We start from the raw sequence: 64067 nt of genomic DNA on the forward strand, positions 1-64067 counted from the left end.
AAAAATGCTAGGTAAGTGCCTTTCCCAATGACATACATAGACAACTGACCCAAACTGGCATTGCCTCTGAGCGATCACTGGATTTACGCGTTCAGTGCTGTAACATCATAGCTAACGAGGCTCTTTGGCAGAGCTGATAAAGTTGGGGTACTCGTATTGGCCTATGGAATCTAAAGAGCAAATGCACATGGATCATGTATTCTCTTGAAGCGCAGATGGATATATTTGCACGTGGAGCGCACCTTCTACCGCAGTACCGATGTGTATGTATACATGTGAAACAGGCATTCTATTGAAATGCATCTGTATATGAATACACGTGTAGCATCCTTTATATTGCAGTATAGATAAGGATTATATTACAGTGCAGATGGGTATATAAAAGTGAGCAGTGCTGTCATGGAGCAAAGCTCGTATGAACAACATCCCTAAAATATTTAAATCTGTAGTGGCAGAAATAGGCCTTTTCATCCATTTTGATAATTATAAGATCTACACTTTGATCATACCTTTAGGTCTGCGGCTATGTCAGAATTTTTGCTTTCATTCCTACTGCCCTACATAAAAAAACCAAGCGACAATGCACATGTCTGTGAATATATACAAGCTTGCGTGTGGAGTTTTTCAAGTGTGTATAATTCCAATTTTTTTAAATTGAAATACTTTTCTACAGTCTGATGGATACAATGGTCACGTGATACTGATCGGGAATATTTATACATCGGTAAATTCTGAGGACTACGTTTGGTTTCTGTTTCTAGGTCATTTTTTTGAAGCTTTATTTATACAATCCTCTTTCACCATAACAATAACATCAACAAGCCAAACAACCCGGTCTTGTGATTACCGATTAAACTTTCCAACCCCCAGATTAAAATCGCCGATTAAAATTTTTAAATAATGTAATCGTTCAGATCTTCCTGCACTCACCTCTTTTGTCAAAGAAAGCATACAGTAGGCTTTACAAGACAATTCTCAGAAAATATTGTATTTTTTTGGAAAGTATTTTACACCAGCTGTTATTAAAGTCAGGGTCATATCGCTAAAAATGAACACGATGTTGCATAGGAAAGATCGAAATGCGTAGAATAGAAGAACAACGATTACCATGACAACGTGCATACGCAAGCGTGGTAATGAAAAACAAAACGAATAGCCTGATCTAATCAACAAGAACGAATCTTTATTTAAAATTACTATAACAAGTTACCTAAATACTGCCATGACCCGCTCTATCACTCGATAAGGAATCGACGAAATATGGGCGAGTAAATATGTGGCTTTGCATTCTGTCACAGTGATGGCGCTACTGAATTTTGTTTCGAGGTAACTTAAAATAAATATTTTGTTGGTAAAATCCGCTGATGATGACATAAAGTTGGTAAATAAGAATTATACGGATTTAATGGTCATGGCTCTGCATTTATCGAAGTGTAAGTTAACCTAATCTTCAATCCAGGTGGAGGAGTATCGCATACACACCTCGTTTTCTTTGACAAGTGAATGCACTCTCCACCTGTATCTCTACACGTTACTGTTGAACTATTTCGGTCAATACAGCGATCCAATCAGTACCTGCATTTCGGTCGCTCCGACTCGGCAAGACGAAGAAAGATTGATGAACAGTGAAGAGCAGCTCTCAATAGTTTGCAACCACATCGTGACTTGAGAACTATAATGCTAGAAGCTAGGGGGAAAAAAAAAGCAACCCATGTAAAACGAGGAATGCATGGAACGAAAAGTGTTACCCATCACCCATAGCTTTATCATTGCAAGACAAATTCCATTTTGTGGTTATACATGTGATTTTTTGCCTGCCGACCAGATTCCATCTTGTTCATAGTGTTAGTTATATAGTATTTTGTAGTAGTTTTTATTCTCACGTGATCTGATAATCTCGTTGCACCATTGACATTTTACTCGTGTCTGGTAACCGAAGGTATGCGAATTAAATATATGGCAGTTCGACAAAAATAATCTAAGTGTCAGTGATCATTTAGGTTTCTAATCTCGAAGCTAATATAACCTAATATAACCTAATCCGCACGCTCATTAAGATACACAACTTTTAAGGTACATTAATACAAATAATACGAAAAAAATTGCTGTAGTAAATGAGGATAGCAAATGGTTGTTTTTCTTTGTGTAATACATTATTTATTTTTAACAAGTAGCAAAAATATAATTAATTTGCACTTATCATTGAGGTACCTGGAATAATACATGCATACATACATACATGAATGCATATTTTTTTAACAAGTAGCAAAAATATAATTCATTCGCACTGATCATTGAGGTACCTGGAATAATACGTACGTACATACATACATACATACATACATACATACATGAATGCATATTTTTTTTAACAAGTAGCAAAAATATAATTCATTTGCACTTATCATTCAGGTAGCTGGAATAATACCTACATACATACGAACATACATGAAAACATACATTCCATGTCCTTATATATAACATACGTTGCAATTTCATGTCGATTTCAGCACTAATGTGGGGCCGTTTCCCACGGTGTTGGGCTGTTCCAGTGTTCTTGCATGCCGTGGTTAAGCTCGTATTTCTAGCAGCAAACGCTTTGCAGGTCATATATACATATATACGAACTTAACCAGGGCATGAGGGAAAACTGGAACAGCCCAAAGCCGTGGGAAATGTCCCGTCTTTAGTGCAGAAATAGAAATGCAGTTGCACTATTAAATATGTATATGATATATATACAGACTTAAAGATAACTTGAATGTAAATAGAGTATGGGAACGAGCGAGTCAGATCACATATTGCATTTCTTTTAAATAAATGAACACAATCACATTTATAAGTTTTTGAAACGACGTAATACTCAGGTCAGTAAGGTGTGCATAGTCACACTTTTTATTTGTATCTAAATTCAGAAGGTTAATATGCATGCGATTATTGGTCGAGTACACATCCTTTTTATTAAACCCTCTTTTCGGGAAAACTCCTTCCGGTCACCTCAATATAGTCTTAGTACAACGCCTTCATAAAGATGTTTATTTACTGATGTTATAGCAGATCAGTCATGAATCAACTTTCTTCTCCAAAAAATGGATAGTCACACCAAGCTTAGTTATTGAAACAGTGCGACTCTATTCTGACTTTTAGCTATTCAAACATACGAGATAAGCATCTAGCAGGTATGTATTTAAGTGGTATCATTTTATGAGAGATTTTGAGGAAGACATACTTGGCAAATTTATGGAGCCATATATAATTGATCATGTAATATGTAGTTTCCTAACGTTTAATGCTAATCAAGATCTTCCCCATAGGAAGACACCACTTTAAAAAAACGATTAATTTACAGTCGACGAGAAACTGCATACACATATATGTATAGATAGTAAAGGAAAGCTAAAAAAATTAAATAATGAAGAAATATGTCAGACAAATATATGGATCTAACACCATCTCTGTTTCATGTTGGGGCCAGAACGGCAAAGGTTTATTAACATAATCAATAAAGCACACTGATCGGATTTAAATATCAGCTCAAGTCAAGGGGTGACATCTGAGTGTTGCGAGAAATCTCAAATGCATATATACACTTTAAATTATATCCCAGGTAAAGGTTATGTGTGGATGTATAGTAAAGTGTATGCATAAAAGAGGTAAAACAACAACAACAATATGTATGTATGTATGTATGTATGTATGTATGTATGTATGTATCTGTACTACAGCAGCCATTACATTAGGTTAATCAAATTCAGGACAGTATATTTCTGTTTTTAGATTCCATTACTTGCATTAGCTAAGTGCTGATAGAATGATATGTACTATACTAGCGAATTGAAGCCAGGTCCAATATTTTGATTTAAGGATATATTCTCACAGTCTTAAGTTATTAGATACTAGAACTTGTAAATTTGATAGCTGACACAATATTCAACATTCCTTTTCTAGATCATAATGTTTTTCATTTGAAGTGTTCATTCTCTCGTATTATAATGCATATATTTTTCATCTATTTGTTATTGTGATCCATTGCTCTGTTTTGTGATATTGTACTATCTTGAATTTGATTAACCTCAAGACATACATACATACATACATACATACATAGACATACATACATACATACATACTAGCCCGCCTGCCTACCTACCTACCAACCTACATATATGCCTACATATCTACCTACATACCATACAAGCATTGTCAAGTAGTAAGAAAAACACATGTTGTTACCACTTGTATACACTTTCCGATCATGCGTCTTTCTTTTTATAGTGCCAGAATAGTTACGGACAATTTGTTTAACTTATGAGCTACCAGGATTGCAAATAATTATAGCATTATTCTCAAATATAATCAGAAAGAGGCATACAAATGCACTGCGTTCGATTCCAAGGTTATTGGTAATTATGTAACAATATATGATTGATATGCTTATTTGCTGAGGCATTAGCACTTTCAGGAAAATATGTATAAAAAATGGATGGAAGCATATAATGTCAAGGAATAATTGGTCATAAAATTTCCTAGAGATTATTATACAAATGTATGTATTAATATATTTCATCTTGTAAATGCGTTAGTTGACGATATATTTCTCTTGAGTACGTTCTAGGTTGTGTCTCATGATGTTGTAATATGTATAAACCATGTTTTTATTAACCTGATGTAATCTTTGCTGGAGAGGAAATGAAGTCCGTTAGTCATTCAGTCATAGATATCAAGAAATTTATACGTTTACCATTTTCATTTCCTTACTATTTCAAAGTTAAGGTTAAGCACATATCAATACATACGTGCTAACATTTTTGAAGTATTATCATCACCAAGCAAATGTTCAAAGACCGTTCCCATGCTAAGACAAGTGGTAGTTAACTCTGACTACATAGTTGTATGATTGCAGGTATTGAGATGTTTCTTTTGGTCAATACGGTAGCAGACACAGTACTCCTCTTTTAATTTTGTCACCTTTCTGTTGTATTTCATGATCTTGCATTATCCTGAATTTGATTAATCTGATGTAATCTCTGTTGAAGAGGACATAAAGTCAGTCAGTCAGTCACTTATACATACAAACACAGTTTCCTGACGTTTCAGAGTGAGAAATCTTACGTTACGTGTTTAGGCTATAATAAACAGTACAAAAGAGCGATTGAAAACAACATGCTTTGAAAAATGTAACAACTATATTATTTCTCTGGAAAAAACAAAATGTAAAAATGAAAAAAATGAAAAAATAAGAACTTACACTTTTAAGAAATGAAATCCAAAAATAATCCAAGAAAAATCCACGAGTTAAATTTTAGAAGTCCCATTAACGAAATGTTCCAATGAGCTCAAGTTCGAGTCCGGACGAAAAATCCAAAATGGAAGACGATGAGTATGCTATAGCCTTTATATTACAGATGTGTCTGCAATTGTTTGCTGATTCACTAACAATGTTTCAGTGTTTGAATTCGCGAATAAAGAAATGTCTTTGTCCAAGAATTCTGTATGAGGAATCAAATATTTACAGGGAAAAGAATAAATCGTTTTGAATCCAAATAATTTGAATAAAAATTAAAATGCAACTCCAAACTGGTCATAAACAAACACTTTCCAGTGGATCAGTAAAAGCCAAACTGAGATTATTTCTCTATAAACAAAGCTTATACAGTCAAGTAATAAGCAAAACATATACCCGTATGAGGGCCACGTGATCACATTCCAGAACAGATTAGAAGGTATTCACATGTCCAAGGTCACGTATTCCAGTACAGCCGCGATTTCACTATTATCAGTCACACATTAAGAATGAATTATTAAAAAGAAATTGTTTACTTGATTCTCAATCAAGGCGAGGAACTAAGTCAGCAAAAGTTAAAAAGTTCGGTTTTTACGACTAAACAGTCAGGTCGAACTAACTTCTGGATAATATCAAAGTCATAGTAAACATTACTTTGACATGTAATGATATTTAAAAAAAAAGATTTTAAAACTTACAAGCGATTGAATGAAATCATATATAAACTAAATCACATAAATATAACAGAAGCTACTTCACAAAACATGTGGTCTCATGGGTAAAGTCAGTTTTCTTCGTTGAGCTGTATTTTCTGGAAACCTGGTTGTGTCTTATCAGCGGAGATTGAGATGTCTTTGTGACTTGCTCCTATTTACTAGATTCGCAAAATGCTCTGTCAGAATGCACCTTTGGAAATATGGAGCTCCTCTACTTTTAGTTTCAGGAAAGCCTGTTTGGTGTGTATCAGTTTTGATTTAACCCCCCTCCCCCCAACACCAGTATGTAAATAGGAAGCAAACTCGGTAATATAAAAAGAAAACTTATATGCAACTCATTGATTCAATCCCAGATAACAACTTCAAATGCCAAGGACGATGCAAAGACTGTTTTCCACATTCGTGTATTTAATGCCGTATTTTCAACCCGTGGTTGTATTCTATAACAGACTGCTATTCGCACTGCATCTGCACAGATAGTGGTAATATTCTCTCTCTCTCTCTCTCGTACATGACTTTATTTAATTTTTATAATCTTCAAAAAGGGCAAAACTTAAAAGTCGTCATCCAAGTCGTAAGTGAAAATATGAAAGGAACTTACAATATTATGATGTGAATCCAGAATATCCTGACAAAGTTATATGCGTTTCCTCTAAAATACTGTTAAAGTACAACATAAAACACTCCTGCTGACTTACAAAAGGAACAGAAGAAATGATGATGACTCAAAAAATCTGAATGAATCTGTTTGTTCTCTCCTTATATATATATATATATATATATATATATATATATATATATATATATATATATATATATATATATATATATACCTTTTATTGCAAAAAAATTTCACAATATTCCATACGTGATTAATCTTACTACTATAGGTTCCTCGAATGTGCCAAATCATGTCATCCAGTCCAAGTATTGGGAAGTTACTGAATTTCATCTAGAAACCCCCCAAACCCATCAACCAATGATAAATTAATCCAAAAGCGCTATTAAGTCTTCTTGTTATGTTTATGAAATAGAGTCATAAACGTGTATAAATAAATTTATAGAATCCAATGTAACTTTTACTTTTAACAGACTCGTGTTGCGTAAGCCAAATCTAAATAAAGATATTCTGTACAATTTACAAACGTAAATAACACTTACAAACGTCAAATGAAATCATGTACCAGGAGTTACAGTATATATACGTAACAGTGCATAAAGGATATTATGTTGGGTATCCTCAACAGGATGTACCCTTCGGTATTTATCAATCAGTTTCATCCATCCAAAGGTTTCTCAAAAGGATCCTTTCCGATCTCACATGTTAGTAAGTTACCGGCTGTCATCGTCTTGATGTTACCTGATCTCGAAAGTTTAGTAACCATTGTCCTGCTATCAAAATCACGTTTTACACAGTTAAGTTTTTTACTTTTTAGTTTCATGTAAATTCCTCTCAACTCAGATTCAGCTAAATATATTGTTACATCTATTTCTAATATGCTCTTTCAATACAAACCAGAAATCAACGCTATCGAAATCGTTTATCCTGGTCGAAGAACCTGTTGCTTTTCACTGTGGCAAGACACATCGTATTGATACGTTAGGTAAACTCACAACGCTGTAAAGATACGTAAGACATTACGAGATGATCGTTACTTGTACATTTTAATACGAAGACAAATTATATAGCAATTAATTCAATACCTACTAACATCTTTTAAAAGCTTTCATTTCATTTTCATCCGACTATCAGCTTACATTATCGGAATGAGTACTGTTACTGTAATTACTTGTGAGAAGCTTATAGATATGACGGCAGGGCCTGTTGCGGGAAAGAAAGTTAGAAATTATTCCTTGAAAGAGTGCTGATAATGTTATAATCATTAGTTACAAAACCCTAAAGAAATTTACAAACCATGATTTACGAGACTTCTGATGATATGATCTGTTTTGGAATTGATTCCAACATGTGGTGTTATTGCATAATGTTTATCGGTCGCAGAAGCTGTGTGCGAGATAAAGGAGAGTTGAGTTCTGAAAATAAATTCGCAGACAACGGGATTAACAATGGTGATGGTGATAAATTTAATGTTAATGATCACGCCACTAGATACTAATTATTGGGGGAGGGGCATTTAATGCCATAACTATATGCTTAACAGCTATAATAGAGTAAGTGTCGAATAAAATGCGAATTCAATAGTTATGGCATTTGGAACGTAAATATATTAGAATACAAATACTCATCGTGAATCTTATAATATTCTAGCATCGAAAAATGTAAAAAAAATGTTTTAATTTAAATTCTTTTAGAGCTTATATTTACTCTGCAACCCAAGCTTAAGTTGCAACGGTCTACCTACCTATGAGACGGCAATTGGTTGTTGTAACGATTTACTTTATTGTTTTAATACTAATTGTACCATTCTAATTGTATTTTTTATCGACTCAATACTAAAATTATGTTTACCGTTGCAAAGGTCGTGTCACCATTGCAACGATAATTTTTTATCGTCAGCGATGCATATTTATCGATAAAATTTATCGATACAAGTTGTATCAGAGTTGTAGCGGTAATTTGTATTGTCAGCGAAACATTTTCATTTTCATAGATAAAATATACCCTTCAAATGACAAAACATTACCATTGCATCTGTGTGTACATTACTTTGCGACTATATTTGAATATCGTTTCAATGGGTTATGGATATCGTTACAACAATTATAAATTCCATTGCAATGCCACTAGTGTTTGTGATTACGTTACATCAGTAACATGTAGCGTTGCAAACATTATGTGACATCGATGCAGGGGTATTAACAGTTTTGACTCGTTTAGAACACTCTATCGGCAAATTACGACCTTTGTGGCAATACTTTATTGCATTTCCTTGAAGATATTGTTATTTCTGTATCTTTTATGATTTGTATGAACCACAAGCCACCGACGAACACTTATATGATAGCTCTGATCACTTATAATTAGTTAGCTTTAACTGGAAAATCTCAATGTTGAGCTTGTTTGCAAACACTGTGGTTAGACCAGTCATACGAAATAGGTGGTATTATTTTATGATATGTTAATTTAATGTAGGGCATCTGCAAGTCCGTCATGACAACTAGTGAAAATGCACACACACACACACACACACGCATACACACACGCATACACACACCCCAAAACACACACACACACACACACACACACACACAAAGAAAAGTGGGCAAAGGAAATAAAAGTCCAAGATGAAACGATCGTTTTTTGCATTATCTTCAATAGGAAGGACACTGTAAAAACTTAGAAACTGTATCATCTCTCTGGCGATGTTATTGCAATAGATATAAAATTATACATATGTCATTTGAACTCTTTGTTTTGCATTTGAATCGTACAAATTCTGACTGCGTAAAACTATGCGATCACGTAAGTAATAATGCTATATGTTTTGTTACACTTTATAAATAAATATGGGGAATTTCCCATAGTAATAAAATCTAAATAGTTATCATAATGAAGTGATTTTAACTGATTGTTTATTTACCCACATGTTAATCAATAAAATAAAAGCAAATATTCATTATTTTTACGTATTTTTCTAAGACGTCACCACTCTTGTCGTTTTAATTCTAAGACACCATTCTTGCTTTGTGTATTTGGAATCTAGTCTGGTCAAAAAGCTAGCTGACGAATGCTGCATCTGCATACTGATTGTCTGATATTCGAACACAACTGCCGCCTAAATCGCTACATTTCCCTATTAAGTCCCCAATGTCAAATCAATGGCCAGAACGGAACCTGCACACCTTTCCGGCAGTTGCTGCCACGAGGATCCAGAGGAAAATGACAATCAAAGAAGCTGGCCTCATCTTTACCAGAACCTGAAATTAATATATTTTGCTCTCTGCGTCGCAAACAATTTCTAGCTTTAGTGTATAATTCCCACCCATGTGCGAGCAGGGGGGTGTAAATACCACTAGGTAAACACAGTTGAAACTTCGAAGACCTAACTTTAATTTGCGGTAAAACACATCATTTCTAAGATAGCTCAGGATAAATGACAAAGTTTCTTAAATCCGGTTTTTAATTTGTGTAAGTCTTAGAAATCTGATTTTTAATGTTTAGTTATTTCTCTACTTAACCAAAGCAGAATGGTATATATAATTTATGTATGGAAACCATCTGCCGTTTGCAGACAGGACAATTCAACGCATTCCATATATGTTTTCACGAAACTATATAGCAACTACATCATTAGCTTTGACATCCGCTTTCACTCAAGAAACCTTATATTCCTGGCAACTGTAACGGTTGATCAGTGGAGACGGATATATGCATGTGATATTTTAGTTCAAAAATAGGTTAAATATTTTAAACATTCTGCCTTCGAAAGAGCGTTAAAATTCCTAAAGATTTCTGCACATATTTTGTATGTATCACTGTAAAGTATATCTAATTTATTTTAAGGGCTTGGCCTTTGTCCACGACTGAGGATAGAGGTTTGGTGCGTATCTAGATTAAAGAAATTTGATTACAGATTCCTGTAATTCCTCATTAAGATGATGTTTTTTGGAATACGTTATTGTTGCATAGGCTGCATATTAGTCTTAGATAGATACGATTATTATTTTCTTCTATTATTATCACTCTGAAATCATGTATTGTTGTGTTCATCTATAATTGAGAGGAGACATTTGTTTAAATTATTCTTTGAAATCACAAATTAGTCATTGACTGTTTATACTCAAACAGTATATTTTGATCATTGTGAATTCATTCAAAAATATATAGGATTATACTACTATGATTCATCAAGACTGTTGGCACATGAATTGCTATGGGTACATCGCCTGATTCAAGACCTGAAATCCCTTCAGAAAACTCTATGCATTGAGACATGTGATAGAATGTTTAGGATTACTTTTTTGGTTCAAAATACCTTAAGTTCCTTTGAAATTCTCACTTGTGTTCGAGGAAACAGTATTTGTTGAATTTTACTAAACTTGTTGGCTTTGCTTTTCTGTTACTTAGTTTAAGACCATGGTGTCAATGCAAACTGTATTTTACAATTCGAGTCAGAAGGTGATTCTGAAACAGAGTAAGCTTGGTATTATTATGTCTCATAAAATGTATCATTGGTTATGTTTTTCTGAAGCTTTGCTAGTACTTTGTGACAGTGGTCTTAGACATGTCGCGACCCAACTTCCAATTATGATCAATTTACGTCTACTTCAAATTGCTGGAAATAAATGAACCTGAGATGTTTCCAGCAATTCAGCCCTTAACCTTTACTGTCAGTCATTTGACCTGCCATAGTTTAGACTTGTATACATCTGTGCGAACTTTGATAAAGATGTATTTAAGCAATAATGCGCTAGGTTACGCATTTAACTTTATCATTTATCACAGACTGACCTTCAGATTTGACCTCATATCATTGAAATAAGCAATGATCTATCCACTCAACCTTTTAAAAGTAATTGCTACGATCTGGTCACAGTTTGTACACCATACAAATAGCCAATGTTTTCTTTTTACTTTAAAATCATCTTTACCCGAATGATGACTTGAGATAATCGGAAGAACGCACAAACAGAAGAAATGACATACACGTTATCTGCTAAATGTCGCCTTTTTCGATAGATTTTAGCGAGTAGGACAATACATTTTATGATCATTGACCAAAGAAAACCTAATACATCCTAAAACCTTCTTTGATAACATTCCTTAAGTTTTAGACAATATTATTTATGGGCATAAAATAATGTATCCCCTGACATTGAGTACCGACATCTTAATCCATCATTCCTATTTATATTCCATGCACAAACTGAGAAACGCTTATTTAATATCATATGGCGAGTTATTCATGGAATAATGGAAAACCTAACATATTTTTCATCACATGACATTTAACTGTCGTCATTAAATGCTGAATAAATCTGTTTATTTCATGTTCTGTTGTAAAGTCTCTGCATTGTCTGATGACAATGAATCATACCCAATATAGTTCCGAATGCTACAAAAATTAACCCCAAATTATTTCACTCTCATCATGTTTTCTTTTTTTTTTTACAAATGACCACTGGCATCTAAAAGGCAGAGAGACTGAATATTCCAACAAAAGACTTTCTGTGTAATGCTCTGACCGCCTACCACTAAACCCAGATTCTTGATCGAGTGTTTTGGAATATCGCTTCTGACCTTCCTGTCTTAGAATTTTAAGTTCTAATCTGCAGTGAAAGGCGGAGGTGTGCAGGCTGTGAATTGTGCAGTTTTGACTTCAGTCTAGACGATCAACTGATGTAGATAGGAAACAAACCCTTACCGAGGAAATAATGGACTACAATTTACTAAAAAATGACACCAGAGGTCTGAAAGTACAACAGAATAGGGACTTTTTTGACAAAACAATATATATATATATATATATATATATATATATATATATATATATATATATATATATATATATATATATATATAATTGACTGTGTTTTCTAAAATTTGGTTGTATGTAAACGGTCACGTGATACTGATCAGCAATTGTTTACACATCAATGAATTCTGCGGACTAATTTTAATTCCCTGTTACTTGATCATTTTATGTGAAGTATGATTTATATCAAAACCGTACACTTACGAATAGCTACAAAAATCCCACAAATACCCACCGCTATAATTTCCGTTCAACATTTACAAACTCCGGATTAAAATAGCCAACAAGAAGTTAAAACAATGTACCTGCACAGACCTTCCTGCACTCACGCTTGTTGCAGAAGAATGCATATGGAAGACTTAAGGAGCCAGTCTTTAGAAATTATTGTATTTCGCTTCTACAACATGTTCCAGCAGATGTTATTAAAGGTCATGGTCATATGACTAACAAGGGATCTCACTCCAAAGAGTTCGTGTTTGAAAGATTATAATGCGCTGAACGCAAGAACAAGGAAGAGCAACACATGTTGTAACAACACGTACCATATGCATGCATTATGTTAAAAACAGGAATAGCCTGGCTTAAACGGTATTAACAAGTTGGGGTTTTTTTTAATTTACACAAATGATCATAACAAGCTCCTTAGATAACTGATTTGACCCGCTCTGACACTCTTCACTATATGACTTTATAACATCGACCTCTCTAGGCTAACGAAGACTAGGCTATAAATTCTGTCTCACTGAAGGTATTGCGGTACCAATTGCGCAGGTCCAGGTGGGCGGAGCTTAAGGTAGAGGGAATATTGCATTCAGAAATAAAGAACAACACTAGCTGTCATTGGTGCATTATGTAAGAGTTGTAGTTTCTGTTAGCTTAAAAAAAGTTCAGCCGCTTGTGAGATTATGTCAATTCCTATCTAGTTCATATTTTGTATTTTTTATGATTTTTTTAAAATGTGGTACACATCGCTGAAACTGAGTATGTTGTGACTAGATAAATCTTACCCCTGTCTCGTTACAGCAGAGTTATCTCTCTTAAATGCAATGGAGTACCTTGTTTTGTCCTTGTCAAATTGACAATCTAGCGTTGTTCTCTATGACAGTGTGTGTCATGCATGCTGAGGTAGGATCGAAAGTATATTTATTTCACAAAATTTTAGCATTGAGGTATATGGAAAAACAATTGGTACCGTGATACCTAAAGGGAAGAACAGCCTCACAGTGTATCCATTGAAACGCATGTATGTGGGCAGCATTTATGAACTTTATTAGCTTGATGTAGGGAAAAACAATGGGTGCTAAACAGTTTTGGTCAAATATTAAAAATCCTTTAAGAATAAAATGTATGAAGTCTTCAGAAAATAGCACAAGTTGGCTTTGGATTGGGACTTTTTTTTAACTATAGCTATGACATATATAGACATGTGTTGTCTGATGCCTTTATGTCTGTGTTGTTAGCTCCATGGTTGGAATTCATGCAACAAAATAAGTTATGCAAACATAATATAGTTGATTTTTGCCAAATATTGACTATTTTACCTGTAAAAGATGAAAAATCATGTGTATAAAAACAACTATCTTGTTCTTGTAAGGCATGCCATTAGCCAGGAAAGAAAACGCTCTAAGTACGCTTGTAGACAGATCACTGGTATCATGTAGGATATTCTGGTATGAGTAATTTTAGGTAATTTATTAAAGATATGGTATTCCTTCCCACTTTGATTTTAATTGTCCTTCTCTAATCTTCCATATTTGTACACTTTCCACACTTAAAATTGTTCATGCAGTTTATTTAGTTAAGTTCTCGTGCATTTCATTTTGTTGAAGTAGCAGGGAATACGAACAGACAAGAGCAGTTTCTTTAAGTCAGCATTACCCATTGACACTTTTATAAGCCCATTTATAATCTACTATTGACTTTCAATTAATTCTATTTATTTCTGTCCAGCTGTTCTTGTGTAATTTCCATATTAGGTCCAACATCACTGAGTGATAATCATTTTAATCACACAGTGCGTATTCATTCATTTCAAATCCACACTGTTCCTGAAACTTTCCATCCTATAGCAAGAATCCAGATTGGCATGGGATCATATCTGCATGATTATGGAAGGCTGTACTCTACATGCCGGCATTGCAGAAAATATGAACTATGTGAAAGAGCCGAGTCATCTTAGAAATTAAAATTACATCACTCTTGAGGTCTCCATTACATATAGAAGTCTAAATGTTAGGTTCTCACTATATCAATAATGTATTTTTGGATAATTTAATTGCAATGAAGTTAATACAGGATGTTCATGAGTTCATCTATATTACATGGATAATATATTAAAGGAAATAAATTTACCACACCTTATGTGTATCATTCAGTTATTTCCCTTACACCAGACATCACATTTAAAAAAAAACCAAGAAAGACCCTCACATTTTCAGTGAATGGTTATGAAAATAAAGAGAAGATTTGTGAAGTATTATATTGGCCCTCAATCTTGATGCAAATGTAAGTAGAGGCAATTTAGTAATTTCTCGCAGTAAAGTTTACAAGTTTAAAAACTGATAAAGTATGTTTTGTTTGGTTAAGGTAAGTTCCTGCCTTAGAACTTAAGCCCATTATTGTTATTTTCTTATGCAGAAGAAATATAGATTATGTGTATCTATATTATTTAAATTATTCTCCCTTTTATATTAGATGGAAATGAACACCACTTAACCTGAAATTTGGGTACCTGTAAGGGATGTTATAGTACAGTTGCCTTTGGGCTGTCCTTGGACCTATTGGGCCTTGCCCCCATATATTTGTCCAGGGTAAGGTCATCAAACTTTCATTTCTCATTTATCGCATTCGTTTATGATAAGCTACGTCTCCCTTTTGGATACACACTTTCCTCCTGTTTTTAACTCCAATTAACGCACTATACGTATTGTTTATATTTTGCATTTTTTCTGTATTTTATTCCCTTAATTTCACCCCCAATCCAACATAACCACTTAGAAGCAAAGATTTACTATATTTGATAACTGATTGGCTTACTGCATCAATTTTATTCACAACACAAAGGAGAAAGCTTACTATTTGTGTTCCAAAGAGGATGGGTAGGTAGACCTTTGTGCGAGGACTGGTGGTTAGTGACCTCATGTATCTGCAGACAGTGTAAAGTGTTCAAAGCTTATACTTTATAATAAGATTGGGTCATATCCACTTGCTTTTGGTGTTAAGTTCTGCATCCACCAAACAAATATAAAGTCCTTTTTTTAGGTGAATTGTACATTTTGATCTAGGAAAGGTAGATACTATTTGGTACACTGACCTTTATCTAGTTATTACATAATATGATAGAATGTGATTTATACCATATCACCCATGTGAAGTTCAGTAAGTGCTGATATGAATAAGACACAACTTATAGTTAAAATAATTCATTTTATTTCAAAAGATGATTTTGCTAGTGAAGCAAAAGTATGAAAACAAGAGTTCAAACAGCTCAATGAGATTTCTAGACACATTCATATAACACACAGCTTAGTACCTCAGGAAATTGTTTTACACAAGTGAGACTAAGTACATTTATTACTTATACAGTCCTGAACATTTCCACAGATTATTTGAAAAATTAAGGTTTGCTATAGGTATAACGGTACCAATTGCGTAAGTCCAGGTGGGCGGAGCTTAAATTTACACCTGCATTTTATATTTCCGAAGATCATTTGGGGCACATGTGACGCTCACAGCGAAAACACAAGCCCTTTCCTAGGTGATAGTTTTGCAAAACATTGTGTACTAAACACATTGATGCAATTCAAAATAATTGCCATCCATGCCGTTTTGGAGAAATTTTACTTGACCTGAACCCACGTTTTCTACTGCTATGGGTGGCTAGCTCATCTTCCTGGCTGACTATTGGTATTTCACTGTCTACATATTGTAAAAAAGACATTTTGGAGGTAAACATGCCTCACATCAATTTCAAGAATAACACAAGCCCCAAAAATCTAATTCACACACTGGTCCCAATGTAAATATAAACAGACTTTGTGGCATCACGGGATTTTCTAATGGCGGCCGTCAGTGACAGCGGTATCATGCTACTTCCGAACGATTCATTTTCTATTGGTGTAGAGATTATATAAAACATCTCCTCCATGCTACATGTAATAAATTAAATTTAAGCAGGACTTTCTTTTTAATTTTGAATTAGTCAATCTAAGTCAGATAACAGCGAATTTAGGGTAATAGATGATCATGAAAAAGATGATGATAAATGTGATGGTTGTGGTGACATTTGCGGCGGCGATGGATACGACAATGACTCGTGCAACAATGTTAAATATAACAAAAATGTTGGTTGGTTAGTTTCTTTCGGTCCTTGCAATATTTTTCGCTATATCACGCAGAGGAATTGGGCGCGATGACTCTAGCCTGTACTGGTTTTGAACCCCAGACGCTGTACCAGCTAAGCTACCGGGACTGCTGACATCATGATTACATAAAGAAATAGACTCAAGACAATAACTCTAAAACGTGGAAAGTATTGATGCTGTGAGATGAACTCTGACTATGGCCGCAAACATAAATACGACAGGAGAACGAAGAGCAAACGGTCTACAGAAATACCTGAATTAACGCAATGCAATGTAAAATATTTTCTCATTTTTCTCAGCATGCCTTAGACAGGGTTCCGTTTGCCAGGACTGATCTCAAATTTCACTTATTCTGAGTATACAAAATTATGACAATAATAACGGAAAGACACACAGACAAAAAGACAGAGATATTACAAGAGATATCAATAATAAAGGGCAGAAAAAATAAACTATGTACTACTCTACAGCTATTCCTGAACACTTGCCCTGCAACCCTTTTTCAGGTATTACATCAGACGTCTGATGATTCACGGTTTCGAACGAGAGTGGATTATATTTCATTCTTACGAAAAGGTTCCTTCTAGTTCAGCCTTACGTAGTTCCGGCTTATGTTTACAGTGCGGTACGTTATCAGTGGTAGGTCATTAAGTATTTCTTTATTAACACGTCTCTGTGTTTTATGTCTATCCGTGATGAGTACAACATAGATTCATACAGACGGGAGGGGTGGGGAATTTCATTTCGGTTTCTTGGGATGGTGCGTATAAGTTTTGGTTGGTCAAACATTTTGGTACTTTGTGCTCAGTATGCCTTGAACATATGCTTTTTTCACGCTCAATTCGCTATTAACAATAAATCTGATAACTCTCTTAGTTTAGCATGGCAACCGACCTTACTGGTACTTTATATTATTTATTATTAATACCATATTTTAGTACGAGGGCTTTAACTATTCCAAATGTGCATAAACAATGTGACTGTTAGTGTCAGGATTCAGTCATGTGTGCATTTTGGAAACACACAATAACGTTAGCAAGTCTTTATGGAATAACTGTCAGTTACATGCCAGGTTTTGCTGTTATGATTCCGTCAAACATTATTTGTTCTGTTTAAATCACTATATGCTGTTCAACGTAATATTTGGGGATAAAAAGCCAGACACTCTGCCGTTCTATTTCAAAATGAAACTGTTACACGTTTCCCCCGGACAGTCATATGGCAAAGGTAAATCAATTGACTCAAACTGACCAGGCTGTTTCATGTTATCACCACCTTGTTAAATAGCTTACTCAGTTCTTCTAATATCAGCATGTATAACAATAATAACAGGACGTTCATGTACATGCACTGATAAAGTAGGCACGGGTGCTGCTGTTTGTGCATCCGTTCTCGAATAGATGGATCTTCCGCAATTGTTGTTAAAATAAGGACGGACGCTAGAGAAGTGCAGATCGTTTTTTTCTTAATTGCAAATATATTGCTAAATTTACCGTATGTTTCGAACATCTGCATTTAGTTCTCATTTGACTTTAAGTGATTCTCTTGTGTTTGAAATAGTGCAAACTGACTGATTTTTTAAAACTGTTTTTCTATGAGAGCCAACCATCCCAAATGGTATCTAAGACCTAGCCCTTATTACAAAATCTAAGCTGTCTGAATGTTTGAACAGCGTAGGAAACTATAAAAAGTGGTACAAAATCGACAAAACATTTAGATGATAAACTGCATCTAACAACATTTCTGTTTTATATTGAGCGCATAATAGAAAAAGTTCATCTATCTATCTATCTATCTATCTATCTATCAATTAAAGCATTACGTGGAAAGTTCAGAAAAGATCTTTTATGAGACTATTGTTGCAAAATATTGACTAAGAGAACCCGCTCCAACTATTCCTATTAGTACTACTACTACTCTTACTACTACTACTACTACTATCAAAAGCAACAATAACAATATTGATATAAAGTGTTAAAGAGAATATAGTGGTTAACTATTGTCGCATCGATTTGCGAACGTGTCATAATCTGATATCTTATTGAAATCTTGACAAGACTGTATTTAGAGTGGGCCTCTTTGTGGCCAAAGTGGCTAGAGCGGCCGCCACGGATTGTGTCGAGGGTTCGAACCCCGGCCATATCATACTGACGACTTATAAAATGGTACTAGCAGCTGTCTCGTTTCTCGCTTGGCATTAAGAGAGATTAATGTTAGAACTGGTCGGCCTCAGGATAACGTGATTTGATGGCAAATGATGCTACATGTCAGCGGCATGATGCCCCAGCAATATATATCACTATAAACTGTAGCACTGCAGGCATGACTAAAAATTGTTAAAGCTACATTAAAAAGACAAAACACAAACAAGCATTGGATGTTGGTTATTTCTAACTTTATATATAGAGCTGCATAATTCAGTATAGTTCATGACGTGTGCGTTCCGTAGATTAGAGTTAAACCAATATTTAAATAGGCCATTTCTATCGAGGTTTCTAGACTTTCTCGTAGCCTCGTCAGTGTATATAATGCTAAAGGTTGTAGATACCAATGCATGAGATCCGTGGGAGACAAGTGATTTGAGTGCCGTACTCATGCACAGAATGCAATGAGGTCGAATTCTGCACAGATTAGGCTGTTTCGCACGTTGTTGTGTCTTTGGGCAGATCATTTTACATTAATTTACTCTTCACGATATAACCCTTAATGTGTTGAAGTGCCGTTGAAATTAAAATGATTAACACCCAGTTACGTTCAATTAAAAATTACTGAATGCTGTAAAATTTGCATATTCAAGAAATTGTTGGCACAAGCTGCACCCATATTATCTTTTGTTTTAATGAACCCTTCTCAGTAAGACTTGGATGTCAATACACCCCTACCACGTTTCTAAAATTAAAGAGGAAAACTGAAGAGAAAGGTGATTAACGATCTTTTTGTATCATAGCAAAATCCAATCATCGATTGAAATTACTTTCTGACACGCAATATGTATCTTCCATTCTCTTCAACATTCCTCCGACTCTCTATCGCTCGTTCTGTATGTTTCTCACTCTCTCTCTCTCTATGCATATAAAAGAAGGTATCCATTCAGAATGCTCATTATATATGCATATAAGGATTGCAATGATAATGGTGCATTTTACAGAAACAGGATTATATTTTGTGCAAACGTATGTGAGACCATCATAAATGTCGATATGTTAACAGGTCGAGTTACAAGTTCTCTCTTTGATCCATTGATCACTCTGGGCAATAACTCCTTGATCAGGAAAGGGGCAGTTGTTGACGACATGTTTTTGTATCATATAGATAACGATGATAACATCAGTGTGATCAATGTATCAATGACTATTGGCTAGTGAAGATAACGACGTTGATACTTTAATAAACTTAAAGTCAAGACATGACGACTGAGAACTATTTTCGCAGCAAAAATTAACAAGGCACACACGTGAAAAAGTATATTTGCAAATGTTGGTCCTTCTTTACCGTTTATTTTTCTTTTATAAAATCTTCAGAAGACCTTTATAAATGCAGATATTTTATTTTAATGTGAATACATTTGTTGTCTAATTTCCAATACTGTAACTGTGGATTCAATGCTATCCATCAGTTAATATATACAAATCATAATTTTTCCTGTCTGGCGAATTAATGAAACTAAATACCATTTAAAATCTGTTGTCTTTGTTCTAAATGAGTGCTTCAAGAAATCTGGTAAACGTCTTTAAAAAGACACCTTGAAGTACAGAAAGTTTCATAATGCATTATATTATGTGTATGGAAATAAAGGAGTATTACAGCCAGTGGAGCAAGTAAGTCGGTGCGGTCGGAGAGAGAGAGAGAGAGAGAGAGGGAGAGAGAGAGATTTATTCTTCCATTTTCTGAAGACTTTAAGACAAATTAAAGAAATGCAATGTAATACATATAATCAAAAAAAGTGAATTCGTCTCTTTTGAAGTCCTCTGAATTACTTCTAATAACAATCTAATAAATACATTAATAACATTACTAAACTAGATAAATTTCAATAGATTTCTGCTTATAAAAAAAGTAATTACAGAAGAAAAAATGATATAAAAAATACGTTTGAACATTTGAAAATAGAACTACACAACAAGAATAGTTAGTATCCTAATCGCTTTGAAGTCCAGTACAAGTATTTCTTTCCTTATATTCTGTGTAAGTTGTCTATTCAATCGATCGATCGATCGATCGATCGAGAGCTACAGTGTGTTAGAGGGTGGGGGCAAACAGGTTGTACGCACCAAGCAATTCTGATATAAACTGATACAAGCTAACCACGCATTCCTGAAACTAGAATTAAAGGAGCGACCATATATTTGCTAACATGCCTTCTGACAGAACGTTTTGCGTATTAATTAAATAGGAGTAAAGCACCGGGATATCTCAATCACCACTGATAAAAGAGAACCAGGTTTGCACAAAATACAGTTCAACGAAGAAAACTGACTTTGCGCCTTAGACCACATGATGTATTATGTATTTCACCACATACACATTAGTGTGCGTCCAAAATTTACGAACTCAAGAAAATTGTTATGTTAATCAAATAGTTACTGTATAAAAAGAACATACCGAGGCGAACGATAAAGGTACGGAAGACACTGACAATTAATGCGACGAAAATATTGATGATGATGAAGTAAATTATAATTAGGATGGAAAAGACAAAAATGAATGAATAGAAGACGAATAAGGGGCGTGAATATAAGGAAGAGGTCGAAGAAAATATTGGCTTGATAAATAAACAGGTGTGAGTATAACCAGCACGTAATGATGATGATGGTGTGCCTATCTGTACCATTATTTTGTATTTTCAACGTCATGACTGATACGGATCATTATTTGTGTGAGTAAACAATTCTAATGAAAATACTTTTTTATATTTTAGAAGTTTTGAACGTCCCTTGTATTTTTGTTCAGAAGATTTATTTTTTATGAAGCCTACTTTCTCAAAGATTCATCTAAATACTTGCATATTAAATGAAATTCAAACTGGAATTCATTGTAATATAAAATATCACTTATAATAATGGCTTTTCATGCATTTTATAACCAATGCCAAATGAGCGGCCACAGGGATAAAAACAAAATAATACAAAACGAGGCTTTGATTATGCAATCATTAAATGATACCAATATAATTATTTAAAAATACCTACAACAAGGTCATTTTTTATCCTATTTGCTATAATTATATTTTACATGTTAGCTCACTTTAGAAAATACAGGTCATTAAACAAGAAGTCGGGGGCAAATGGATGGAATCGGCGAGCTGGTACTCCCTTTCATCCGCTTCCTTTGCCCGAACCCCCCAACCAACTCCTTTCCCCCAAAAAGATCCCGAGCACGAAAAAAATAAAACGAACGTTTCCTAGAGTAAGTTTTCTTTACAGTTATATGGTTAGAATTTGCCATACAAACGCTTAGAATACAGTCGGTTCAGGTGGCTTCGTCCCCTATGCCTACACCTATTTACACTCCAACATAACGATATTTATGTACACGCTCTAATCACTAATAAGTAAGAAAATGTTGTTTTTTTTCGCGGTTATCGTGCATTTTCCTGAATTAGTTTTAAACTGAATGACTTCAATTTAAGTGAAAGTGACGTTTGTGGAATAGACCCAACAATTAAGTGAAATTTCAACAGATGTGATCCGAAGGTAGGATCGCATCTTGTAACCGTTTTATGGCGAGTGTGATCAAGATTGTGTGGACTTGAGTCTGTGCCCAAAAATAACGTTAATGCCCAAAATATTTAAAAATAATCGAGTTTCAATGCATTGCTTTAGATAACAATATAATCGTTTCCCATGTTGTTAGAATATACAAATTAAGTACAAACATTTAGTGAGTATTCGATTAAACTACATAAACTTTACACTTTAACGATGTGGTAAATGTACTTAGTAAACGTAATAAAATTCACTACTGGATATCCTAATTTATAAAGCACACGTATTCAAAGTATGACATTACTGTAACACTCAGTGAACTGTATGAATTCTAATTGTAGACAGTGATAAATCAAAGCAAGTTAGTGTTTTCTTTTGAAAGAAATATATGCAGTTTTTGTCATTTGTGTGTATCTGTTGTTGAATCAAATATGTTTAATATTTTACTTTTTCATAAAATTGAAATATTCTTAAAAATTTATCAAGTGAGTAATTTCACGTTTGAGAGTTAGTCTATATAATTGATCTGCATTAGTAAATGTGTGCGAAACGTACATATCTTCAAGTCAAATTGTCTGTTTGCGACATGTGTGTCTAGTCATGTCATACTATGTTTATACCATACACATATCTATTCAAGTCATATTATATGTTTATCACAGATATATCTATTCAAGTCACATTATATTTGTACCATACATATATCTGTTCAAGTCATGCGATCAGTATACCCCATATCTGTCGATTGGAGTCATTTTATATGTACATCACACATATCCATTTTGGTCATATTATCTGTATGGGAAATAAATCTATTCAGGTCGTAATATCTTTATATCAGATACATATCTATTCCAGGCATATTATCTGCATATAATATACATCTCTAATCCGGTCATATTATCTTTATATCAGATACATCTCTAATCCGGTCATATTATCTGTATATGATATACATTACTCTTCGGGTCACTACAAATACTTTCCAGTATTTTTGTCTACGCATGTGCAGATTTTCAACATTTGAACATGGAAATGTACGAAATATTAAATCTATTTACCTTTAAAGGAAGATTATGTATATAAGGTAAGCAGAAAAGACCCCTCCACCAAGAATAATACAAATAAAACAGACACCAACAGAAAGTGTCTCGAAATTAAAGAAAAAAGTGTTTAATGGTGTAATGTGGAAAATAGTCAGATACAAATATTTTAAAAAGACTCTCGTGAAGCATAAGTACACAATAAAATAAATATATGAGGAAGAAAAGAAAGTAAGACATTCAAAAGGAAATAAAATTAACCGCCGGAGAAAGTGAAATAATGGCTGAATTGAAGAGAAAACGGCACATAATAATACTAATAATAATGAAGAATTTGTATAGCGTCTAATCTTTAAAAGCTCTAAGCGCTTTACAACATTAGCCAACACCTATAAGATAAAAAACATATAATGATATGATTACAAAAACAAACACCATGAAATTAGAAAACATTATAAAAACATGCTGAGAATATTTAAGGTAGGAAACATTATTGAGTCTTTTAAGTTTGTTCTTGCAGTTGAAATAAGTGAGTTTTGAGAGCCCTCTTGAATGTGATTACTGTGTCTTTGTGTCTAAGTTCAGTGGGCAATTTATTCCATATTGCTGGTCCCTGGTATGCAAAACAACGCTGTTCATATGACTTTGTTTTCATAGTGGGAATAATGACTATACGATTGCCAGAAAAGGAGCGTAAGAAAGTAAATAATTGCATTTTTTTTTTGCAATCAGAGAAAAATGTTTTGTAGGACAAATGCAGGGAAACGTATCTTGCTTAACATATATGAAAGGAACATGTAGAAATATGCACACATACAAACTGATCTAAACCCCATCCGGTTCCTAAATTTCATTATTCCTACCCTATCCACTTCGGTGTGATCAGATGTACGAGACTGTAATGCACACCTATATGCAATATTTAATTAATAAACCTTTATGAAATCCACGTCTATATCGTTAACGACGAAGTTAAAGTTAAATTATGGCATGACTGCACACACTTGCACGTATTCACAGACAGACACTCGTACAATCATATGTTTTAAAATATTGGCATAATAGAAAGAAACTTCGAAAGTATGAAGAGAACGTATTTGTCACATTTTCCTTGTTTTATACGTTCCCCGTGTTGTCATTTTTCAGTCAGTTTACTGAAAATTGATAATATATAATTGGGTTAATTGACTATACGGCCTGAACTAACTATGTGTCTCTATGACGGGATGCCTTATATATTCAAATACAAGACCAGACCTGAATCGAGTTCGAATTGCACAATTGACTTGTTGGGGGTACAGGTGAATGGCTCGCACAAAATGCCAGACCAACCATACCCATAGGCATGTAACCTGCGGTTAGAAGCCAAATGCAATGGTCCGACGCTTGCTCCTTTTCTTTTAGATCCTATATTTTTTCCTTTTCATTTATAAACTCCCTCGAGATTTCCCACCATCTCGGTTTTTGTGTGTGAATGTGGAGTAGTGTGACTAAACACACTGACTCCTTTGCTGCTGTAATAGTGTGTGTGCGTGTGATTTTCCTTTACAAACAATCCTGCATTCATGGGTGTTTTGTGTGAATGTGGAGTAATGTGACTATAAACATTAACCAACTTGACTGGGATGATTATAGGCAACGGTGTGTTTTTGTAAATAAAATCTTTCCTTCTCCACTATCGGTTAGTATGACGTAATGTTGATTTTATTGGTATTAGTGTATTGGTTTGCATAAAAAATTATTTTCGATTAACACTCAAACCAGTATGGATTGTTTGGTATGTGATATGGGTAGTTGGTAAAAGGGGGTCTTTTTCTTCACGTTCTTGTTTGATGTATATAAAGAACAGTGTTTGTCATTCCCCTTAATATGTTAAAACTCCAGCATAAGAAGGACCCATCATAAGAACTCATAAGGTGGTCAAAACACACAGGACCATCAGGCCCCGCCGACCACGATGGCAATACAACTGAACATTATTAGAAAAAAGGACCCGAACTTAACTCCTATAACGTGGTCTAAACATCAGAGGCCGTCAGGCCCAGCAGTACAAAGCAGCAACAAAAATATCCAACTCTAAGGTTTAAAGTAAATATAATAACACAAATGTAGGAACGTATAAGGCGGTCTTAAAACCAGGACCATCAGGACCAGCCACACAAGGTTGCAAACCTAGATTATAAATCTAACATAGCTGTCATCTAGGTAACCACTTCTTTTCTAACCTACTCAAAAACAGCACAGCGGTTTTAATTCAAAATTCGTGAAAGACGGCAATCTTATATTAGAGACTGATTTTAGCTTCTTACATGAGTTTGTGTTGGGTCTATTCCAATTCATGTACGCATTACAGTATATACAGACTTTACACATGAGTGTGTGGTGGGTCTATTCCCACTCACAAAAGCCTAAATTATAGGTCATACGGGACATTTTAGTCCCATGACCTACCATCTAGATTATCAGTACTCTTTGAGTGCAGAAATGCATGGGGGTTGTGGCACTGATTCCTTCCTCAATGGTTAAATTATCAGCCTGCCGTGCATGAATTAGGCAGTCGCACATGCCCTACACATAAGACGGCAATTTTATAATGAGACTGACTACATCTTCTTACATGAGTGTGTTGGGTCTATTCCCATTCATGTACTCATTACAGTAGATACAGACTTTACACATGAGTGTGTGTTGGGTCTATTCCCACTTACGAAAGTATAACTTATAGGTTATACGGGACATTTTAGTCCCATGACCGACCATCTAGATTATCAGCAGTCTTTGAGTGCAGAAATGCGTGGGGGTGTGGCACTGATTCCTTTTCCAACGGTGAAATTATCAACCTGCTGTGCATGAATTAAACAGTCGCACATGCCCTATAATTTAACTAAGTAAGTAATTCGCGTTATTCAAATTGAATAAACGAAGAAAGCAAGCAACAATTTAGGTGGCGCTCTAGAGTTTCATATTTTGCATAGGGTTAGGATTTTAAAGTAAAATAATTTCACCGGCTTTCCTCACTGGTTATAGTGGCTATTTAAAAAAGACCTTGTATATCTTAGGTATAATTCAATGAACCTTTAATTCCCTTTATTTTGGTGCATGATTGATGGGTGTAATATGGGTTATAGATTATACAGCTTGGCCTTACTCCAGATGTGTACCTTTCAAAAAACTGCTAGCTCCACTTGGTCATTTTCACTTCCTGAACTTTAGAGGAAAATTGTATAAAAAAGAGCCGATAACATTTTTTACATTTCATATATTTGCTAATTCATACATTGCACTTTCAAATGCTGGTATTGTCTAGTCTGGAAAAATTAATTTTCCCTAGTTTAATTGCTGCTATGAATAGTGTATTTTAGACTAATTCAGGCTGATGTTTTAACACAAGGGAATGGTCATTTTAGTTAGCAGTGTGTTTGAATCATGTACAATTTCCAAAAGTACAATATCCAAATAAATTTCATCCACATTACATTAATATAGCATAGAGGTATGCCAACATTCTCTCCATTGTGCATATTATAAATACATACAACTTCACCTTACATACGTCACTCTCTCAAAAGTACATAATAATTGGTGAGCGACCGTTAGCAAAATGATGATGTTGCAAGAGGTAGTGGATGATCTGGGAATGGTGGAGGGGATGCTTTTCAGGCTGGAGTCTGGGTCTTATAGTGTCCAACGAAGGTTGCCAAAATATTAGTGCTTTTGGTAGTGTGTGTGTGTGTGTGTGTGTGTGCACGAGCGTACGTGTAAGTGTATGTATGTGTATATTTTTGTGTATTTGTGTCCACGCTAGTACGTGTGTGTATTTTTGTTTGTGTGCGTGTGCGTGCTCGCAAGTGTGTGTGCGTATATTTGTTTGTGTTTGTGTGCGTGCGAGTATGTGTGTGTGTCCTTCCTTTGACAGTACCCTTATCCCTGCACTAAAAAATGTTTGTAAAAAAGAAGTAGTGTAACTATAAGCACTATTTCCTTTGCTGATGTGACTGTAGGTGATGATGTGTTTTGTAAATAAAAAAATTCTTTTTCCACTATGTATTGATATAAAGTATAGTGGGTTTTGTCAGTATTAGTGTGTTGTTTTGTATAAAAGTATATTTTAGGTTGCCACTCAAATCACTATGGGCTGTTTTTTTCTGTGATATGGGTAGTTGGTAAGAGAGGATGTTTTCCTTCTCGTCCGTGCTTGAGACATATAAAACATAGCGTTCGTCAGCACTGAATAAAAAAGAGATGCTTGTCAGGATTGAGTATGGTTGTTATAGCCCCCACCGATTGGAAATTGAAATCAACAATTCAAGGAGAGAGAAGGAAATATTAAGGGAGTTCATAAAATAGGAAAATAAAGAAACGGAGGATCTAGAGGAAAAGGAGCAAATTAGAGGATGGAAAGTTAAGCTTGAAAACGACAATATAAAAATCATTAAAAGAAGAAAACAAGAAGAGGAAGAGGAAAAGGAGGACAAGAAGCATAAAAATGAAATAAGAAGAAGAAAAATGAGATGGAGAAGATGAGAAGTTGGTGGAGGAAAAGAGGAGAAGAGAGAAATTAGAAGAAGAAGACATTCAAATACCCTTTTCAGGGCCCCTCTACTGTTTCGAAAAGATTTATATTCTCTCTTGCATAAAATTCGTTGTACAGTTGTTTGTTTGATAGATTCATATCCATAAATATATGTATGTCTATGTCTATAACCCTGTCTCTAACCACGTCTCTATGTATATGTCTCCTTTGTGTTTGTCCCTAGAGTAGCTCGCATTCCGGTCAACCCTTTGCCACACTGTTCCGCCCGATCTAGGTCAGCCACTTGCAACATTGTTGCCATTGTTTTCCCAGTGTCCAGTACTGTAACATCACACTTCTTCAATTCCTATAGACCCTAGACAGTCCCAATCCCTTGTCGCTATACATTCATTATGTTAAATTCCCATTGACCCTAGACAGTCCCGCCCATGATAATGTCTCATTGACACTGTAGGGCAAATCCACTATTTTAACATTAAAGTCCATATATACCCAATCGGTACTTATGATCGTTGATTTGCGAATACGTATGCAAAACAATAAATCGTATTGTATGATCTATATATAAACCTATCTTTAATCTTTAAAAAAAATCCTAATTATATCTTTATTTTGATAACCACATGTTCGTAAAGTCTACTTCAAGTTGACAGGTTAAAGGTTTCATTATATAGACAAAATAAAGTGCATAGACAGCGCAGTTTTCGATGACAGTTTTAGATGACAGTTTTCGATGACAGTTTTAGATGAGGTACGATCTTTATTTACGAATGCTCATCTATCAATAAACCTGACCGTAGCATGAATATCGCGACTCTGCTTTTAATTTAAGAATGAAAAGCAAACCTTGAATTAATCCATAATTCATTATTGTCAACACATTTCCGTAGACTTTCTATACAACTTTCGCCTAATGAATATGAATGAATGAATCATGACGGTGATCATGACTATTGTTATTATTATCATTAATGCAAATACGCAAACGCATAGTAAAACAACCCAAGAACAAATTGAAGTCTATGCAAATCTTACAAGTATCAAGGTAAGATTCAAATTGTAGTTTTTTTTCAGTTCCTATATAGAATGCAATATGAATGTAACAGAAAAGGAAAGAAACAAAGAATAGTGTTGGATTTTAAATACTTTTGTTGCATTATCGTAGATAAATCAATTATAATAACCGCATGATCACTCATTTAAAAATAAATTAATGACTTAGGATATATAGAGTTAATATATACATATTTTCATCATAAAGAGGCAAATATTACTAGCTTGTCAAGTCACGTTAAAATGATAAAAACATAATGAGCAATTCAAACAAAATTTTAGCTCTAATTAACTTTAGTGCCATAGGCCTAAAACTGCGGCTTTTTAATGAAGTCACATTTTCTATTTGGTGTACGCTTAGTCTGTGGAAGTGGGGAAATCTTGCTAAAGTATTTGGTTTGGAGGATTAATTTATGTACGTGGTATATCATTGATACAGCGTTCATATTATACATATATTTTATTTATATCAAATACAAATACACATATTTACCCTTTGAATGGAGTTAAGAAATGCTCCCGGCAACTGTGTATTGACCGAGTAAATTAACTTATTCATATCCCTGTTTGTGTGTCGCTACACAATGTATTTAAATTTAACATCATTCATTGGTCCAGTGACATCGTCGTTTGAAACAAGCAAAAATCCCCATAACTCGTATTTTCATGAGTTTTTGCCAGTATCTCGCTACTGGTCCTGAGAGAGAGAGAGAGAGAGAGAGAGAGAGAGAGAGAGAGGCAGCCGTTTGGACTTTTTCATATTTAATTAATTATAATCGATGTTTGGAAAATTATAATAGGTATAAGAAACAACAACACTAAATCATTAAAGACCTTAACAACACTAATTCATTAAAGACCTTACAGTATGTGTTCTTAAGATTCGCCGTTAACCATTTAACGCCATATAGTTATTTTTCGAGTCGGTATTCAAAAAGCACGCTATCGTGGTTCGATATATGTACATACACGGATACAATATTTATATTTGATAGCAAGATTGTCGAGATATATAGGATCCGTCTAAATGTATGATTAATGTAAAGAGGCAAGGCTGTATGGACGAAGTTTAAGGAAGAGAAGAACACCTGTGCGATGCTGAGCATGTTAACTGTCTCTGATTAACATGCCCCAATGACCCTTTTCAGGACCACCCATTTGCCTGGAAAAATATACTCTCCTAATATTAGCAAAAATATTTGTATCTTTGTATTGAATAAATATTGTCTCTGTTTATGTTGATCCCATAAACACTTTGTGACTTTTTAACTACTTTTGGCCCTTTAAAAGTTTTACCATGGCATTTTCCTTTGATACAGCGAAGCGCGTACTAAAATCAACTTAAACTCTGTAACCACGTTCCCGCCGATTGAGGTCAGCGACTTCTAACACTGTTATCATTTTACTCCACGAACACTTTTGACGCTATACATACTTTTGGCCCTAATTGTCATTCCCTTGTTAAACCGATGGACCGGTTTAACACAGGATTTCCCGTATGACCCCCAAGTGGAAAATGACATTGACCCCCAATGACCACATAAAACTACTACTGTATATATATATATATATATATATATATATATATATATATATATATATATATATATATATATATATATGTATGTATGTATGTATGTATGTATGTGTATTTGTGTGTGTTTTGCAGATGTTAATGTCAATGTGGCTTGGTATTTATAAAGCTATAGTCACATTTCGAGATGGTTGTGAGCAATAAACATATACTGCTGATCGTATACCCCTCCAAATTAGAAAATTATAATTAAAAATACATTAAATGTTCTAGCAATGCAACGCTATCACACTCATTTACATGAACAAGTGTGCCATGGACAGAAAATTACTCCAAATGCGGATATGTAAATTCAAGAACCTCTGTTTCCAAAACCCGACAGAGGGAGAGAGAGAGAGAAGAAAGGGAGTTCGATCCTCTTGAAAGAGCTGTCACTTGATGATGTTGTAAATACAGCTACATGTTGGGGAGTCTTGGCATGCGAGAGTACTCGGGATTGAGCTGTAAAGACAAAGCCTGTTTGAGCCTCTGGCCAGCAAAACTTTATTGAAATACTCAAAATATAAACTTACATTTCAATATCAAACTACAACAAACTCAATTTGCGGATATAAGAAATACATATAAAACTACGATGTTATTTCACTTACCAACATCATACTTGTATAATGTCTGTCGTTTAGAAAGTAATACAGATAATTAAATGTCCAATAAATTCACGATAGCAAAAGAATCTAAAATTTAATAATTCAGACTAATACCGTAATTGAAATATATTTTACTGAATTTCTTCTAAAATGTCAACATATTAAACTCTATTATTTAAAGAGTATTTTATTTCTAAATTAACTATTACTGAGTATGAAGTTGGTAGCGAACATTACTTTTACTATGATCATTAATATAATTATAGGTAAATATAAGTTCTTCAAACAATTAAACTTTCCGATACATTATATTAAAGAATAGCAAAGAAATATTAAAATAATCTAATGTTTAAACATACTGATGTTAGGTTAACATCTTAACGCTAAAAATTCTTATAACACTAAAAAGTCTTATGCTATGAAAAGTTGTACATAGATCATAATCTTACCTGTTAAGACAAAAGTCTGTTTGAGCTTCTGGCCAGCAAAACTGGTGTCAGCCCGTGGCTGGGGCCTTACATACCAGTTTCTTAGGACAACGCCAAATATGGCGCGCGCCTAGCTCTTTGCGATAGCCAGAATCACAAAGTGAGGCTTTGTAGTCGCTTACAAATTATTGTCTAGGTCTATGTACATTATTACGTAGGTACTTCTGCAAGATCAGCACCTTTGCCCTCTATAGGAATCTTTGGACTCTGTCTATTTCATCTATTTACGTATCCTAATAAATGTACTTTTTCTCTGACTTGAGATACAGGGCAATGTATGTATAAGACGGTTCGTACTTGATCATAATAGCGTAATCATTGTTGAATAGTAGTATATAATTGTAACAACGAATAAATGGGTTCAATCTCTATATATTTTAATAGAAATTTACTTTCAATATAATTTATCAACTTACGTTTAATACAATTTATACAAAATTTTAATCGTATTACTTGTACTAAAAATTCTGACCTAATAGATATATGAAGTATTCAGGTTACGACATATTGATCGAATATACTAACCCTTGCGTTTGTGTTATATTGTAATGTCTTAGTACTGCTTTTCATCCACTTCGTATTAATACGATTTAATTTACTCGTATGGTTCAATGAATCTCGCAGCGCAAAATTCACACATACTTCTCAGACACTTGTAATACATACTACGGAGACATTGAGAGAAAACAAACTGATGAGGATGTGGTTTAAAAGAAAATTTGAACTGTGAAAGAGAACACAAATTCAGTTAGTCACAGAAGCTATTCACCTTCTCTCTATGGAAATGGACGTCCGAAATGATTTATATTTCATTAAGAACATATGTCCATATGTTTTATCATAAGTATATATTGTGGTACCTATCGTAGAGACGAAAACCGATACAAATTAAGTAAACTTTCAATTATATAAACAAACTTACTGTATAATTGTTCTGACTTTAAACAAAACTCAGTATTCCAACAGACAACAGCTAAATATATATTTCTCTTGATGGAAATCATATAGAACATTCATACTCAAGAAATAACCAATAATACACCTACTGCAAAATAAGTCGTGCATTGAAGAAAGCAAATATTCAAACACAGAGCAGCTAAATATATGTATCTGCTTATCAAATCATGGAATTGCTGATAAGGACCCATGATGACGCCATTCCCATTAATATCGTCATTTAAAAGTACAAGCGTTCATAATCATTGTTGCATATTGTCGATGAAAATAGCCAGGGAATGGTATTCCATGTGTATGTATCCTATGCGTACTTTACTCTTCTTCAAACCAGGTTCAAGAATTCTACTAGGTTACATTGTCAGATCTTCAAGAGCATCGATGAAGAGGTCGGTGTTTGATAAACGATTTATTTTGAACTCTTTTTTTTATACGACGGTAGAAACATTCGGGAGACTGCACAACAAAAGGAGAAAAAAATAATAATAACGATAATGTATAATATGCGCCTCACAGAAGATCAGTTTAAATGTCACCTAGATCAATATCAGTCATTTCAAGGAAAGGTGGTACACAATCCTGGATGAATTTTAGCTCAAAGTTTTAACACCACATCTCCCGCCCAATTTCCTAAACAGTTACTATAGGTCTTATCCTAACATGAAATAGTCTTTCTAATTCTAATTTTCTAACTTACCCTCTAGCGTGTATCAAATGTGTCTTGCAGATTTAATTTGTTTTGGATAAAATAGTATATGAAATGTGCTAATAAAACAATGTTTACCCTATAATTATAGTATTGAAAGATATTAACTGCAATGCTGATTGTCGAGAAAGTACAATGTTATGACCACACAAGCTAAAATACAATACACAGAAGCTGCTATTTTTTCAACTGATAACTTGACTAAGATAATGGCCACGCGAATAATACATACTGTGGTTGGTAATTACACTATGGATAAAACTTAGCTGACCACTGGGAACAAGTGAATTGCAGTGTTTGACGTAAGGATAATGTTATATTAGTAGGGAGGAGATGAGGGAGGTATTGGGATATAATAGTATAAATAACATGCGCTATAGAGCTTACCTCCTTCCTCATTGTGATCAGTGCTGCCAAGTCCCTTCCAGTAAATTGCTCAAATTCATCCCTAAAGAAAAGAGAATTTGGGAACATTAGTAAAATTTAGGTTCTTCATCTTCCAACGGCTTAACAGTTATACCAAAAAGGTGGTATGAAAATAAATTTTGATTTCGAAATAAAAATACATATCATTAGCATTAAATTATCAGTGCCTGATTGAATAAAACACAGTTCGGTTGACAGCTGCAAACCTGAGATAAATCTGACATCGATATTACAAACGCAGTAAATAGAAATAACATACAACATTTGTCTTTTGGGCAAATACAGTAGAACGCCCATAATGTACGAAGAAAACCACAGCCACCAGTAAAATTACCCAGCATAGGTGCTGACTGCAAATGTCTGTAAAATAATAGATCAAGATGCAAATCAAAAATCAGCAGAGTTGGCTACTAAACGCCAATCAGAAAAAGAAAAAATATAACGGCAAGTTTAATAGCAGGAAGTGATCTTCGTGTTAGACGATAACAATTATAATAAAATGTTCAAGCGTATATCCGATCCAGCGTTTGACATGGATGTGCCAGTTCTCAAGGATAGGTCTATACGCGATTATCAATATTATTATTATGACGCAAGATAACCATATCAGCGTGGTCAAATTGAATTACAAGTTCAAGATACAAGCAGATATATTGTACAATCTGCATATCGCCCATGCCACAATACTGAAACTACCCTTCTAAAAGTAGTTAATGACATTCTCTCTACGTTGGATAGTGGAAAGGTTACAGTCCTCATCCTCCTTGAATTGTCTGCCTCATTTGACACAATAGATCATGATGTATTACTTCACCGTCTCCCGCATATATTTGGCACTTATGATACAGCCTTACTGTGGTTCAAGTCCTACTTGGTCAACAGGACACAAATTGTATCTGCAAATGAAATACACTCCAGCCCAGTTGATCTATGTTGTGGTGTTCTTGGACCTGTTCTCTTTATTCTGTACACTCAGCCGCTCTCAAGTGTCATAGATCATCATCCAGTATCTCACCAATTGTACGCTGATGACACCCAAATATACAAATCTAGCCACCTAACTGACGTTGATGCTACCATCCAAGGTGTAGAGAGGTGCATTTCTGATGTGAAATCATGGATGACAGGTCACAAGCTGCAGATGAATGATAATAAAACTGAGACCATTCACATCACAACATAAAGACTTTCTCATTCAAATCCTTTACTTCAAACAATAAATATCAGCAACACCAACATTAAATTCACACAATCAGTGCGAAACCTGAGTTTTACTCTGGACAGTACTCTCACATTGCACCAACATGTCATGAAGATACGCAAGGGTGCATATACTGAGCTGAAATGCATCAGCTCAATTCGCAAATATCTTTCAGTTGATGCCACTAAAATACTCGTGTGTTCATTAGTATTTTCAAGACTTGACTATTTTGACTCAATATCTGCTCCAGAAACTTCAAAAAGTTAAAAACACAGCTGCTCGGATCATACTTAGAGTACCACGAACAGATCACACCGCCCCGCTGCATTGTACCCTACCCTGGCTATGCATTCGATCCAGATTCAAACACAAAATTTGTTCTCTGTGCTACGTTTCACTGTCGGACTCTAGTCCAACATACCTATCCGACCTCACATATGTGTACACACCAGCAAGATACTTACTCTCCTCTTCTGACAATCGTATAATCATTATTCCCACGATGAAAACAAATTCATATGGACAGCTTTCTTTTACATACCAGGGACCAGCAATGTGCAATGAATTGCCCACTGAACTTAGACACAATGACACAGTAATCACATTCAAGAGGGCTGTCAAAACTCACTTATTTCGACTGCAAGAATAAACTTAAAAGACTGAATAATGTTTCCTACCTTAAATATTCTCAGCATGTTTTTTTTTTAATGATTTCTAATTTCATGGTGTTTGTTTTTGCAATCATATCATTCAATGTTTTTTATCTTATATGTGTTGTCTAATGTTGTAAAGCGCTTAGAGCTTCTGAAGATAAGGCGCGATGCAAAGTCCTCATTATTATTATTATTATTATTATTATTATTATTATTATTATTATATAGTTGGCATTGTTAACAATGGTATTCTGGCATTGTTTGACAGCGCTACGAACATGATTGGCGGAAGAAATATTGAAACAATTCAAAAAGACGTTGATGTTGCCTCAACAATACTTGGTCTAGCAAGATCTTCAAAGGATTATTCAAGATCAGCCGGGCCATCATTGATGTTTGCTAAGGATACATCTAATCATCTTGAACAAACAAACTTAAGAATGAATGCAGCTGGGGACACATTTGTATCGATGAACGAAAATTTCAACTTTGGCTTTGCTAAACGTCGATCAATGTTAAATGACGAAGAAATTTTTTCATGCGTAAGTCCACTATCTCCTATCTTTGGATTTTGTAGAATGTTAGAAGGTTATTTTTGAAGCTAAAGACACAAATATTCATGGAATAAAAACTGCTGACAATGATGTAATCTGGCTTCCTGCTGCTGCTCACAATTGTATGGTAAGATTAACCATACTTTCACTGTGGATGCTAGTAATGACTACATACATTACTGAAGAAGAAAGGTTAATTAGTTTTATGAATTCGGGTGGAAAAAACATTGCTATCATGTTTAACAATGACCACGGATAGTACTCAAGGTAATGTTGCTTTGTTATTTACATGGCATATACCAATACATCAAGGAGTTTCTGTTCTAAGTATTTTGAGTAATTTGGACAACCCACACAGGAGATGACCAGAATATTGATCAACGGACCATTTCCAGACTTTGATTTGACTGGATTTGCTTGTATCGATTCATTTAAGTTTGTTGAAAACCTTTATCCGACTTGTTTTGTCTAGTTTGTCAAATACTTTTCTGAAGAAATGATGGCGCGACATTATTATTACAATATATGCTTGATGTAACAATACTAATATTGTTAACAGCAAGGTAAGCAATTATATCATTTCGTCCGCAGAAAGCAATTTTGTTACCACATCGAAAGAATTATTCTGAGCATGAAAATGCTGATACGAATGATTTTGAGAATAAAATCGCAAAAGATCTTGGCTGAAAAATAATCGGTAAATTTACCCAAAGAGGATCATATGGTCATAAACGACATTGTATAAGATTGATTATGGAAGATGCTGAATTAGATTTTATAATTTCAGATACAAGAAATAGAAATAGGTTTGTAAGTCGAGAAACAGTTTTCAGTTTTTTGGGTCAAGCGTAGTTGAGAGCGTGAGAGAATTATTGTATTTTGACATCATATATTTTTCTTTATTAATTCATTCATAAATTTCCATCTTTCTCACATTGTGTTTGTCTTATTCATTTAGTCCAAAGACCCACTCGGTTTCTATCCTGCGACAAGAGGAATATCTCAGCTGCGCAGAATTGTTATAGACTTCACAGAAAATAATCAAACTGCTGGCATTAGCGATGATATAGTAAGAAAATAGATTAGTTATAAACGATGTGACAAACGCACAAAAACGCGATTTTACTATCGATGCTGAATTTTTATGACATTGAAATAACAGCAAAATAATTAGTATGCGAGCTGTAAAACCGTAATGTTGTGGCAGCATTCAAATAATAATCCAAGACATTTTACTGTAGACAGAATTAATAGTAGTATTGGTCATACACGCGAAAATGTAATGCTGACCTGTCTTGAATGTAATCTCTGTCGAGGTGTTAGTTTACAAACGTGAATGCGGTGGTAATTGTGTGTCTTCAGGAATTACTTGTAATTGCTAGCGTGGAATTCACGTTGAGGAGCAGATGAACTTAATCTGCAGATTGCAGGTCTAAATGTGGATCCTACCACGCTAGTAATAGTATGTGTTGTAATACTCCAGATATGATCTGTCGCGCTTTTTTACCACCTTTAAGTTTACCAGGTTTATATAAATATCTTACTTTCACATTACCTAATAGTGGTTGTTTCGAAAATTCATTCGGATGTATTGGTATGTGTTTTTTTTTCTTTTTGTAATCGCATTAAATAGTTTCATCGCAGTTGTTTGGAGTAATTTCATTATTTAACACAGCTATTACACTTGGTAATCTTGCAGCTCATATCTTTCTGACTTATTTCCTTTGCATATTGATTTCCAAAGAACCGCTCAGCACGTGTTCGATTACATCGTTCAAAAATTGTCTGATCACGATGAAATGCAGTATATCCTCGTCTGATTTTAATGTTATTCGTTTTCATCAGAGATGATACTGCACCAATTAATTCCTTTCCAGGATCAACTCGCAAGGGTCCTGGTTGATAAATTCGTTCAAAAGCAGAATAAATTTCAGTTGCTATCTAGTTGATAACGGCTCTACTTTATATCTAATTGCAACGTCAACGGCTGTTAACACGTATTTGTATGTTAATTTACGTCTTCTAATTTTAATAGTATCATGTGGTAAGAATAAAATATCTGCTTGATCAACGTCATTAGTAGGGCTGATATCAAAATGTACATGCGGAAGTGTTTTAGGTGGTGGTAGTTAAATTTGCCATATTGCCTGCTGTTCTAACCATTTTGCAGCAGGAGAACGTGTAACATTTGCTGCATCAGTCAGTTTTATAATCGCTACTCTACCTTTCCTATATATATTTGGTCTATAGTAAATCGATTCCATTATTTTATAATAATCGGTTCATTAATTACCGCCTCCGAATAATTATTTACATCTCATCGAAGATCTTACGTACCAATTAGTTAAATTTTCTTTAAAATATTTATTTAACAGAATTTAACGAGTGAATCAACTTTACATCTGCATTATGTCTTTATTGCAGATCGTTATTGTTATAAGCTTCATTGTGGATATGACATGCTCTATCAATATCATTTATTGGATATTCACCAGGTCTTGTTCATCTCGCTCGTCATGTCGAATATCAAGTCGGGTTCCAGGACCACAATACTTATATCAAGGAAGATGTTTTTCTCATGGGTATTTGGCCCATGAAGCTCTTGGTAATTTTTCTAATGAAGCAGCGTTATCACCACATATTTTCCTTGACTTGTCAAGAGGATACATTTATATGTTTTTACCACATTTTACACATTTATCTGTAAGTGCTCGTTTTATTTTTTGTTATTATTGTTGTTAATCCACTTGTGAGGGTGGATGCTCTGCACTGAACACGATATAGAGCCATATTATTCAATTATATTTCTACAACATGGATGTCACTGATTTCTCAGCGACACGACAACAAGAGCCAAACATCATCCACTCTATCAAATTATATCAGTGCAATTATCATAGGTCCATCTGGGCCTGATAAGACGCAATTATTACTTAATCTGATAATGAGATGGCTCAAGTGGGATAAATTGTATTTGATATCAGTTGATGATCAGCGATGCTACGAAGTGCTTAAAGATTTTAATGAAAACGCAAATTTGTTAGATAAGGACGGCAATGATATTATTAACTTTATTACCGATTGTGACGAATAACCATCTGTATATGACCTTGATGGTTTTATTAATAATTTGGTTGTATGCGATGCTGTGATGCTGGAGAAACAATCAAATTCCACTCTAATATGTTCTCGGGGTAGACACAAAAATATTGATGTGATTTATGTTGCTCAGCAATATGTACAAATACCTAAAGTCATCAGAGATATCTGTAATATTTTAGTTGTGTTGAACGGAGTCGATACACATAATTTGAGGAATATTCATTAGACTTGGTGTAGTGGAAACATGGGAATGATTAGATTTAGAAATTTCGTTTCAAAAGCACAGGCTACTCTACACGGATTTACAACAATAAATTGACACGATCCTCCATCGCGATATCGTATGGGTTTTGATACAATATTTGGTTGAAAGAGTGATTTAATTACTCACACATTTATAGCAGCAGAGAGGGTGTGACCTCTCTCACATATTTGTAGCAGCAGAGAGGGTGTAACCTCAACGAAACGTCTGGCGGTAAGCGAACGCGCATCAATTTTAAAACACTGCAACGACGAAGAAAAAGTATCAAAATAAACTAACCCAATTAGACAAACTCTTGATAAGTTAAAGGATTGGGTTTGGCTTGTTCGGCCTAATTTGTTTCGTTTTCGTAGGAAGCCTTATTTTTTCACAAATGACGTTCCAGCAAAAGTTCTGTTCAACATCTCTGCTGCTTGACGCCTTGTTAGTTTTTAAGTCTAACTATTTCTGCGAAATTCCTTTGTTTGTCAAAACTACTATAGATGTTACATAAAATACATCATTGCCTTCGACATTCACATCGTCACATAATTTCATTTCATCTTCAACGGTGCAACAACCGACAGCATCAGGACTAAATAAACCTCTAACCTTACTATTATTGGTGAAATAAGTCTTATCATGTGAATTTAAAGGAAATGGAACAAAAATGGATACTTTGGAATCTGACTACTTTGTCTATGCTTGTATGACTTGAACGATATCGATTGCAACATTATACGACAAGATCTAGAATGTTATATGCTTATGCATTTGGTTTCGAGACCGGTGTTAATTTATAATTTGGTTGATGCAACATCAATTCGGTGCTTAAAATCTGTGCAATGGACCCTCATAGCTCTTACCTAACTCTACGGTATTAAACGTCTGACTCAATGAAGCAAGTTTCGGTCTTAAGTTCCGGCGTGTGAAATTGCTAATATTTGTTCAGTACAGAGCTTAAATTACCACCATTTAACCACCAGACTACTTCGAATATACATCAGGTAATTTCATGTTCTTTCTTTCTCTATTTTACTCTCTCTCTCTTTCTCTCCCTATATATATATATATATATATATATATATATATATATATATATATATATATATATATATATATATATAACCTTCTGTACAGGAAAATAAATGTTCTACATAAAGGGAGAATGGGAATGCTTTTAGATTTCTAATTAGCAAACCAGGAGAAATGTTGAAGATTTAAATAGTATTTCCTCTTTCACCTTTTTTTAGGCAACTGCATATAATTTTTGCATTTGTTTGTTTAATATCTTTGAGCCACATTGCGTTTCTATTCAAATGACTGAGTAAAATCATTATTTTAAACTTCGATATTGTCAATATTAGATCGCAGTTCTCGTAGTTTTCACCAGTTTTGTGGCAACCACATGTACTATCATTATTGTTCCCAGTACCACTACAACCATCATCTGCATTATCACCATCATCTGCTACTTCTTTCTTCACACTAATATCGGTCTTTTCAGCATTACATATATTTTTGAAGTTACTTCATAGACACATAAAGAGTGCAATTAGTTCAGTTATGTCAATCTTTCAATCAATAATTTTAGAGGAATACTAATTATTGTATCAGTTATATAATCAAGAGCCCCTCGAGTATTTTTGAGATGCGCCTTCGTTTCCATGTTCAGTGAAACATTGACTTGTATCCTTGTTCCCGATAGGTAAAGTTAATGTTCCGTATAATACTGCAACATTTTTTAATCCAATGTTGTTCCCATGGTCAATTTAATAGTGAATAAAATTGTCCTTACGCCTTTATGTGTGAATATTACTTTTGCTTCTCCTAATCACTCAAATTCGGGTTTCATTTTAACGTTCCTATATCCAAAAAATCAATTTCAACGTAGGAAACTTTTATGTCACTTCTGCATATTATAATCACGTACAAAGTTAATTACCAGCTTTAATATCATCTTCTAGAACATTAATTTAAACAGTTTCCTGTCTACTTGCCAGCTTCCCTATATTTAAAGTAAACATAAGCATCTCTTGCAAATATCACTGCTGCATTGCTGCATTTATTAATCCTCTAGAATAATTACTATTATCCAATCAATTTAAACCTCTTTCAAAAAGTACAAAATAAAACCATGAACTAGACTTTTAAATTTCACAATACTGTATCATTCATCCTTCATTGTACAAAATTGCTAACATTTCAAAAGGTTCAGGATCAAATTTACATTGGTACTTGCTATGGAATCTGTGTTCAGATTGATTTTCATGTGCGTGGACTTATGTATGTATGTATGTATGTATGTATGTATGTATGTATATATATATATATATATATATATATATATATATATATATATATATATATATATATGTCTGATTTTGTGTGTGAACATGTAAGTATGCAAGAATTTACTTGTGCATGCATCTGAACAAAAATTTGTAAATATTAATACACGAATCTTACTGTACATCTATCCAACTTTTCATCAGCCCATTCGTCCGTCCATCTTCCCATCCATCCTTATATTTATATATCTTTTCATATTGCATTTAGAGCACCGAAGTATTCGCTGGCGGGAGTTTTGAGTGGGTTAACAGTTTAGAGAGAGAGAGGCAATCGGTAAGCTAATGTTTGTACCAACAAAACCTTAAAAGACGTGATTACAAACTGCATTCATAAGTTTCTATATTTGTATGAACATAGTGCAATTTTTAGGAGTATTATGATTTACATAAAGTATTCCATGGTCGTGACGTTACCATTCGCAAATATGATTTTAATTATGGAACAAGTGAGATATAACGATCATTAAGACGACGTGATTCTCCATCGGTACTTCCTTTGGGCGGTCTGGTGTGAGTCTTCAGTTAGTTTTGGTTAGTTTATACTTCTGTGTTCTTAGTCAGGGGTGCGTCAGTGGGTCATACAAATTTAACTAACAATCCAGATAGTTCACCCCCACCATATTCCCCTTCTGTGGATAAGAGCTTAAAGTTCGTAAAGTCAAGGATTAATTATTGTTAAGAATTCCTAAAATCCAAGTTTGAATGATAATAGGGGAACGTAAAGTTGAGGTGTTAGCTAACCGTATTTTTAAGGCATTCATTGGAGCTCGTGATGATGAGAAAATTCACAAGAAATTACGAGCCAAAAGGTCCACCGTCGAATTCAAGGATTGATTTATTGGGACTTCTGTGATTATTTCAAGTGATTTGAGCGTGTGTATGTGTGTGTATGTAACTGTGTGATTGAGATATTTATCGATGCTTTAGCAATTGTTTAGTCATATCGCTACGATGTCGGCAGTATGGCTGTATATACTGATGTCTAGGACTTGGACATCTTGACTCGGACATTATCATCATGTTTCTCCCAGTCTCATTATTATGATACTAGGCCGACCAATTCTGACACTACTCCCATGATGCTGAGCGCCAAGCGAGGTAGCTGCTAGTAACATGTTATGTATTTGATTCAAGCCAGCCATCTCCCTCAATCGAGGCGGACGCTTTAGCCACAAGGGATTTGAAGTAGATGGAAGCATATTATCCTCCTGGAAAGGTTTAATGTTAATGGGACAAGGTAGAAACAAAAGTATAGAAAAATGTAGCTAATAATACACCCCACGAGACGTTAAAAGACCAGGTTTATGTGTTTTAGAATTAGCAGTTTATTTAAACAGAAAAAGATGGATACAGTAATGTCATGGCTAGCAGAGTGTTAGCCTTTCTGGAGGCTGGCGTGTTCCAGAACTTAACCCAATTAGCGAACCCATTTGAGTTTTGTATCCTCTTTCACTTTCAGCTACTGCTGTAATCTCGAGTGACTGTATTCGATAAAGAATATTTTCATTGATCTGATAGTAAATACCCTTGAGTTGAATGAAATTTTGTTCCGATTTGGTTTGGTTTGGTTTAACGGGTTTAAAGCAATTTTGCAACACATGATGGTTATACAAGTCGGACAGTATATCTGGTGGAAGAAGAACATGTGAAAACTCGGGGAAGAATTACAAACCTCCTAGAAGCTACTAGCCAGCTTTCTCACCTAACTACATTGGCAAAGCCAATACGGGAAACTAGGCGGACAGATATGATAATGAGTTTTCGTGACCTGTACAGACGAACGCCTTAGACCACTCAGTTACAAGTGGCCCCGAATTTCATAATATCTATTGCGTGCCTTGGATCCATTACACTACATTGCAAGAATGTCTTCCGAAATATCTTAGCTGTCTGTAAGTGAGACATAATGATAAAGCTTACAATGTTTGTGATGTTTGGTTACAAAAAATATAATGCTGAAGCCTTAAAAAAGCGGATTCCAAACGGTGGTGTTTTTGGCATCTAATTTATCGTCACCTTTCTCTGCTTCAATTAACAGAGACATAACCAAAGATTAGAAAGTGAGTTTGAAAGGACATTAAACATGACCAAGTCACTAAAGAAAATTTCTCTGCGTAGAGTCGCATAGATATGCACAATTGTAAGTCATCGCAGATTGAAGCACGCATCAAAAAATTGAAAATAGATGGAAACTCAATATTCTTTGAACTTGAATAGTCTATAGTTTTGTTATCAGTGTTACAACATATCAACACAGCCTAAGACCAATAATAATAATAATAATAATAATAATACAAATGAGAATACATTATAATGATTCAACAGATTTGCACTCTGCAGTTTATTGTAATAGTTGAATTATGATGGGTACAATTTATTTACGGAAACCGCTACCAACAGGCCGTAAAGTTTGAAGGCAGTAATATTACTGCACTTAACCTCATTTTGGTTTTTCATATCACATGCTTTCTTTGGTATTCTAACACATTTTCTTGCTACGAATGGCATCTTGTAAGTAGCCCAAAACCTGAATATGTTTAGTATGCATCGCTTGCACAGACCATGTATGTCACTAACGTCCATATCATGCGTTTATTGCCATGTAACATAGCTGTTTATATGTAATAGTTGATGACAAATCTAATCATATATATGCCGTTTGAACAATACCTCCATCAAACATGCTGGCAATATCCTTGTTGTTTACACACATCATTTATATGTTATATTATCCTTCTTGATTTAGCAGAGAAATAACGTAATATATAAAAGTATATTTCAATAGACAACAAACTTCACGGGCTTCAGAGAAGTTATCTTTTAACTGGAATAGTATTAGTATTGATGTATGCTGAATAAGACATGAAATTATAAGCTTTTTGACATTTCGATGTTTCAATAATGAAAGGAAAATATATTAATTTCAGATTCTGACGAAGATGTGGCAAACGTCTTTAACTGTCATTCTCCTCTGCATTTTCATGGCCGGAACAGACGGGGTGAAGTGCTTGTACAAGTCTGGTCGTTGTTATGACAAGGGAGACTTACGAGGAAAATGCAGTGATTTAAAGCGCACATGCGAAAAAATTCCGGGCAGGTCGGAATGCAGATGCTACATTCCTGGACGTGCAATGAACAGATAAAGCATGGTCTGTGTCTGAGAACTAGAATAGGGAAGACGTCGTATCAGAATATTTATACGTAATCAGTAGTTGTGTTCCTTTTTCTAAATAACATATATTGTCCTTAACACTTAAATGTTTTACGTTTCACAACCAAAGTAAAGGAATGGACATTGATCATCACTTCGTGCGTGTTTTCGTATTTGTTTCTCTTTTTCGCCATTAGCTAAGTCTGTTTACTGAAAATTTGTTTTCGCCTATAAACCGACCGAAAGGCGTTAGAGGTATCAAACATTATCGTGAGAGTGATATATATTATTTTTCTATCTAGTAATTTAGACATTGTCATATTGACGGCACAATTTACTTTAGTGAAGTACAGAGAGAAAATGAGCATTAATGCTAAACGTTCGTTCGATTTATTGACAACGAGAAGCTAATGCTGTGCGTTATTCAACAGTAACATGGTGAGGTATTTAACTTTCTTGATCATATTGCATTTCAACTATTGGCTGTTGTTTACATGCACACTTTAATCTCTTTATCATTACATCTGTTTATTAAGATCCACCTGCGAATCTGTCTGTCCGTTCTGGGAGTTCAAAACGTTTAAATTCGGATCAAAATGTGCTCAGAGTACTAAATAAATTATGTTTTGAGAAGTTAGATACAGTTGATTTCATATTAGAAGTAGAAGTCCTAGTTGTATTTTAAAATATCATGACACAACTATGAGGTTTTCCATCAATAGTCCCCAATACAAAAAAGTTGGTTCGACAAATTGAGTGGTTACCCATGGATTTCCACAATCAATTCATTTTTATTATTAACTATATAGTATAACGTACCTGTTCTGTGCCATTTGCTCTCGGCCATAAAAACGAGAATTTAGGGTACAAGCGAATCAGTACTCCAAAGTACTTGTCATAGATCGTATACGATAAGTGACTACACGACTATAATCAGCCATTTGACTCTCAGCCCATACTATCGATGGGAATCTTTGTAATTAATTGGCCATTTCAAAACTTCAGCGCGGATATCAGTAAAATTTGTGTATGTGTGTCTACTCAATCAGTACACTCATTAAAGGTATATTGTAAAACATAAGTGTTTATTTTGCATTAGTTTATACGTTGATAGCCTTACCGCTAATTTTACGAGACTAGAAACCTTCTATGCCATGACTACGTTTGTTGAAAATGTGGTTTTCAGAGGAACCTTAAAAGTGGAGTTGCTTTCCTTGATCTAACAGCGGCACATGACACGTTGTTGCATGCAGGGCTGTTGTTGAAAATTTCCAGAGTATTGCAGCGCTGGATAGTTGAGACTATCGAACTGTTACATCGCGACAGAAACTTCAGTGTGCACATTAGAGAGTGCAACCGCTCGTGGACACTTCAGATTAAAGGACTCCCACAAGGGTGTGTTCTTTCGCCAAGTTTGTTCAATGTCTATATCAATGACTTACATGTAACACAGTCGCGGAAGTTCATGCATGCAGATGACATTGCTCTCGGGACCCAAAGTCGCTCATTTACTGTGTTTGAGGAGGAAATAAAAAAGATCCTTGAGGGTATGACGGACTTCTTTAAGAAATGGGATCTGCAAAGTGTAACCAAGACATTCTCTAGCGCCTTCCACCGTAGCATTGCAACTGCAAAATGTGAGCTTTGCATCCTCCTCAATGGGCAGGAAATGAAACACGACCATATAACAACATACATTAGTCTGGCTCTGGACAGATCACTGACATTCTACAATCAACTGAAGAAGCCTGCACTAAAACATGGCACTCGAAACAACCGATACCTCGAACCGGCAGGCTCAACCTGGGGCTCTAGTGCTCAGACACTCAAGACATCAGCACTGGCCCTATGCTATTCGACAGCTAAGTATTGCGCTTCTGTCTGGTCTCGATCATCCCACACCATGTTAATTGATCTCAAACTCAACACAACAATGCGGATAATCTCTAGAACACTTCATCCTAATCCTTTACCATGGCTTTCAGTACTCAGCAACATTCATCCTCCACATTTTTCAATATTATGGTTGTTTCATTTATTTATCCCTTCTTTCACTTTCATCTAATTTATTAGGTGATTTTTAATGTTAATTTGACAATATATTACGAAGATTACTCAAACGCTTACTTAAAATGCTAATCAGTATATTAAAAAGTAAATTATGAATTAAAGTGGTGGTTTAAATATCTAGATACAACGTGAGGTGCAAAACGTGAAATTGATAATATATAGTTCTAAGTTTAGTTGTTGGTATTGCAAACTTTATCCTAAATAAAAAGTGAAAAATTAGAAAGAAAAGAACAACACAAATGATAGACAACAAGACAAAAATGACATATATAGCAGAAAGAGACTGCAAATACTACATGAAACAAGGAAGAGAACAAGACAGAGAGTATTATAATAAATAATAGATTTAAATATTCCAAAATGAACAAAAACTCTTGATTCTGATTTCATGGGTCACCAACACTGTAAGGATATTTAGCGCCACATAAAAATTTATGTCATTTTAGATTCTTTATTAACCAGGAATAATAAGACCAAAACAATAAAAGTAAATAGTGGAGATGGTGAGGGTAATATATGAATATTTGAAATCAACGTGAAATGTAAATTGTGTATTTCAATGAGGAATTGGATAAACAGAACTATTTAAGATGAATGCCAGTATCTATGGCGGTTTACAAATACTCAATGATAAGGCACAACATCTATATTTTGAATTAAATATTTGCTTAATCCAAGAAATGTGAGATGCAAGACACGTTTACCATATCAAAACATTCGGTCATGTGCAGAAAATTGTAATAACGATCGCGTGCAGGTTGGAGAGCTAAACAATCTGTTAAAAAGCGTTTTACAGTGAACGGTTTCTTCGCAAGTAACGCATTCAGGTGAATCTTCACCCTTTAGTATGTAGGAGTGGGTTATGTAAATATGACCGTTTCTATTCGTGCAATGGCCACCTTGTGCTAACGAATGATACAATAGAAGGCTTGGAGTCATTCGCCTATGGAGAATTTCACAACCTAGATCATGTTGTTGACAATATTAATCTACGACGCATGCCACGGCATTAATAAAAATGGTTTTATTCCAGGCTCAAAATCAGTGTATAATATTTTAAGATCAGATCGTTGTAAAGATAGTACTAATGTGGCAGTGCTGTCCGCTCTTTCATTACCTTTGATACCGACATTATCGGGCAAAACAAAATATATGAATATATGATATTGAGACAGTACACAGCTCGGTAGGTTTTATTAGGACATTGGTCAGTAATGGGGCTTCCAACTTCTTATTGTGTAATGGCTGAAGTATTGATAGTGCATCGAGGATGGTAGGGTTGAATATATATATATATATATATATATATATATATATATATATATATATATATATATATATATATATATATATATATATATATATATATATATATATATTAGATCAAGGTCTACGTGGTTGTTATGTTCGTACCAATATTCGATCTAATATTTGTTGGTTTCTCTTGATGTATCTCTAATGAATATTTTAGTAGAATATTAATGGCGTTGCTGATCAAACTAAACTGTAACATCTCTATATCATTGAATTCTGAGTTGGTTCATGGTATTTTGTCTAACCCAGTGTTAGCTTACTTTCTGTGGCAACATACGTATTATGGACATGCTGAGATTGTACAATGGAATACTTTCATAAAAAAAATGCATAATTGATAGAGTAATTTCTTTCTCATCCTTCCTATGAAATAAGTAGAATGCACACGAATTGAAAAACTGCATATTTCAGTAAAACAATGTAATTATGTACATTTCCACGACTTCAAGGGTTTACCTTCAAATAACGCCACTTAAACTTTGATTTTCTCATTTTGAAGCTTTCTCCTACTTTTATCTGAACCAATAATTTTCAAGATATATGTATGACATTGATTTATTTCGTATTATTGCCCAAGTGTGAGATATAAATCTTTGATGTCTGTCTTACAGTGGAGTCATGAAGTCGTTGTGCTAAATTTTTCATACTTCTCCCCTAGAATATAGCCCCCAATATATCATAGGCATCACTATTTGCAAGACCGCTCCATCTATGGCATTCATCGTTCACAACAGTATGCTTATTTGTGATTTATCCTGTGGAGTTAATTTACCATTAAGAATACATGTTTATATATTATGCAATTTTGTCTGTATGTCTGTACTGAAATTTGAATAATATTCATTCAAAAGGGGGCGCAGACATCAGAAGTAAGGGCAAGAAAATTTATTATAATCCTCATTATTTTACTATATTTTGTCAGTTAAACCCCAAATATGCTACTTTGTCGTTATGCAAGCAGGTTTATCATAAAGGTACTCAGCAGAGTTACTTTCCTATCAGTTAAGTATTATATAAAGCAGAGAGTTATATGTGGAGAAAGGAAGGTATTATAATAAAGCTGACGCTAAAAGAAATACATACATACATAGATACATACATACATACATACATACATACATACATACATAAATACATACATACATACATATACAAAAATAAAATCGTATACCAGGTGTGGGTGACTGCGTCAATAAATAATGGCAATTTTCCAAAGGGTGTAAGGAACAGTGTTTATGTTCAAATTTAATGTCGCATTCACCTGACTGCAATAAAAAATCAACAACAAAAATAAAATACATAAGTGTGGAAAAAAGGCCCAAATTTGTATATCTGCCTTAAAAAATAGTATAGAATAATATTCACTTGACCACATAAATCAATGACAGTCATAACAAAAGAAGTTTATTCATCCCTACTATACATTTATACCTGCATCTTTTATTTCCGAAGATCATTTGGGGCACATGTGACGCTCACAGAGCAAACACAAGCCTATTGCTAGGTGATAGGTTTGCAAAACATTGAGTACTAAACAGGTTGATGCAATTCAAATTAATTGCCATCCATGCCGTTTTGGAGAAATTGTACATGACCGGAACCCACGTTGTCTACTGGTATGGGTGGCTAGATCATCTTCGTAGCTGACTATTGGTATTGCACTGTCTACACATTGTAAAAAAACATCTTGGCGGTAAACATACCTCACATCAATTTCAAGAATAACACAAGCAGCAGGGGGGGCGAATCGGACATTTTGTCCAATCGTTATTTTGCTTAATTATTACTTTCTGCACTCAACGATCTAGTGTCGTCAGCGCCTGGTAAAAAAAAAAACGACGTCGGTCCATCCTACACGATGGTGACGTCATTTGGTTTAATTAACACCTTCTGCGCGCCGATCCCCAGCGTCGTCAGCGTCCGGTAAGCACATCGACGACCGCGTCGATGTCATCGCCCCCCCTGCTGCTAAGTGGTTATTTACAATGATCTTACAAACAGAGTGATCACTAACTCCTCCTCTTGTAGATCAATTAGGTTATTTGACTGATCGGTAAGTCTAAAATTAATTCTCGTTAAAAACCGATCATGGCATCGCATATAGACCGGATTAATCGGACTCTCAACGATTAAATATCCCGGAGGGGCTGTTGGTGAAAATGAATAAAGGATATATCCCTGTTGAGCTTGATTTGATTGCTTGGTATCTACCTGGTAACTCCCTTCGATAACATCGCACACTAGATTGATTGCTATCACCGATGCGATATTTACGTTGTATGGAGCAATATGCCTACCATCATCTCCGTTATCGTGTCTGAGGATATGAGTTGATGGACTGATAAAATCATTAAGAGACTTTCTTAGTTCTGGCGCGTTGTATCCTGGAAACTTGAAATCAGGTAAATCGGCTTCTGTGATATTATACTCGGTTAGGAATTCTTGTTTATTATTATCATCGCTGCTATCGGATATTATTTTAACGATTAGTTCATTGATATATTCCATGTCTGATATAAGTTGATTTAACACCTCAACGTGTTTTTGTGCTTTTGTTTTCCGTAGTTGTTCTAGTTGCAATCGGTAATTATGATTAATTTCGATAAAAAAACTATCGATATCATTTAAATTAAATGTGAACACGGCGTGCAATGTAGGAATTTTCTCATACTGAAAATACCATTGCATGGTATTCCTGTTTTGAAATATAAACCCGCCGGGTAATAACGCGTTTTTCATAATAGACAACTTATCTCGATAACTGGGATTAATTTCATGATACGATTGCGCATTTGTGTTCAAGTCCGCGGGGATTTCATGAGGTGGATTCTTAGGCCATCCTAGTATGGTTCTTATTGAACTGTTATAAATATCAACCATATACCCCGGTGTGCTTATTTCAATCGTCGACGATAACGTCGGTTCATGAACCGTAATAGCGATTTTTGATTCTTTTCCTGTGATCGATTTTATTCTGCGTTGAAATTCTTTATTGATTTGTTCTATTTGGTATGACCCAGTTGGTATTGTAACCTCCTCCCAGTCTGGGGTCCCATCGGGTTTATTTGTCCGTGCAAAAACCAGCGAGTTATTAGGTTGTTGTCCGTTAAATGCGTCCGCTCGAATATTAGGCCAACTGTGATATACTCGCAATTTTGCCAGCGCTATTTCCTTCACTGGAACCGGCGACGGGAAGTTCACACTGAATTCGGGTTTCGTTGACGTTATCGATATCATACTTGTTTGTACCGGAGTGGTGTTCTCCGCGATCCGCTGAAGTAATTGAAACCCTTCGGGGTTCAGCGACATTATTATTATTTGTTGTCTTTAGTGTTTAATATTAATAACCAGAGCCCATTGAGGTGGTTCCGGCTTCCAGTTGAAAATCCTCGATTTTTGACATCGCGGAGCTATACAACTGGACCATCGTGGAGAATTCAACATCGGATACGAACAAATTATCAATCGATAACGAGATCAACCCGGATAATTTCGAGTACGCGTCGGATACTATTTGATGTTTTACTGTGTACTCGTCGAGTTTTTTCTGAAAACACGATGATATCTTCCTAGTGATTGCGTTGGCGACTCCAGCAATTGTTGTCATCGCGGAGACGGCGATTGGAACAGCGATCGGGGCTATCGTGGTTACCGTGGATAAAATAACACCGGCGCCAGCTACTATACCCGACACCGAGTACACGACCGCGTCGATGGCGGTTATTTTACGACGGTATTTTTTTATTTTTGCACGGTATTGTTCGGAAAGCGTTTTCAAGTTCGCGGAAAATTCTTTTGCGGTATCGAATCGATATTGATGTGACGTCGGTGATACCTCTGATTCAATTTCCTTGGTGGTCATTTTTATTTTAAAAGAACTAGTGTTTTTAATTACTTAGATTCGCTACAAATTCCACATACCATGTAATGTTTGCCCCGGCTAGATTTCTATCAACGGCATAAATTGTAAACAGTTCAGTTGCGTTCTTGTCTATAATTGTTGATATTGTATTGTTAAACCCCGATGAACTAGACGATAATATATTAAACTGCATCATTGAAACCAGTGTCAATCGATAAATACCCTTAACAGTTGCGGTAATATTTACTGTATTCTGTGTAGGAGTCCAATCGAATGATCCATGCCGAATTGTGTATACTGTGTTGATGATGTTCTCATGAGGGGTTTTTATTTTTTCGAATTGCTCTGCTACTCTCGGTAGTCCGTCTTTAATCGTTTCAACATCAGTTCTGATTATTCCTACTTCCCGCCGATGCGCGTCTATATTATTCTTGTTTGCTGCAACATCAAGTTTGATTGTTTCTATTTCCCGTGTATTCTCGGTCATACTTTTTTTGTTCGCTGCAACATCAAGTTTGATTGTTCCTATTTCATATGTATGCACGTCTATACCTTTTTTGTTCGCTGCAACATCAGTTTTAATTAATCCTATTCCCCGCCAATACGCGTCTACATTTTTTTTGTTCGCTTCAATATCGGTTTTGATTGTTCCTATTTCCTGTGTATGCGCGTCCACACCCTTTTTGTTCGCTTCAATATCGGTTTTGATTGTTCCTATTTCCTGTGTATGCGCGTCCATATTATTTATGATCGTTGTAACATCAGTTTTGATTGTTTCTATTTTCCGTCCATGCGAGTCTACATTATTTATGATCGTTGCAACATTAGCGCCGATTATTTATATTTCTCGTTCATGCGCGTCTACACTCCTTTTGTTCGTTGCAACATCAGTTTTGATTGTTTCTATTTCCTGTCCATACGCAGTGATATCATTTATAGTTATTGTGATTTCATCCGGTTTGGCATTTTTTTTACCAAGGAATTTATCAAAGTTATCATCGATCCTGTTAACATTTTTTCGTAACGAGGTAAATTGGCCCGACAGCGTCGTAAACTCCAAAATAGTATTTTTTATTGTTGCAAGATTCGGTTCGGTTACCGTCGGGGTTCCAAAAAAACTAGCGGTAGTGAGTTGTATATCGGTGACAGATTTTTTCACCTCGGTGACAGATTTTTTCACCCGCGCGTCGAATTCGATCATAGATATATTCAACGATGTAAGTCTGTCTCGAACGGATGTTATCTCATTCATCACCTCCGATATATGTTTACCCGGTTTGAGTCGTCCGTCGCCGGTATACAACGCGATAGTGCCATTGGCGACATTAGGATGTCGTATTAAAACGTCATTCAGCGACACATTACTGGATTTGAATTTACCCTGGCGGTCTTGAAACACAACTATTTCACCTGGGTCAACATTTGTTAAATTCAACGTATCAGCGATTTCATCCTCGATTAATTTTTTTATGTCGGCGGCGGCCGTTTCCGTGGATTCTTTCAGCGCCGAAACCGGTCGTCCCCAAATATCAATCATTATTATCTAATGTAATTGTCTCTAAATTTCCCACTAGTGTATTCGTTTACAACCATATGAGGTGGTTTCCGCGATGATGAAATCGCCGCGAGTACGTTCAATACCTCACGGCCGCATATCGGTGGGTCGCTTAATTGTTGTGTTGGCAGCGTGGAATAAAAAACCCGGGCTGAACACGCCCGGACATACCGCATGAACTCTTTCGGCGGGGCTAACCCGTATGAATCAAAATAGACGATCGCACGCGGATCAATCGCGTACGCAACCCAATGAGTTCCCGCTCCGGAGGACCCATCGAGGTTAATTATGCCGGTTTCAATATTCCTTGGTGCCGCCGGTAATTGATCCCTCATAAAAACACCTCTGAAGTTTTTTATCGCTAACGCGTTTGCGGCGTCTATTAAATCAAAATTAGACATTGGAGTCATAGACTCAGGAGTCATAGACTCCCGAGTCAATAAACGGTTCCCGGTAGTCTTAGACCCTTTCCCGAGTACCATGAATACGGGGTTCCCGGTAGTCTTAGACCCTTTCCGGCCACGAGTCGTTTTTTTTTGTAGCCTTTCCCGGTTGCCTTCTTCAATGCCATCCCCGCCGCGGTACCAACGGCTCCTAACGCCGCCGCCTTAGCCACTGCTGGTGCGGCCGCGGCAATCAACGCTGGAATCGCAGCTAACAGCGGAAATATCCCACCGGTCTTTTCCATGTTTTTAATTGCTGCGGCTGAAAAATCTATTTGAACACCCTTTTTATTCTTCATCGCATCATTGAAATGTTTTATTTGACGCGCCGTCAACGATATCTTATGATTACCACCTGCCATCTGTGACGGCTTCAGCGTTATTGTGGTTCCACATTGTTTAGCCGACTTTGATCGTAATTTCTTGACTTGACCATCAGTCAACTCTACACTGACGACACTATACGACATTTTATTGTAAACGCGTTTGTGTTTTCAATTACATGTTTTCCACTGGCGCATCAACGATTCTCATTCGTCCACCAACACCTTCTAGCAGCATTGATTTATCGCTGAGAATGACAGCAACCGCTCTATAATTAACATTACCCGGGGCTATATGAGCTCGGAAGTGTATATCAACGACGGATTGTCTCGTTAAATCAAGATGTTCCAGCGAAAAATAATAAATCGGATACAGGTTTTTAAAATCAAGTTGTGATATTTGCAAACCAGTGTCGACGTTTTGATCACGACCCATATACGACAGCAATCGATGATACACACGTGCGATATGGTTGTCGCCGTAATTAAGCTGTATATCCTCGGATGGTTCCTGTTGTCCGTTTATTCTCAGCGAAACATCCCTGACTCCTAATTGATCAAATATCATATGGCTGCGTTCTTGATTACCCAATCGTCCCCTATTCTGTAGCGCTATGAATATATGACGCGGGGCTGAAACACCCTGTTTTGATGCTAGGTGCCATGTAAACGTATCGGCAACGTTATCCTCTTTAGCATCAGTTGTTACCGCTAGCCAACTCAACAGCGATTTCCCTCCCTGTTCCATAAATGCTAACAATCGTGCTTCCGTGGTAACTGATGGAGTCAGCACCGGCATCCACAATGCCATTTTAGTTAAAATGACTTTACCGGCAGCGACGCCAGCAGCATGCCATATTGCATTGTTATCATCGCCCCTTCGCGTCAGCGCGATTGTGTGCTTGGCCCCATAGATAACCTTCCTGACATTTCTGCAGAATCCAAATATGTGATGGAGTGGAATCGCGCATGAAAACTTTCGGCGTGGTCCTTGCAACATTCCTACTCGTGTTGCAAACCCTAGATTAAAATTATCGTTAGTACTTTTTATGATATTGAACTCAGCGTCTGGTCTTGCTCTGCGGTCTGGATTGGCTGCTTCAGCTTGTGGGTTAGTTGCGGTATTTTCTTCCACCAGCACGTTGATGTACTGAAGATGGTCAGCGTTATCGGTGGAGTCCTTTGCGAACATTATAGATGGGCCCGCCGATCTTGTATAATCATCCGAGTATCTCGCCAACCCAATTATCGTCGTTGCAACATCAACCTCGCGTTCTATTGATTCAATTTCTCGCCCGTCAATAAGATATCTGGCGCTCTCAAATAACGCCATGATACCGTTGTTGACGAAGCCAACTCGAACACGATGGTCATCTGCGTATGGTGCATTATCGGCGGCATTTATCACGAGTTCTCCCTCGATTTCGATAAACGCTTCACACGGCAAAAAATATTTACTGGTATCTTGGACTTGAAGTTCAATTCGCGATCGTAGGTCAGGTTGCGCTGCATAATAAGAATAATATTGATAATCACGGACAGAATCATCCCTGCGTACTGGGGCGTCCATATCAAACGCGGGATCAGCGGTACGCGCAAACATTCTATTATTTATCATGTTGATGTTTTCAATTGCGATTTTTTCGTCGTAAATTCTTTGAATTTAAACCACTCCCCGCTATCGCGTTCATGAGCGCGTTGGTTGCCGCATCGGCTGATGGCGAAGTCGCCAACGACGGAGTCGTCGCCAACGACTCTAATTTTTCTTCCACGGCGTTATTTATTACTTTACTGACATTTGCAGGCATCACTGTCGTTGATGGCATTACCGGTGGTTTCTGTTTTCTTTTTGAAAATCTCTTGGATTTCACCAATGACATTAGTTTGTCCCGCGCGGCCGAAAGTGCCTTTCCGGCAACATCTCCAATGGCACTAATACCCTTATCACGAATAACATCAATAGCCTTCATTCCTAATTGTTTGGCTAACGGCGCTACTTTTGGAGCCATTCTTGTAAATAACCCCGCAATGGTGCTACCGAGACCATCTCCATAGTACGCGCGGTAAACAGGCAATCGCGAGTTTACCACGTAGACGAGTACTGGTTTATCATGGTTGTAGTGTATGATCATCCTTATTAAAAACACCAGTTTTCCAATTAATCATCCACGAGTTCGTCTATGAGCGTTCGATATGCATTAATGTCCATGATACCGCCTGCAAATAAACGCTTGCAAATAAACGCTTGCAAATATCAGCGGCCTCATTGATTATTTCCGTAGAGTTATTTCCGGCTCGTTTTCCTCCAATTAGTACCTCTAGCCGTGATATATCACTGAGAACACTACCAGGACAGGTAACACTAGCCTTTTCAACTAGACCACTACCACTTGGATACCCCTTTCCGCTTGTTTTTTTAGAACCAGCTTTTTTTTGACGTTTTTCTCGGACTTCTCCTTTTTGCTGTTCTTGCTGTTGTAGTATTTCTTGTTGTTGTTGTTGTATATCATAATCATCAATTCCTTTTCTAAATTCTTTATATCCCAATTCTTTTGTATGCAAGCGATCAACCCCTTTATTCGTTTTATACAACCAATTAACCCAGTCATCTCGTTTTATATTACTGTTTTTATACTCGTCTTTTAAAAAGTCATTTCTTGAATAATAGCTTTGAGCGGCAAAATTACCAAAAATCCTATAATCGTCGAATTTCAGTAATTGAGGTCGTTTTATTTGTGTTATAGCCTCTTCAGTGAGTTTATCTATAAAGGGAACCCCTTTTTGAGTGGAAATTTTTTGAATTTCACCAACATCACCCTGTTCAGAATCATCAATATCAACTAATCGTTCATACTCTCGTTGGGTTTTTATATCACTGGAAAGTTGTTTTATCCGTTGCTGTGTTTGTTCTGTCTCTGATGCTATCTTTTCAAGTACAGGAAGAAGAGGCGCCTCTTTCCGTTCGCCCTCCTTAGGAATATCTCCATATATTGCTCGTTCTGTTGCCGCCGTAACATCCTTAGTCGCTTTAGTTACCGGGGCAAATAACTGTTCACTTCCAACAGCAAAATCAGTTTGCATTTGTTGTCGCGTTTGAAGTTTCTCTCTCACTCTATCTCGTAACGGTATAAACTTTATAAGCGCTGCTAGCCGCTCTCTGGCTAGCCGAGTAGTAAGTGATTCACCTACCATTATTGTAAATTGATCCGCAATTTTCTAATTTTCCGCCGAGTGTACCATCGGGGGCTCCACGGAGTTTTCGTCTATAATCCTTCTAATGTTTTTGATCTTACTAGAAATCTCCCGGCGTCGTTCATAAACACGTCCGAGTTTTTTTCGTATTATTTCAACGGCAGTAAATAGTCCAATGAATGCATTTGCGTCATTGTGGTACAAGTTTTCATTGATCGTATGTTGTAATCGTTTTATAAAAAAGTACTCGCGGGCCAGGGTAAAACGCCCCCGTTTCGACTGTTCGTTAATAATCTCATAATCGGATAATATTTTTTCACTGTCGAGACCATCAGATAATTCAATTCCTTGATTTTTTAATTTTGAAATCTCGGCTAATATATTATTGATGTCTTCGATATTCATTATTCTTATAAAACATCTTATTTCTAATATCAAAAATTTTAATAAAATTTAAGTTAAAATTTAATAAAATTATTTGGGGTCATTTTTGACCCCGTTTTTTGTATGGACAGTACAATACCGTAAATCTCCACTCGAGTGTTGTGGCAGATTACAGGCATACATGGACAGTACAATGCCGTAAATCTCCACTCGAGTGTTGTGGCAGATTACAGGCATACATGGACAGTACAATGCCGTAAATCTCCACTCGAGTGTTGTGGCAGATTACAGGCATATACATATACTTAATTAAGGACATTCACATCTTGGAACCCCAAAACATACATCTCCGGGAGGGAGGCCTAGGGTGACAAACGTCATCGTAGACCGCCCAGAAGATATGCTTGGGGGGACATCACTACATGTACTTAATTAAGGATGAATATATTTACAATGAAATGATTGATGGATGATGGGACGGCACAAGACAGCACAAACATAAAACGGCGGGGCGGAACTCTACGGCCAATTCAACCAATCAAAAGCAACCCAATTAAATTAACCCGGTTGCATGATTGTGAACAAAAGACAACCACACGCCCGGGTCAAGAGCGTGGGTTAGTTTTGATTAGTTGAATTGGCTTTCGAAAGCCCCAGGCTTATAACGAGTCATCTTATATATAAAGTGACTAATACAGCGGCGTCAGTCACAAGGTGTGTGTTAATTTGAATTCCCTTGAATCGTTGAATCCTTGAATACTTATTAATGGTGTTTCACGGCATTTAAATGAAACCAAATACTCAAATAAAACATTAAAAAAAAGAATACAGCTGTTAGATAACAGCGTGTATTTCATTAGTTTTCATCGTAAAATGATTAATTAATCGCAACATTAATTGGACTTCAAGGGACGTAACTCTTGTCATGCGACGCTATCACAAAACGAGTTATCTCCCTTTGATGTTATATATGAAAATCGAATTCTGTGACCCGTCTTTTTTGAGATCGCTGTTTGATATACTCGTTCTGCAACAAATTGTATTGAGGCTCTACAAATATCGAAATATTTTCCTGCCTCATTCATCGACTGAAATATTTTTTCCTCGTGAGTTGTTGTATCAAATGATTTTACGCTTTTTGCTTTTTTTGAGCATTTACCAGTTTGGCCTTTTTTACTATTTTCACTCTGAGAGATGGCTTGCAGATTACACAGTCTGTTATTTTGAGGACATCCATCAATATGATCAATAACGAGACCGTCCTCGATTAATCCGTTGAATGCTTCAAATACCACCCTATGAACATAATACTTCTTCTTTCCGGCACCAAACATCAAGTATCCGTGATTATTTTTCCATCCAACTGGCTTCTTCAGTCTGCGGTTTCTAACAATACCGTCGCGAGATGCCTCGTAATTAACGAGCACGGGATGCGGCTGAAATTCTTGGTCCATTTGTATAATAATACTATTTGTCTAATTCATTATTTGGTTTAATTATAAACCTTTCAATGTAGTCTTGGGGGGTTTTGATGACGAAGTCGGCGGTGGGGTCAATGACGGCGTTTTTTATTCGTTTATCGTAATAGCGTTTTAGTTCCCTGTATCGCTTTCCGCCACAATTAATACACAACTGCGATTTTCCTCTTACACCAACGTAGCAAACCAAGCACGGGAGGGGGCCAAGAGAACCATTACGAACGCTTTGTAAATGATACCCGCAGAATTCACCTCTACATGATTTATTGCACGGGGTTGTCGACCCAATCATCAACCATTTGCATTTATTCATTATACTATATTCTTTTATTTAAATACTTGTTTTAATTATATGGATGAGTTTGAGAGATTAGCAGTAATTAAGCCCTGGAAAAATATTAAGTTCAATCTCGATAGAGTCCTCAAGGACACACCAAAAGCGTTAATAAACGATAAAACCCTGTTGAATAAAATACGCGATTGTATCAATGAATTCAAACGTGATGGTGCATCTCATAGTTGGTCAACATTTCGAATTGATGGTGTTGTTGATGCTACCATGAACGACAACCGCGCAGCAATGATAATATCACAACTTGACGGTAAAAGGTATTTCTTCAGAGTAAAATTCATTGTCCGGGTGGAATCAGGCGATTGGATCATACGTGATAAATTTGAACCAGTTTTCAGCGACAAGAAAACAGTCACTGTCAGCCGCGACTCCAAGCCGGGGTTGTTAACCGGAATTGACAGACCATACTATGAACGAGCGTATCCTGAAACAGCAGTTGTTTATGGAATATACCCGTTAAATAAGAAACCTGATATCGGAAAACTGAAACCGATGAAACAGTCAACGGGGATAAATTGTGTAGCAGAACGAATAATAGAGCATTTTACAAATGCATGTCGAGGAAACAAATTGACTGATTTACGACGTAGCAAAATCAACCAGTGGGAACTAACCGTAAAAGAGCGTGGAGCAACCATCAGCGACATAGCGAGATTAGAAACATCGCTGAGATTTCCAATAACCGTTACAACGATAACCGGTGAAGTATTATACGAATCGAAGTATAAATCGAAGGGAGCCCCAATCAAAATTATTGATCATAACGAACACGCATGGACGCCCGCGATCACAATATTTCCACGGGATAGAACAGTAAAGTATATACCCGAAGAATTTTTAGGAGAAGAATTCTCCCGGGATGGTTTTCTCGCGGAGAGGAAACTATTTGATGCTATTGCCTACTTGTGTAAAAACGACCCTGTGTCAGTGTGGTTACTTCGCAGCGCTGAAAACGATGCGGATACCTTTGATCAGTTTGTAAGACCAAACGGCGAATTATATCGCACTGAAGCATTTCACAACAGGATGAAAAAAACCGCCATGGAATTTGAAGAGCATGATGAACAACTGCTAACAAATTGTTTTACGATTCCATCGGTTGTAGCTCATGTTGCAGCAAGGAAAAATGCGTGGAGACCAACGCGCAAGGAATTTCTGCCGGATGTACAATCCAGTTGTTTGGAATACTATCACGGTGGACTATGGAACACTGAATACAGCCGCGACGCTATGATCTCGGTTGATATGGTTGCCTGTTATCCAGCGAGTTTTCTCGGGTATGGATCCGCCGCTGAGTACTTTAGACGATTTGGACACCCCAGTCATGAAATGACTCGTGTTGCTATTAATGGACCACTGCCTGATTTTGATTTAACCGGATTCGCTCGCATAGTATCATTTGAATTCGCGGCAGGACTCCATCGCTGTTGCTATATTTGGATCGGTAGACACATGGCTGAAAAGAAGTGGCTGCCAATAGCGCTGCTACGGTATATGATTGATTGTAGCATGCTAGTTTCGTTGATTGTCAGTGACGCGATTATATCATACCGGGCACAGACTGAAGTCTGGTTACCAGAACCGGAGCGTCTAGATAGCATAATTGACGAGTCCAGAAAAAACATTGATGCCGACGAGGAATATATCATCGAATGGTCCAGGAGGATATTTAACCAACGAAACCGCGAGGCAAAAGATCTCGGTAGAAGAATAATTGGTAAGTTCACACAAGGTGGAAAAAACCACGACTACAAACGATATTGCTCACGGCTGATTATAGATGACGCAGAATATGATTTCGTAATCAAGGACGCAGTGGCAAAAAATAGATACGTGAACTGCAAAACAGCTTTCTTGTCCAATGGAACGAGGTTGGGTACAGTTGTTACCTACAGCGATGGAGACAGCCCGGCGTATCCACATTTGAGGGCGTCTATGCTGGGTTATGCCGCTATCAATTTATTCTCGATGATAAATAGATTCCCCGATACCGCGGTTAGAGTAGCCTTTGATTCGTTTTATGTTGACGTAGCGTATAAGGAAAACGTAGCCGAGTTTACTAGTCCGGACGAGAGTTGGGGTACATGGAGAATTAAAAATGAAATACGACGCGATTATTCCCCGTCAGCAGATGTCACCGTTGAGAACAACTACTTACGCGGTGATAAATTGTCAGAATGGTCTAATGCACCATCGTGTTCTGATCCAATTTGTAGACACAAGACGGTTTATTTAAGCGGCTGTGGCGGGTCAGGAAAGACGACTCGGGCAATTGAATTATTTCGAACGCGGGCAAGTATAATCGTGCTTACACCGACCCATAGACTAGCGCGAGAGATAAAACAACGAAATGTTGACGCCGTTACTTATCACAGCTTTTTTCGATACAGCGGCGGTGAGTGGACTCCTGATCGAATGGGTGAAAAATTTATTCCTGAGGTTATCATCTGGGACGAAATATATACTGTTTCGTTAGATACTTTACAAATGTTTCTTGATTGGTTGCTGCGCGCGAATACAGCGGTGATCAGGTGTGGCGACCATGGTCAACCGCCACCATTTGTCGGCGAGGGTCCACATGATTGGTTAAGGGGTTTTGTGGACTATTATGAAGAAACCGATACTGATTACCGAGCACTTGATGAACAACTGCGCGAGGTTAAGAAATTAATCAGATTACAGCCGGATAGAATTCAATGTGAAATAATTCGCGAGGTGATTCCGGAAACGCAGTTAAATGAATTCTGGGAAACATGGGGACCAAACGATTTGATTGTAGCGAGCAGAAAGATAGTCAGAGACACACTTCAGCGGAGGTTGTTTACGTTGCATAAGGAAAGGTTTCCAACGCGTCCAGTGCCGTTATGTTATAGACCCGCGGACACACGGCGGCAGAACATTGAAGTTGAAATTCCAGGCCGGACAGAAAAACAAATTCTCGTGCTGAATGATATCGTGCTCGTTGATATCGGCGTCGTCGAGGACGCGCTACGTGCTGATAAATCCCCGTGGACGCTAGGATACGCAACAACAATACATTCCTCGCAGGGACTAACCATCACGGACACAATTGTTTGGATGGTTGATAATCGCATCGAATTGTCGAATCTAGTCTATCTTGCAGTGTCCCGAGTACGGAGAATAAATCAGCTTCGAAGAATTGTTATTGACGAAGCCAGTGACGAAGCCGGCGACAAAGTCACCATCGATGCAAGCGTCATTGATAGAAAACTCTCGGGTTACCGCAAACAGGATAAAAAAAAAACAGCGGCGTTTTGATATTGATGCCGAATTAATAATTGCGTTACGACAACAACAGAATAATCACTGTGCGAGTTGCAATTGTATAATGAGTTGGCGCTATTCGGATAAAGACGCTCGCCAATTTACCGTGGACAGGATCGATAACAGTCTCGGTCATGTCAAAAACAATGTGAGGTTGACATGTCTTGAGTGTAATAGACGCAACGGCGCTAGTTAAGACCACGCGGGGGTAATTGAGTATCGTCAGGTATCACTTGTAGTTGCTCGCGTGTAAATCCGCGCTGAGGAGCAGTTGAATCCAGTCTATAGATCGGTGGGCTACCAGTTGATCGTGTTATCGTTGATATGTTATGTGTGGTAACACTCCAAATAGGATCAGTAGCTCTTTTTTTACCGCCTTCAAGCTCTCCTGGTTCATATAGATATCTCACGGTGACATTGCCGAGAATCGGCTTGGAAACGCTATTTATTTTTGATTTTCCGGGTATATACTCGTATTTAATCGCGTCGCTGGGCTTCATGTTGATTGCTCGGGTAATCTCGTTATTTAACGCTGCAATTACGCCTGGCAACCTTTTGACCCATTCACGAGATCGTTTTTCTTGGATGAATTCCTTCGCGTATTGATATCCAAATAACCGTTCAGCGAGAGTCCGATTGAATCGTTCAACAATTGCCTGATCACG

General features: G+C 36.0%; 2 long non-coding RNA genes across 2 annotated transcripts; both read left to right on the forward strand.

Annotated features, from left to right (window-relative positions):
- The first annotated feature begins 2384 nt into the window (after positions 1-2384).
- On the forward strand, positions 2385-14155 carry LOC149771983 (uncharacterized). Its single transcript, XR_016418051.1, has 2 exons — positions 2385-3179; positions 10466-14155. It is a non-coding gene; the product is annotated as an uncharacterized LOC149771983 (long non-coding RNA).
- Positions 14156-40045: 25890 nt separating this feature from the next.
- LOC149771984 (uncharacterized) lies at positions 40046-45298 on the forward strand. Its single transcript, XR_016418044.1, has 3 exons — positions 40046-40649; positions 42202-42267; positions 44921-45298. It is a non-coding gene; the product is annotated as an uncharacterized LOC149771984 (long non-coding RNA).
- The last annotated feature ends 18769 nt before the right edge of the window (positions 45299-64067 follow it).

This window comes from Sinohyriopsis cumingii, unplaced genomic scaffold (genome assembly GCF_028554795.1).
Source record: "Sinohyriopsis cumingii isolate HCF-2022 unplaced genomic scaffold, ASM2855479v2 utg001527l, whole genome shotgun sequence".
Classification (NCBI taxonomy): Eukaryota; Metazoa; Mollusca; class Bivalvia; order Unionida; family Unionidae; genus Sinohyriopsis; species Sinohyriopsis cumingii.